Below are 66,365 nucleotides of genomic sequence, written 5' to 3' on the forward strand. Positions count from 1 at the left end.
CCGCGCACACAAAAGGAAGTCAGGGGATTTTTAGGGAGGTTGAATTACATTGCTCGATTCATTGCTCAACTTACCAACCAATGCGACCAATTTTTTCGACTCCTTCGACAACATAACCCGGGAGAATGGAACGAGGAGTGCCAAATGGCCTTCGATAAGATAAAACGGTATCTGTCTAATCCTCTTGTGCTAGTACCACCGACCCCTGGAAAACCCTTAATTTTGTACCTGACCGTGTTTGAAAACTCAATGGGTTGCGTACTGGGGCAACATGATGAGTCAGGGAGAAAAAAAAAGGCGATCTACTACCTCAGCAAAAAGTTCACTGAATATGAGGCAAAATATTCGTCCGTTGAGAAATATTGTTGCGCTCTGGTTTGGGTAGCTCGGAGACTCAGATAATATATGTTGTATCACACGACATGGCTAATTTCAAAGCTGGACCCAATAAAATACATGATGGAATCGTCGGCACTATCAGGAAGAATGGCACGATGACAGCTCCTCCTTTCGGAATATAACATTGCCTATGTAAGTCAGAAGTCAATAAAAGGGAGCGCAATAGCTGACTTCTTAGCAACTCAAACGACAGAGGAATATGAGCCTTTAAGATTCGATTTCCCAGACGAAGACTTAATGTGCATCACAAAAATAGAATCCGAGTTATCAAAAGAGAAGTCATGAAAGATGTGCTTTGATGGTGCGTCAAATGCTTTAGGGCATGGAATTGGAGCAATCCTGGTATCACCAGACGAGAATCATTATCCGTTCACTGCAAGTCTGAACTTCTTCTGTACCAATAATATCACAGAATATGAGGCCTGTATCATGGGGCTTCGTGCAGCTATCGAACGAAACATCAAGATCTTGGAGGTGTACGGGGACTCAGCCCTAGTGATTTACCAAATCCGTGGAGAATGGGAAGTGAGGGACTCAAAATTGATTAAGTACAGCGATTTAGTGGCTGGATTGATCAATGAATTCAAAGAAATAACTTTTCATTACTTCCCACGAGAAGAGAACCAACTGGCTGATGCCCTGGCCACTTTGGCTTCAATGTTCAAAGCAAGTAGAGAAGCAGAAATAATGCCCCTCAAAATGATCATATACGAGGTCCCTGCACACTGTTGTAGCATTGAGAAAGAAGTAGACGGACGGCCTTGGTTCCATGATATCTTAGAATATACCAAGAATCAAAGGTATCCCGAACAAGCGAATGAGAACGATAAAAGAACAATTAGAAGAATGGCAGCGGGATTTGTTCTTGATGGGGATAACCTGTATAAAAGAGGAAAGGATCAGATGCTTTTGAGATGTGTGGATGATGTTGAAGCCAGAAAAATACTTGAAGAGGTCCATGAGGGAATTTGCGGAATGCATGCCAATGGTTTCAATATGGTCAGAAGGATCATGAGACTCGGTTATTATTGGCTGACAATGGAAAGTGACTGCATCAATTTTGCCAGAAAATGCCACAAATGTCAAATCTACGGCGATAAAATTCATGTAGCCCCTTCACCCCTTCATGTCATGAGTTCTCCGTGGCCTTTTTCTATGTGGGGCATGGATGTCATAGGGCCAATTTCTCCAAAAGCTTCAAATGGACATCGATTCATTTTTGTGGTTATCGATTACTTTACAAAATAGATTGAAGCCGCTTCGTTTGCCAATGTGACGAAGACTGCAGTGTCCAAGTTTTTGAAAAAGGAAATCATTTGCCGATATGGTTTGCCTGAAAGAATCATCTCAAATAATGTCACGTATCTGAACAATAAGATGATGAAAGAAGTGTGCGAGCAGTTCCAAATAAAGCATCATAATTCCTCGCCCTATCGCCCAAAGATGAACGGGGCTGTTAAAGCAGCTAACAAGAACATTAAGAGGATCATTGGGAAAATGACTGAGACATATAAAGATTGGCACGAGAAACTTCCATTTGCTTTGTTTGCATATCGCACATCTGTGCGAACCTCTACGGGAGCAACTCCTTTCTCTCTAGTCTATGGAATGGAAGCTGTGCTACCTATCGAGGTTGAGATCCCCTCTCTGCGAGTATTGATGGAATCAAAGTTAGAAGAAGCAGAATGGGTTCGAGCTCGATATGATCAGTTGAACCTCATTGAAGAAAAATGTCTAAGGGCAATTTGTCATGGACAAATGTACCAAAAGAGAATGATCGCAGCCCATGACAAGAAGGTACGACCAAGAGAGTTCCATGAAGGAAAACTCGTTCTGAGAAATATTCTCCCAATACAAAAAGACCTGCGAGGAAAATGGGCACAAAATTGGGAAGGACCATACGTTGTAAAAAAGACATTCTCACGAGGAGCTTTAATCCTTACCGAGATGGATGGGAAGGAGTTACCGAATCCGGTGAATTCAGATGCGGTGAAGAAATATTATGCTTAAGATGAAAACCCGAAAAGGGCATCCTAAAAAAAAAAGGATCAGGGCGAAAACCCGAAAAGGGCGTCTTGATTAGTACAAAAAGATTAGGATGAAAACCCGAGAGGGCGTCCTAATGAAACAAACCTGGCGGTCGAACGATAGGTCAAGTAGTGAGACTACAGTATTTGAAGCGCTTCTGAAAGCTCGAAATTTTCTACGCAAGAAGCCATGCTCGAAAAGATTATTGATTGAGGAACGTGGAAGAGTTCATGTGTTGAATATCTAGAGCATTTGTATCCGTTGAATACGACCTTTTCTTTCTTTTTGACATTTTTACTCTAATTGGTTAACTTTATTTGTTTGCCACATTTGAAATAAAGGAATATGAGATATCCTTTTTGTCCCTACCTAACCATTTTCATGCATCTCATTATGTGTTTATTTAATGATAAATAGTGAAATGACATACTCTAAACAAAAGAAATGTCAAGCATTACCCGGATAAGAATTTGATAAGTGCAAGATCTTCAAAGCAAGAACAAAGTTTAACCAACGGCAAAAGGGTGATATCTGAGAAACGTCGATTACTCGTAAAGCTCGAAGACAGGTATGAGGCCTGAAGAGAAGGTCGAGAATGAAAGCAATGAACGCAGATCCTCAACAATCATGGCGAAAATGACATACGACCAATATGCTTAAGGAGCACTGCATAATCATGTAGGCATAAAGGCATTTAAGACAAACATGTGCATATCATGATGACATCATGCATGGCATATACAGGTAATCCAGTAAAGCAAGAAATCTTGAATGAGAGTCGTACTGAATCAAAGGAAAAGATACCCGAGTTCTACCAAAGGACTGGTTTTGGTATTTTGATGTTTAATATTCATGCTTTCAAAGGAAAATCAACTCATATTGCGAGAGATGAGTTGAGCCTCAAGACACGTTGAGGTATTTTTAAATTTTTTTTTCAAAATCAACTCATATTGCGAGAAGTGAGTTGAGCCTCGGGGCACGCCGAGGTATTTTTAGTTTATGTTTTAAATTGACTCATATTGCGAGAGGTGAATTAAGCCTTTTAATTTTTATTTTTCAAAATCAACTCATATTGCTAGAGGTGAGTTGAGCCTCAGGACACGCTGAGGTAATTTCAATTTCTGTTGTTAAAAAAAATCAACTCATATTGCGAGAAATGAGTTGAGCCTCAGGACACGCTGAGGTAATTTCAATTTCTGTTGTTAAAAAAAATCAACTCATATTGCGAGAAATGAGTTGAGCCTCAGGACACGCTGAGGTAATTTCAATTTCTGTTTTCAAAATTCAACTTATATTGCGAGAAATGAGTTGAACCTCAAGACACGTTGAGGTATTTTCAATTTCTGTTTTCAAAAAAAAAATCAACTTATATTGCGAGAGGTGAGTTGAGCCTCGGTTCACATGCTGAGGTATTTTCAATTTCTGTTTTTAGAAAAAAAATCAACTCATATTGCGAGAGGTGAGTTGAGCTTCAGATTACACACTGTGTTATTTTTTCAATTCATATTACGAGAGGTGAGTTGAGCCTCAGGACACGATGAGGTAATTTCAATTTCTGTTTGTCAAGAATCAACTCATATTGCGAGAGGTGGGTTGAACCTTTTAATTTCTACTTTTTCAAAATCAGCTCATATTGCAAGAGGTGAGTTGAGCCTCGGGGCACGCTGAGGTATTTTCAATTTTTGTGTTTTAATTTCAACTCATATTGGGAGAGGTGAGTTGAGCCTCAGGACACGCTAAGGTATTTTCAATTTTTGTTTTTTTAATTTATGTTTCAAAAAAATCAACTCATATTGCGAGAAGTGAGTTGAGCCTCAAGACGATGAGGTAATTTCAATTTTTGTTTGTCAAAAATCAACTCATATTGCGAGAGGTGAGTTGAGCCTCAGGACACGCTGAGGTGGTTTTAATTTATGTTCATCAAAAATTAGCTCATATTGCAAGAGGTGAGTTGAGCCTTGGCTCACACGCTGAGGTATTTTTAATTTCTGTTTTTCAAAAATCGACTCATATTGCGAGAGGTGAGTTGAGCCTCGGGACACGCTGAGGTAATTTCAATTTCTGTTTGTCAAAAATTAACTCATATTGCGAGAGGTGAGTTGAGCCTCGGCTCACATTGCTAGAGGTGAGTTGAGCCTCAGGACACGCTGAGGTAATTTCAATTTCTGTTGTTAAAAAAAAATCAACTCATACTGCGAGAGGTGAGTTGAGCCTCAGGACACGCTGAGGTATTTTTAAATTTCTGTTTTTCAAAAATCAACTCATATTGCGAGATGTGAGTTGAGCCTTGGGTTCACATGTCGAGGTATTTTCAAAATTTACTTTTGCGAGAGGTGAGTTGAGCCTTGGCTCACGTGCTGAGCTATTTTCAATTTCTGTTTTTAATGTCTAGTTTTACAGAGTCAATTCATATTACGAGAAATGAGTTGAGCTCAGGATCACATACCGAGTAAAGAATCAATATTAGAGCTGATTGAAGACACCATATTTTGTCTCCCTGAAGTTACAGTGGAGTTAATCGAGGATATCAGATCTTGCCTTTCTAAAGTGGCAGAAGAGAAGACCCAAAACCTTATCTCACTGAAGCAATAGAAGAGCATATTGAATTACATTGGAACAGATTGAAGCTACAAGGCATATCTCCAAATTTGCAGTGGATTGAACCAAAGCTACAAGATGCGATGGACTGGAAAGAGACTACCTGGATGAGAAGAGCACCAAAGAAGTCCATACTTAGCAAGACCGGGCAAAATTGGCCTTTCTTTATATCTTTGCTCTATTCTCGTTACACGATAATAAGCAAAGAGGGGCAGCTGTTGTAGGCCAATTTTAGCCCATTTACATCAAAACCCAAAATCTTAACTACCCAAAGCCAAATTTACATCAAAACCCCAATGGCCCAAACCCTAAGCCCAAATCAAAATAAAAAAACCTAGCCCACAACTTAAACTTTTCTCAACTAGCCACTCCTTTTCCACCACCAACTCCACTAGCCACACCTTTTCCACCACCAACTCCACTAGCCACTCTTTTTCCACCACCAACTCCACTAGCCACACCTTTTCCACCACCAACTCCACTAGCCACTCTTTTTCCACCACCAACTCCACTAGCCACACCTTCTCCACCACCACTTGTACCTACAAATGAAGACATAAACAATAAAAAATATTTTGTAAATGGCTATATAAGCCTTCTCATATTTTGTATATGAGGGAGGAAAGATTTTTTTTGGAGAGTTTTTGGGAGAGAAAGTTATTGTAAAGGATTTTTGGAGAGGTTTCTTTTTAAAGTAATCAAGGAGAAGAGTTATTGTGAAGGCTAGTTTTTGGAGAAGCTAGTTTTTTTTGGAGATTAATCAAAAATCAAAGCAAAAGAGGTTTCTTTGTCTATTCTCATTTTAAGTTCTTTGTTTACTTATTGTTTTCCTTTCAATCTTATTTTGTTTCTTTTATACGAAAGTAAAAAATAAAAGGAGGAAGCTTACCCATTTTTACCGAAAAAGTTTTTTTGAGGTCCGGCTACCGTGTACGGTGGCGCCGGCGGCGGTCCGGCGACCGGACGATGGCCGGCCTTGTGGCCGAAAATCACCCACCCTCTCCCTCTCTTTTTTTGTTATTATTATATTTCTTAATATTATATTATATATATTCTTTTAATATATTAGGTATATTTTAAATTTTATATTACGTATATATATATTATACTATTTTATTTATATATCTTTAATATTATATTATTTATATATATAATTTTTTCTACATGTTATCTTATGTATATATCTTAACTATATTATGTATGTATTTTTAACACTATATTATGTACATATTTTTAATATTATCATGTATTTATTTTTTATATATGTACATATTGATGTAGTATTATTAATAGTATTTTTTTAACATCATTATTATTTCTAATATATATATTATGTACATCTTTTTTATTTCTATTTTATTTTTTATTTGTCAATATTAATTATTATTATTCTAATATTTTAATATTTTAATATTTTATATTTTATATTTTATATATTTTATTATTCCCATCATTGTTCGCATTTTTTGACAATAATATTCTTGGATTTTTTTTACTATCATTTTAAAAACTTTTTACATTTTAATTTTAAGAATAAGGCAATGTACCAATTTTAACATTAAGTCATCGATTTCATCGCTATGTTGGGTGAAATTAATCTGCTCGTGTTAAAAACGGGACGTCCTTCTAAAAAACAAAAAAACTTGCAACTTCTCATTTCCTTCAATCGGATCACACTTAAATGTCAAATTGAATTCGTATTTTTGAAAATCAAGACAATATGTGTTTAATAAGATACCAATTTTGGGCGTCGCGAGGGTGCTAATACCTTCCTCGCGCGTAACCGACTCCCGAACCCTAAATTTTCTCTGGATTTTAACGTAGACCTAAACTTAGCCTTTTATTTGTTTTAATAAGAGATCTAATAGGTGTCCGATCACACCTAGGAAAAAGGATCGGTGGCGACTCCCTGTTTATTTCAAAAATCAAACGTCAAATTTCAAACTTTTTTTCAATAAATCGCCACAATTAGCGACCAAGCTAAGCTAAAATTTTTACGTCGCTACAATGCTGATTCAACGTTCTATCTTTACTTTACCTGCGCACGGAAATAAACCGTACCTGAGTATGGTATACTCAGTGGTATTTTTATAATCCAAACACTTGATAATATAACAATTAAACTTAAAATCACAATAACAAATATAAGTATTCATTTATTTATTTTATAGATAAGTTTCATTTACTTACCATAAAAATTCTATACAAGCCATATAACAAACACAACAACATATTTGCTCAATTCTTTTCATTTGCTTACCGTATAAATTTTTTACAATATATTCACAATTCATTTGTATTCACACTTTACTTCTTAACAATATACCATTTTAATTCATTCTAACATCAATCATCATCCATTTGAACTTCACTCATTTCATGAACCTTTTGGTTCATGTTTTCAATCTCATATCTCAATTTCAATTCTCAATTCAATTTCTCATTTCATTCCAATAGCTCAATCAATCAAATTCACTCGATTTATTTTTTCACTTATTTACCGCTATTAACAAGACTCGGACTCTGATAGATACCAGAATATCCAACCCAAACACACCAGAATATCCAACCCAAACACACCCGGAATATTATAAATCCTCCATAACACACCAGTATATCATATCTTCCCAAACACACCAATAAGGCATTAAATGCCTCTTCGGATAAACCGAAGTATATAATAATAGAAACATCTTCTCGGCCGAACTACAAATCTCCCCATCACATCACAAATCCAATAGCATGCCATTTGTATCCAATCTGGTCCGATACTGTTAATAGGGTATTTGATTCCCTTTCTCAATTTAATAAGTCTTTCATCAATATACCATTCTAATAATCACATATATTCATATCAATTCCCTCATATTTCCAATCAATAATTTTTTTTAATATAACATTCATTCAATATTCAAATTTTTACATAAATCATATATATATTATATATTTCAATCAATATAAATTCAATCAAAATGATTTCAATCAATATAAATTTGATAAATTCATCACATACCAAAATCAATCCATTTCAATTGTAAAATATCATAATTCTAACACTAAATATAAATATAACAAATAATGACTGAGTTCGGATTATAGAAATACAAACCGTATTTTCTTGAGCTAACTCCCGTTGTCTTTACTATATATATATAATATAATAAAAAAATATCTATATTTAAAAATCTATTTAATAACAAATATTTATTTAACACTTGTATGCATTTTTTTATTATTACACATGTCACAAATTTTACCATACATTTGTCATAATTTAATATATTTATTACATAAAAATCTCATAATATAATTATTTAATTAATAAATATCTTATTTAATATTAAATACTAATATTACAATTGTACACACTTATATTTCACATTTGTACCAATAAATTCATTACGATTGTCATTATTTAATTTATTTATCAAACAAAAATCTCATTATTTAATTGTTTAATTAATAAATATCTTTTATTCTAAAATTAAGTAAATATACAATTATATTCCAAGTGTTCAAATACATATATTACACTTGTACAATTTTATCATCACACATTTGTCTTTATTTCAATTTATTTCATAATATAATAACTTAATATCAATTAAATAATAATAACCATAATAATAAATTAATTAATTAATATAAGAAAATCCTAGACTCTTCCATCTTTTGCCGCCTAAATTCATACATTAGGCATAATTGCCTATTTGGTCCCTTTTTATTTTCTTTTAATCTACAATTCAACTTTCATCCTTTATTCAATTTAGTCATTTTTCCTAATTACTCTTAATTAAGCTAAATTCACTTAATTAAAACTCTAATTAACCACTCGATTAACTTCATAAATATTTTTAATAAATATTTTCTAATCCAGTTTTCAGAAACAGTGATCCGAAAATACACCTTTTTAATAACCTTAAAGTTCGGGTCGTTGCATAGGGTGTAAGCAATTTGTATTGCCATTAGATCTGTTCATGGATCGGGCTATTTATTTAGGCTTGAAGGCCCATTTGAAATTTGAGAGGGCTTGGGCAAAAATATTAGGCCCGAAAAATAGATCTGGATAAAAAAATTAGACCTATTTAAAATATGAGCTGAGCTCAAGCTTAAACATTCAAGGCTCACCCGACCTGATCCAACTTATGTTATTTTTATATATTGTGTAATTTAGGACACATTATGAAAACAAACTTATACTAAATATATAATGCTGCCCTAATGTAAAATTTAAAATAATGTTAAGATGACTATAAGAATTTTTAATAAATAAAATATGTATAAATTATTAAATATTAAAATAAAATATTTTTTTTAAATACGGACGAGTCTGAAATGGGTTTGGGTTTATCTTTTGCAAATATAGATAGGTTTGGCCAAAATTTTAAACCCATATTTCAGGCCAAGTCGGGCTTGAGCAAACATAAAATATGTTAATATCATTCTCTAGCCCGACCCATGAACACATCTAAAATAAGTTTATTTGTTTTCAACGTTGAATGTATTATTAAAATTTATTTTAGCTTTCTATCAATGTTCTCTACACTATGGTCTCCATTATTGTTATTGTTATTTTTCATGCAAGGATGAAGTTTATGGAATTGAGATAAAACTATAAAGTTAATAGTTTTATGTTAAAATTTTTTAAAATTAATTATTAAAGTTTAGGAGGACCAAAAAATATATTATACGACAAAATTAAAAGAGTTTAAATTGAATTATTATTTTTGGGAGGGGGAGCCACTAACTTTGTTTTTCCTTTCATGCTTATGTAATATTTTAATAATTCACAAAAAATATATATAAATAATTTATTATAGGAATAGTGCAAAATTCAAAACACGAATTTGATTTATTATGTTTTAATTTTGGGGTGGATTTATTCTCGAACTTGTAACTATTTTTTGTAAAAACCATAATGTATAATAATATTTCATTTGAGGGAGGGATTTAGTGAAAAGTGTATGGGAGCCCAGTTCATATGGGCAGTCGCCTTAAGGTCATTAGGTTCTTGGGGGCCCAGTCTTTTATTGTGGAAGTCATTCTAATTTCTCAATTATTGGGGTCTTTCACTCCATAAGACCACAATGAATTGACCTTCAGTCTTTTCAATCAAAACAATGTCTGGGGTGTTCATATTTTGTCATTGCTTTTCATGTGACCAACAGCAACAGATTTAGAAGGTATTGAAATTGATGCCTCTCTCTGGTTAAGTCATGATATTCAGAGGCATTGGAGCTTGCGCTATAGGACCTTCTTTGAAGCTCAAATTAAAAGAGTATGTTGTAGCATTCCGGGAATATTGACTTGGATAATAAAAATTGATCATGGACCTCATATGGAGAATCAGCAAGGACAGAGGACCACAATGTGTAGTTTCTGAATCAGAGTTTTTTCACTTTTCAACGAATAAAGCATGGTGTTTTTCATAAGGGTGATGCCTCCACCCTTTCATTTCCACGATGTTATGGCGCACTGCCCATATTTTAATTTTGTTTTGGGTCCATACGTACTCCATATATTTTTTAGCAAATGATTCGACTGCGTTGGTCCCTAGTCACCCACATCCTTGCCAATGTTTTCCTTCTTTTAAGGGGTCACCATCTTATTCTATGCCATACCTGAGTGGTCGCTGTGTTTACCAACTTGAGATTCCTTTCATGGTTTTTCCCATTTTGTTATTTGTTTTAAGTGATGAACTGGTTGTATTCTACAATCTACGCAACTATATTAAGCCATCGTGTTTAATATAGAGGCTAAACCTTAAGGAAAATGGTTGCATTTTGGCGTAACTTTTGACAATTACAACACTGGATTATCCTTTTATAGATACCTTTTTCAAAATGGGAGAAATTACAAAAATAAATCCAAGCTATTCATTTATGGGGCCCAAAAGCCACATCAACATGCCACCCAGTCAAATTCCCAGATGTTGCAGCTGGACCATGGATTTCAATTTCATGTAATTTTATTTTTTCTTTCAAGAACGACATTGTGAAAGCAAGCAGACGGTTGCATGAAACTCATCAATCATCGGAAAACATGTTGGAGTTTTCTTCCTTCAATTACATCATATTCTAAAGTTTGGGCGTGGGGGTGGAGGGAAAACAAAAGAAATTATGGAATGGGGGGATCCACATCCTAATGGAATAGTGTGGTCCAGCTGCTTTACAATCATAAATTCGGTGAGCCAGCTACATCCTATGAACCCACAAAATGGAATGGAGACCCCCCATGTGCTTCCCAGCTACCCCAACAACGTCATTTCTGGGTTATCTACTCTTGCTTTTCAACTCATTTATATTAGTCCTCCCTTGATAAGGAAATTGACATTTTGAAGTATGATTTCCGATTTAAACTCTATAAATGGAGAGAATATTCTTAATAAAAAAACATTTCTTTTAACAAGGTAATAAAAATCAATGTAACTAAACAGAATTCATGGGCACTGTTTTTTTCCATCTAAATTTTTAACTGTCCGCTGAAAACTTCAGAAAAATGAAGTACGTAAATTAATAGCCTACATTACTACACTGCCATTTGTAGGTAGCCGAGAAATGAAAAAGACTCTTCCTTTATTTACACCCTTAGGATATTCTTGGTTTAATAAAATTAGATGATATGAAAACAACTTAATCTATACAAATATTATCATTTTTAAAAATTATTTAGAAAAATACGATGGCTTTTATAATACCAAAAATGACATAATTTTATAAGATATATGTTTATCCAAAAGTAAATTATAAAAGTTGTTTTTGATCATGAAATGATGGTTGGGGTGGAGTTTGGGTAAGATTAATGTACAGAGTAAAGGAGATAGTTGTCCAAATATGACAATAACGATATGAAGTTTCCTTGACTTTTCCTGGATTTGGTGAATCAAATGGTGATGGAAGGGATCATCCATTTTACACCCTCAACCGAAACTCTTAACTACATCTTGTTTTAAGTTTAAAGTTTGAACAACAATTTTTTTCTTTCTTTTTCTTACAAAAGAATTGACAGAAAAACAAAAGAATCAAAAAAAAAAGAAAAAAAAATGGAAAACCTTACATACACTGAACAGTATCACAAATTTCAAGTGTTGCCTATGTTCAAAATGGAGACTATTTATGCTGTCATTGTAACACCATTCTAACTTATGCTGGGTGTAATTAGGGCCAGAATCTAGAGGGTAGAAGATGATGAAAATCACTCTCAGATTGAGTTCCGTGTCTCCGCCGGCATCAGCGTATTTGTATCAGCCCCTAATCTGTCCTTTACAGAACCTGCTCACCAATAAGGTCTAGACCAACCAGAAGGAAGGATATCCCTTGAAACAGCAAGAAATAGAAATGGATACCCTGTGCAGACAGTAAGCTCCTAGCTGAAGCTGTTAGGAGGAGGAACGCCAGAGAGAGCTCCTTCGTGTATATTCTATTATGCTTCTTTTTACGAGCCTTTTGTTCCTGTTCTTGCTGGAGATCAGCTTTCATTTCCTCAAGATTGGGTTCTGATCCAACCCGATGGTGTTTTGGCTTTTTCTCAACCAATGAAACAAGATCACCCTCCGAAGATCGTCCGGATTTTTTCGTAACGACCCACTCGTATGCACTGCCGAGTTGGAAAAGACCAGATATCATAGCATTGAACTTGGTCACCGACATGGTATTCTCGAAAAGAAGGTAAGGAACAATGAACGGGAAGGATTTTGGTGCCGGAAGGATGTTAAGGAACGACATTGTAGCAGGGATGTAACAAACAACCCATGCAGGAAGCTCAGCCTCTGGAACGAACATGGTCATCGGGAGAATAATGCAGAAAAGAGTGAATGAATAAAACGGTAGGATCAGTTTCCGGAGCAGAAAGAACAGAAAGATCAAATTGAATTTCTTCCATACGCTTATCTGCATTACCGACATACAAGAACAAAGATAGGAATCAGAATTCAACAAAATAGAACAATTGCTGGTTAACCAAAACAAGCTTTGGAAAAAGTATTCACCTTAGCACGGATAATATCCGGCAAACAGAGACGAAACAACTGCATAGGACCGGAATGCCATCTATGCTGTTGTTTTCTATAAGCTTCATAGGATTCAGGAACTTCACATTGACACTGGTAAACAACAGATGATAGAAAAACAACAAACATTAACTTCAAAGAAAGTGAATGGCTGCTAAATTCAACTAGCAATATCACAGATTAAACTCAAGCCATACCTCGACATCATTGAGAAAAACGAACTTCCATCCTTTAAGATGAGCTCGGACAGCAATATCCATGTCCTCAACCGTTGTCCTCTCCAACCACCCACCGGACTCCTCCAAAGCCTTAATCCTCCAAACTCCAGCAGTCCCGTTAAACCCAAAGAAGTTAAGGAAAATACCATTCACTTGTTGCTCTACCTCAAAGTGAAATGCCAAATTTATGTTTTGAAGTCTGGTTAGTAAATTCTCATCCTTGTTAACAAACGACCACCTTGCCTGAACCAATCCTACATCCTCATTGTCCTGTAATGCATATAACCAATATTGAATTTCACTTCAACTGATCCTAAACATGCTAAATTGTGCTTGAATTCACTAAATTGAATCAAACTAGAAAGAGAATTAAGTTAATTTTAGTTACCTTAAAGTGGGGTACGGTTCGTTTAAGAAAATCGGGGGTGGGCTGAAAATCAGCATCGAAAATGGCGACAAATTCACAGTCTTTAACATAACTACAACCCATGGCGGACTTAAGGTTCCCAGCTTTGTAGCCATCTCTAATTATACGGTGCCGGTATACAATGTTGACACCTTCTTGTTGCCATTTATGCACCTCCTCTTTAATAAGCAGCTGAGTGGTTGGATCATCAGAATCATCCAAAATTTGAATCAAGATTTTGGATTTTGGCCAGTCCAAATTACAAACAGCACCAATAGACTGTTGGTAAACCTGCAAAACAATAAAAAGAAATGTTAAAACTAAACCATGATTACAGAATGGGTTTGTTTTAATGATTAAAAAAAGTTACATTTTTTTTTGCTTTTTTGTTTTACCTCTTTTTCGTTACACATAGGGATCTGAACGAGGACCATTGGGAAGAAACCATTTTCCCCAGATTCAAGATCTGCAACAGCGTCTTGTTTGGGGATTGGCTTGATCTTTTTTAAACGGATCCAAAAGCAACCCAAACAGAGGATTAACCTATCCAAGCTTTGGATAAGGAAGAGAACAATGCAGAAATTTGAGAGGAACTGAAGAGGGGGAGCCAGATACTCCACCCGAATCAATACCCAACGAGTGTATACCCAGTCGAACACGTCTCTAACACCGTAAGGCGAAGTGAAAACGTACTGCAACTGAAGCTTTGGGGCATCAAAATGCCAGCCTTTGAAGTACGCGGCTATCTCGAAACCCAGTAACAACAAAGATAACCACAGGAACACTTTGATGCAGTTATAAAACCTAGTTTTAACGGTTTTGTTTTCGTTGGAGGAAGTACTGTCGGCGTCGGTTCGACCGGAAGCGACCCGACGACGGACGGCTGAACCGAGACTGACAAATGCGGAGCCAAGGGAAGTCAAGCAGCCAGCAGCACGGTGAGCTTTTAAGAGGAGAACCCAAGTGAGTTGTTTGGCGTTTTTGCCGCGCGCTTTTTCTCGAGAACCGGTCGGGGTGTTGCCGATGAGGAAATCGTCTTCGGATGGACCTTCAAGCTCGAACATTGACCAGTTTGGGTTTTCCATTTTGACAACAACTGGTGTACCTTTATGGCTGCCTTTTGCCCATAAATCAAAAGACGGCGCCATTGTTGGGTTTTTTTGCTTTTTCAAATGCTTAGAACTTATCTGTTCGGTTTGATCTTGAGCGGTCGAAAATTAAACCGTACGAGGAAAAAACAGAAGAAGAGCTAAAAGTGAAACAACATTATCAGATATTAAAAAAAAAAAGAACAAAAGAATAGGAGTTTTGCTAAAAGCAAAGAATAGCAATCAAACTTAAAGGGGAAAACAAGGTTTTGAAGAAGAGCAGAGAAGCGTGAGGGAGAGATATAGAGTAGAGAGCTTGTGAGAGTTGAGACCAGAGGGTGGGAAATTAAGGAAGGTCCAAAAAGCTCATCTCATTCAATTAAAGGCTTACAGCTTGCAAAAAGGAGGTGGCTTTAAAAAAAACCAAAAATTTTATGAGGGTAAAGGGAAAGAGAGATTTGGGAAAAAGATGGTAACAGCTCAACACGTCTTTGATTTTGATTTTCAAAAAAGAAGAGAGAAAAAAAAACCACAAAACACGACAGCACGTTGTCAGTCAATATCAACGATTCAAATTGGACAAAACAAGATTTTATTTTTACCCTAAACCAAATCTTAAAGATTTTAAACGCTAAATTACGGGAAAGACGGCAATTAAGGAAAGGGATTAATGCATGGTGATTATGTTCATAACTAGGAAAGAAAATCATGGGACGAATTTCAGTGTGCGGTAAAGAAAATGAATAGATTTCCCTCACGTGTAAAAATGCTAACCCTGTTCCAAAAATACCCAAATGTGATTAAAATAAAAGGAAATAAAATATTTTAATCTGAAAAAAGAAAATATTATACCTACCACTAAAATGATTACACAGGCCGAGCTCCAGAAAGTTCAAAGCTGTTTCTAGTTTCTAACAAGGAAAATGTCCTCCATGGGTGAAAAAGGAAGAACAATGGATAATGCACTTGGATTTTGGGAACATCATTCCAATTTCCTTTTCCTTTATTAACTTTAATGAATTTTTTTTATAAAATTACAAATAAATCAAAATTCAATTTAAAGAATTAAATAAATATTTATTTTATTGTACTGAGTACTGACTAATACTACCAGTAAAAAGAAATTTGTTTTTTTTATACTTGAAAGAGAACAGTTCAAACAATAATAAAAGTAAGAAAGAAGAAAGTAGCGGGTCAATTAAAATTCATTTAAACCATTTTTTCTTTTTTGGTTGATTCATTCAAACCATTTTAAATCCATATTTACAGTAATCAGTAAATTTAATAAATCCCAAACACATTAAAAGAATTGGACCTTTTAAGTTATGCTATTTAATAAATAAAATCACCTTTCTTTAAGAAATTTATTTTAAAAATGTTTGTTGATTTAAGTATTTTAATTAATTGAATTATATCATTTGTATGTAAAAATAAAATTTTTATTCTTTAAGCAACAGTTAAAAAAAATTACCATTAAAAATTAAAATGCGACAAATTTAATAGGACGGAGCAAGTATGACAATTTATTAATGATAACAAATTAAAGCTGTCAATGTTGTACTAGTAGACGTACTGTTTTCGTTTTAGTATTGGTACCATCAGTATCAACATGTTTTACTGTATTGTTTTGAATTTATCAATGTTTTTAAATATTTTTTCACATAACATATTTATATTCTAATTTTTCATTTCTTGATAAATTATAGCGACATTTAAATATTGGATTAGTACTATTTGGTACATTGGCATTGGCACTGTACTTTTTTTTACTCCACAAGCAGTCTAAAAATTTTTATCATGCATCTCTTTTTTTTAAAATATTTATTTTTAATATTTTATTATATATTTGTTTTCTTTTAATATTTTACCATACTCTTATAGGACACTTGTTAACTTATTTAATCTACTTGTAGAGTCTAAAAACTCTATTAACAATGTACCAAATATTATCCCTTCCTTGAATATTTTTCATATATATATATATATATAAACAATACATTATAACAAATTTACAAAATAATTTAATGACATTTAATTATTAACGGGTAAAAAAACATATCATATATCATATATATATATATATATTGTTTCTATATATATTAAAATTCAGTCATTAATTATATATATACATATTATGACAGTTTCATCTTTCAAAATTTCTTCTTCATAATTAAAGCATAAACTATATTTGTATATAAATATATTATATTTCAAAAATGTATACACACAATCAAAATGCACAGAGTAAAAAAACTAGTATATATATACAAATTATATAGCATTTGTCATTTTATTATGCAGTTGTTGTGTTATTTATATTTTAATAATTTGAAATGAATATTTGGATTTGAATAAACTTAGATATCTATTTTTTCAAATTTACTCCAAATGTGCATAGTATTATTTTGTAATAGCCTTTATAAAAATATTAGTCTTAAGGATTTTTTGAGCTTTTCCTAACGTGAAATGTCATGTCAATCCACTTATTAAAGTTATATGTATGTGTTAGCTTCTTATTGCTTTTGTTAGTTACATTTGTTGTAAAATATAAACGTCACGTATATAATAATAGTAATTACATGTTATTATTTATTACCATAAAAAATTAGTCTAAATTAAAAGTGATCTAATTTGATTAAAGTTTATTAGGCTTTAATTTTTAAATAAAATATGTGTCAAATATGTGTAGATACTCTATTAACTAATTTCTAATTGATGATGAGCTTATTAAAATTTAGGTTTAATGTACAAAAGTTATATATTATAGCTATGGTCTCCAAATTACACATACGCAACTTTTCTAATATACCATATTTAGAAAAAAGAGAACTACTTTCTTTGAATTACTTGTGTACTAATTTAAAAGATCAAAACCATAAAATCTAAAAATTTTAAGAAATAGATGGATTCAATACAATTCCACATTTAATCTTATTCTTGATAATTTAACTTGATAAATCCTGATTCATGATTTATTTAATTTTATACCACATATTATTTTACGATTCTAATAACATTAGTGTTCAGTAATAGTGAACAATGATTTTTATTTATTGATGGAAGAAGTTAATTAATTTTCCTTTTTGTAGTTGAGGATTTAAATTCAATGGAATAAAGACTTCTAATTTTGTGCTTATTTTTCTAATATTCCTTTTTACCTTAAGCCATTTCTTACCATTACATTAACGGATTAATAATTATATTTATCGTCATATATATATAATTATCAATAGTTTTAATTAAATATAAGATAAATTTATCTTTCAACGTTTTTACATTTTTTTATTAATTTGACTCTTATTTTTTAAAAATATTTACGAACCAATTTTAATTAAATAATAATAATCATTTGACATAAAAATGTAAGCAATAAAAGCTAACTTGGTCAGTATCCTTTTAACTATTAATAAAGAAAACAATATAAGATATCTAATAATATTTTTTTCCACAAATGATATCTAATAATATTGATTATACAATATTTAACGAATTAACAAAATATAAAGCGACAAATACAACATCAATTCAGTATTATTTAATTCAAAAATTATCAAGAGAGAAACGAATATGTTTTTTTAAGAGTAATGTTGAAAATATCCTATTAGGGATCGATCTGTATAAATAACGATATAGTAAAAATAGAGAAAAAGGAACACAAATATTTTACATGAAAAACTCTCATTGAAGGATAAAAAAATCATAAACAAAGAAGGCTTTAATTTTTCATTGAGCAACAAGCAAAGAGTACAACGATAGAGAGTATCTAACCTGAATGCAAAGAGCAAATCCCAGAAGAAACCCAAATATCACCAGATACAAAAGAATCTCTCAAAAACTCTTTAATAAATCTCACACAAGAGATATTTAATACAAATATGATTCTCTAAATCTAATCTATATGAACAGAGTTCCAAAAACCCTTTAAATAAGCTTGGGATGTGGGTCTAATATGATTGAAATAACCATGTAGGAATTAGAGTTCGATAAAAGAAAAAGTCTTATTGAGAGTAAAAAATGTGACTGTATATTTGTGTAGAAATCATCCCCTCGTCGTGACATTATCTACTTGCTCATCAGGACGTCACAACCTTGCTTGATTGCCAAAGACATCGCGTTGTCTCGACGTTTAGGAGCTCCTCGTCTCGACGTCGCACGATTTTCTAATTCCCTTCAAATTCTCATCGATTCTCATCTTAAATGCCCACAATATATCTAATAAATACGACACACGTTCCACTTAATTTTTTCAGTTTTCACGGCCCGCCCTTTTCAATTTTCATGGAGTATTTCATCATTTGATTTCATATTATTTCAAATATGAATATACATTACTTTTATAAAAAAAATTATATTTACCAAAGTTGGAACACTCAGAAACATCCACGTGCATAAACGAAACGAGGACTTTGTACAAATAATTTACTTCACCTTGTAGCTTTAGGTCAATAACAAAAAGAAATACAATGGGATATGAAAAAAAATATAATCATCTATTTCGTGCTCCAACTTTATAAAAAAATTATGATTACCTTTTATTTAATTTTTATTTTTTTAATTTTTTAATTTATATTTTTTGTCAAATCATTCTTAAAATAAATAAAAAAGTTAATATTTTTTTGAACTTTATTGACGTTACACACAGGTGAATTGCTACGTAAACAATACATCAATATTTAATTAATTTTTAAATTTAAAATATATAAAAACTATTTTTAAAAATTTAAAAATATAAAAATTATAATATTTTAATATTCTTTAAAATTTAAAAAGTAATTAAATGTTAACATGTCACCTACATAGTAATCCACGTGTATGTAATATCAACAAAATTAATAATCGTTAAGAAGTAATTTAATAAAAAATATAAATTTAAAAATTAAAAAGACTAAAAATTAAATGAAGGATTAAAATAATAATTTTATTTTATAAAATTAGAGGGTAAAAAATGGAAAGAAAGAAAAAAGGAAAGGGGAAGGGAAAGCATTGGTCAACAAAGTTAAACTAAGAAAATTCATGGATGGTGTGGGAGTGGAATAAAATTACCAAACATTGATTCATGCATGACAGCTTAGCGTACACCCCATACCTTTTGCTGAATTTGTTTTCCAATGAAACCGAAAGGGGTTATGGAAGTTTCTTGAGTCTGTATTTGTATGAATAATTCCTTTGAACAACCACATTATTTGAGGTGAAATTAGGAGTTCATCATAAAATGGACCTAACAGAAAAAGAAAATTTCAAAACATGTGGGACCTTAGCATCTGTATTATATATAATGACAAGGTTGGGTGGGAGTAAACAACATTCATCTCAATCATATTTTATCTCCATATACATAGGTTTTTAACTGGCCAATTAGACAACCCGGACACTCAACTTTTTCATTTTTTTTATTATAATTTATTGTATTTGTAATAAATAAAATGAATCACGTAATTGGAATGGATATAAAGTTAAGAAAAACGAAAAATATGATTGTGTCTTTTACTTTTTTAAATGTGAACCAATAATTACATGAAAACGTCCAAAGTCCACACCTATTTTTTGTGCTCCCCATGTTTGGTTCTCTTTAACCAAAATTTTTATATTTCTTTGGTCTCTCATGAATATTTGATTTTAGTATAAGTTTTTTGGATTGTCTTCACTTCATTTTAATGGCTAGACGGACTATATCAATTGAATTTTTCCATTGTTCCATTTACTTTTTTATTCTTTTTAATTGGATATTATAAATAAATAAATAATTACCAATACGTGATAAAAAGCCAAACGTCAAAGCTTTAGCTATTATAAAAACTAATAACATATGTAACAATAAGTTGACCTCAAAATAATTGGCACCGATGTGTCAATTTGTTATGACATATGGCGTAATATCATAGTATTTTATTTAAGAAAAAAGAATGATGTCCTATGGAAATGTGTATACATTGAGCTTTTCGTTGGAAAACTGCATACCCACTTAAAAATGCATATAAAATTTTACATCACCTCCACGAAAATACCTGAAGAGCCCAATTGAGGAAATGACAAGACGTAGCCCATAATTCTATAAACATCTTTGTATTGTAAGTTAATTTTTTTTTTATTTAAAAAATAAATAAATAAAAAAATAAAATCTAATTATTAATACAAACATCTCTATGAAAGTCGAGAAACAACTTTATTAGCTACGAAGCAGCGTATCCTAGTTTGCTCCCCATGAAAGACAAAAGTCATCATATGTGTGCTGTGTAGCAAAGCTGATCTATCTATAGTATTAAGATATTAGTGAGTGTAATTATATTGTGTGGATCAGAGATTTTTTTTTTAATAAAAAGTTAACATAGAATTTTGATAAAATAATGGGTGTAATTAGATTTATAAAAACGAATAGGTCACTAATATCATGACAAATAATAATTACTTAAAAACAACAAATTATAATAAATGTCAATCTCCGAGTAAAAACTAGAGAATTTCACAGACATCCAAATTTTCTCATTCAAATTCTAAGAGTGTGTGTCAGATGAGGGATTGTGAGGAGTGCTTATTTTTCATCAAGATTTTCAAAATTAAAAAAATAATATTATTTGTTTGGATAAAAATAATGTAAAGACTTTCAAAAAAAGAAATTTAATTAATTCAAATTGAAAGATATATTTTTCAAAATATTAATATGATTTTTATCTAATTTTAGTACATGTTTTTAGGTTTTATGTCATTAAAATATTTATATACTTTCACAAATTTAATGATATTTTGTATGATTTATTTTTCTTGAAAAATATTTTGATATCTTTTATTTCCATTTTAAGATATATGTTTGAAATTCATAGTTATCTATTTCAATAATTTATCTTCAAAGTTCAAATATATATATTATTTTATTGAGAGTACAATATTCTTTATCGTTTTTGATAAAAATATAGTAACATTTTGAAATATACATTTGAATATATTAGTATTTTAAAAACTTTTAAAATTTTAAAATGATTCGTTTAAAAAAATTTGGAGTGCAAGAGGTTTTCTTGATTCGAGCTTGAGAGGGAATGAGGGAAATGGAAATTCTATCTCGATACCGGAAGACTTCCTACAGAATTTTTTACACAACTCTTTAGTAACTTTCTACACCACAAAAATTAGAATTACAACCGCAAAAATTTGATATCGTCGGAGAATTGAGTTGAGTAATCAAAGGGAAGGAAGAAAGAACAGAAAGAGAAGAGAAGGAGAAGACGTCGAGAGAAGAAAACCAACAAAAAGACAAACAGTCTGTATTTTTTCATAATACCCTCCTTGTTGTCAAAGGAGGTTAAAAAGGTACAGCCAAAATAGATAAAACAGCTGTCCCAAGCAAAAACAAAACTTGTCGTTTCACTTAAATGGTTCTCTGTACGCTAAAATTGAAATTAGTCTAAAGGCAGTGTTTAACAACAAGCACATTAGCAATTAAAAACAAATAAAAATGGAAGACTTGAAACCGTGAGCTCCATTTGGTTTGTATTAGATACTCCCTTCTCAAATAGGATCATTGTCCTCAAGGATCAAAAGTAGGGTACCTCTGTTGTAATTCTTGTAAGTCATCCCAGTTGAGTTTTCTAGATAAGTGTTGAACCATTCAACTAGCACCTCTGTTGCTGCCTGATTGCCCTTCTTGACCATCCTTCTGTCTAATATTCTCATGGGTTCCTTGTCGATGACGCCATCAGTCCCCACTAAATGTAGTATAGATGAAGTTGGTGTCTTACCAATGTGCTTTTTGAGCTGGGAAACGTGGAACGTAGGATGAATTTTTGATCCGACTGGTAAGATTAACTTGTGAGCAACTTGCCCACTTTGGCTTCTATAGGAAAGGGTCCAAAGTATTTAGGAGAGAGCTTATGATTCTTCAACTTGCAGAGTGAATGTTGCTTGTATGGTTGTAGCATTAAGTACACCCAATCCCCTACTTCGAAACTCTGATCAGATCTCTTCTCGTTGGCAATCTGTCTCATTCTCTCTTGAGCCTTTTTCAAATGGAATTGAAGAAGCTTCCTCATGACTTCTCTATTTTGCAAGCTTCGGTCTACAGTAGCTACATTTGAAGAGCCAGCTAGGTAAGGCAAATGTAGGGGTGGTGTTTGACCATAAATGGCCTCATATGAGGTGGTGTGGATGGCTGAGTGGTGTGTGGTATTGTACCACCATTCAGCTAAAGGTAGCCAATGCATCCATTCCTTAGGGCATTCACTCACCATGCATCTTAGATAGCCTTCTAGACACCGGTTCATAACTTCAGTCTGTCCATCTGTTTGTGGATGGTATGCTATTGACAAACAAAGTTTAGCTCCTAATCTTTTAAACAGTTCTTGCCAAAAATTGCTCACAAAAATCTTGTCCCAATCTGATACAATTGTTTCAGGAATACCGTGCAACTTGTAAAAGTGTGTCAGGTATTCTTGAGCTACAGTGATGGCTGTAAAAGGGTGTGAGAAAAGTAAGAAATGCCCATATTTTGTGAGTCTGTCAACTGCCACTAGGATGGCATTTTTATTGCGGGCGACAGGTAAACCTTCTATAAAATCCATGCTGATAGCCTCCCAAGCTCGATCAGTGATAGGTAGGGGCTGTAGGAGACCAGGGGAGGCGGCAAGGTCTGCTTTGCACCGTTGACAAATAGGGCACTCTCTGACCCATTTTCGCATATCCTTGGTTAGGCCCTTCCAGTACACTTGTCCGGATATTCGTACCTTAGTAGCATGCGCCCCTGAGTGACCTCCCAATGGGCTACAGTGGAAACATTCGAACAGCTCCCTCCTAATTTTTATGTCGTTCCCTACAACTGCCTTCCCTTTTCTCCTTAGTACCTGCCCATTCCACGAATATTTTGGATGCCTCTGAGGGTCCTCTTGAAGGTAAATACATACTTGGTGCAACTTTGGGTCAACTAAAGCAGATTCCACCACTCTCTTCTATAAGTCTGACCACGAAGTACTTCCCACATATTGAAGGAGCTGTCTTTCGAATTCGTGAGCCTTCCTAGACAAAGCATCGGCCGCCAAATTTTAAGCACCCCTCCTATAAGTGATGTAGTAGTCACAACCAAGCATTTTAACGACACTTTTTTGTTGAAATGGAGTAATAGCTTGTCGATCACCTAAAAATTTCAAACTTTGGTGATCAGTCCTGATTTGGAACCTCCTTCCAACCACGTAGGTGTGCCATTTTTTTACTGCCAAAAGAGCTGTGAGTATTTCCTTATCATAGATGGAAAGTGCTTGATGTTTCACTCCTAACCCTTTGCTAAAAAATGCCACTGGTCTCCCTTTTTGGTGTAACACGGCCCCGACCCCGACCCTTTGACCACATGCGTCCGTGTCAATACAGAATTCTTCATTAAAGTTAGGTAGACATAGCACTGGTGTTTGGCATACTGCTTGCTTTAACGTTTCAAAGGTAGTTTATTCATGGTTGGTCCAATTCCAGGGAGAGTTTTTCTTGAGTAAATTGGTCAACGGTCGAGCCATAACCCCATAGCTTCTTATGAATCTTTTATAGTAACCCGAAATGTAACGGCCTAATTTTCAGTGGTGTTGGAAATGGTGATTTGAGATCACTAAATCCGACAAATAAGATTGAACAAGATAGTAATTTAATATTTATGAGTCAAGTAAGAATTTAGAAGAATTTGTGAAATGGTGAAATTAGTGAATTAAAAGAATTTATTAGGTCAAACGGGTCAAAAACGAGGTATCGAGACCTCGAATTTGAAAATCAAGCTATAAATATTTTTATAAATATTTATGAAGTTTCATTTAACTAGTATTAAAGTTTGGTTGAGAAATTTTAACGATTAGGTAGTCAATTAAATAAAAAAGACTAAATTGTAATAAAAATAAATTTTGCTAAAAGGATTAAATAGCTCAAGTGTTAAAAGAAAGAAGATTTAAAGGGAAATTAAGCCTAAAAGTGAATAGGCTGGACAGAAAAGGCAAGAAAATCAGCAGAAAAATAAGGGAAATAAGGGCAAAATTGGAAATTTTACAACTTTAACATATAAAATAAGAATAAAATTGAAGAATCTAGAGATCTCTTCATATTTTATCAGCCAAAACGCCATAGAAGGTCTGGAGAAAGCTGGTTTTTCATATTTTACATCATGTAAGTTTAATTATTGCTTTTTCTTGATAATTTTTATGTTTTTATGACTTTTACAATTAGGTCCACTTGTAGAATTCATTAGTTTTTGATTTTATGGGTGAAATTGGAAGTTACCCTGGATGGATAAGGGAATTTTATGATGAATTATTATGAAATTTAAGTTCTAATTTCATATTAAGGTGGTTTTATTAAGTGATTTTGATAGGAAATGATATTTAGGACCTAATTGTGAAAAAGTTGTGAATTGAAGGTTTCTGTTGAAATTCAGAATATAAAAGGTTTTGAAATAGTTTATAATGATAAAATAAAATGTTAATTGAGAAAAATTAGTTCAATTGATGGGTGAATTGAGCAGGGACTAAATTGTGAAAACTATAAATTTTGGGGTAAAAGTGCAATTTCAAAATTTGAACAGCATAAATTGTGAAGTGAAATAGAATTGAAAGGGATGCTAATGAAGGAATGATTTTATAATTATAGATCAAGAAAACGAACTGAATCGTGGAAATGAGAAAATTCAAGAATAGTCCCTGAATTTCTACGACTTTTGCAAATTAGTCCAAGTAAGTTCATATGGCAAAGTTAAATGTTTTGATATGAAAATCTTATGACTGTTAAAGTATTTCATTGTTGATGAATACTATCTATTTGCATTAATTAATAAATAATGTGTAACTAAAAGTACAAATTAGTAGGAACAATGGATTTGAGTGCTTCTATTCTGTGACCCTGATGAATTGACGAAAAATATGTGATAAGTGCGCCCGTTTAAGACCATAGCTGGGCTATGGCATCGGTGCAATGTGATAATGTGACTCCGTATAAGACCATAGCTGGGCTATGGCATCGGTATAATGTGATAATGTGATTCCGTATGAGACCATGTCGGGGATATGGCTTCGGTATGATATGTGAACCGTGTAAGACCATGGCAAGGCTATGGCTTCGGTGTGTGATGCGTAACAATGTGAAAGTCCATAGTTTACTATGGCAATGTGATAATGAAGCACTCAATTCCCTTACTGTTCCCTAATTTGACAATGAAGTAAATGAGAAATGGGCCTAAGGGAGTTAAATTGTGAGTAGCCATATGGAAATTATTCCAATGAGTTATTAATGAAATTGTGATTTGAAGGATGAAATAGTTAAACTAATAGATATATGATTGTGTACGATATTTGATATGATTTGTGTTTTTATGCCTATGAGCTTACTAAGCTTCAATAAGCTTACTTGTGTGTGTTTAATATTTTTATGTAGATTGACTTGAAGTGAAGTGGGTAGATCGGATCAACACAACAGGGCACACTATTCAGATCAATTCTGGTAGTTTTTGTTTTATGTTTAAAGATTTATATGGCATGTATAGAGTTTGAATGAATTGAAGTAAAGATATTATGAACTAGTTAACAATATTTGTACTAAAACAGTTTTTGGTAAGTAGCAGTAGTTTGACTTTGAAAATTCACCATAAATTGTGGAAATTGAGTTAAGGGCTGGAAAAAAATGAGATTAAAGCCTAATGAGTCTAGTTTCATATAGAGGAAACGGTGCATGCAATTGGATTTTATGTTATAAGATATTTAAATTGTGGTGAGACAGAGTCTGAATGACTTCGAGTTCCCCTGTTCTGATTGTAGAAAATCATTAAAAATTGCACAAAAATAATTATGAGTCATACTATATATTTATGGATTCCCCATTGGGTCTATTTTTAAGAGAAACAAACGGCATGATTATTTGAATTTTGTACAGAGAGAAATTTGGTTCGTAGTGCACAGGGGTCAAAGTAGCCAAACCCTGAAACATGGGAGGATTTAACTAATAAACTGTACTAATTGGAGCAACCAAAAATTATATAAAAAAATTGGTAAGTAGATATATGAGTATAAATTCGGGGAAAATTTACGGATTTGGATTTCGAGTTTTATAACCCGAGATATGAATTATTTAGCAACTATGACGCAGTTGGACAGCTTGTCTGAAAAGTATGATATAAATTATCTGAATTTGGTTAAGTGCTCAAATAAGTTTAGTAGTGCCTTGCGCTCAACTCCGGAAACGGTCTCGGGTAAGGGGCGTTACACGAAAGACCTAAGAAGCCCCTCAATTCTTTGAACAATTTGGGGGCGGGCCAATTTGAAACTCCCTCTACCTTTGCAACATCCATCGTCACCTCTCCTGCAACTACAACATGCCCTAAATACTCTATTTGATGAGTGCCAAATGTACATTTACTTTGTTTGACAAACAAATGGTTATTCCTCAAAAGCTGCAACACCTCTTGTAAATGCATCATATGTTCAGTCCAGCTGTTGGAATAGACAAGTATATCGTCAAAAAATACCAAGACCGACCTTCTTAGTAAATCTTTGAATATAGTATTCATCACTGCCTGAAATGTTGAAGGTGCATTGGTTAAGCTGAAGGGCATAACCAGAAATTCGTAATGCCCTTCATGTGTCTTAAAAGCGGTTTTACTAATGTCTCCTTCGTATATTCTGATTTGATAATAGTCCGATCGAAGGTCCAATTTGGAGAAAAAGAGAGCTTGTCCAAGCTCATCTAATAGTTCTTCTATGATGGGTATCAGAAAATGATCTTTAATGGTTAGTTGGTTCAGATGGCGGTAATCTACACACAAGTGCCAACTCTTGTCTTTTTTCTTAACCATAACAACTGGTGAAGAAAAAGGGTTGTTACTGTCTCTTATGATCCCAGCACACAGCATCTCCCTGATGAGCTTCTCAATTTTCGTCTTCTGTACTGTAGGGTGCCTATAGGGTCTCATATTCACAACTTTTTTCTCATCATGCAGTGGTATTATATGATCTTGTGTTCTGACAGGAGGAAGTGTATCAGGCATTCAGAATACATTGTCATATTCTCTTAAAAGTTGTTGCAAATCTATCGAGGTAGATGCAGGTGTCATTCTCAGCTTGGTGTGTTGTTCGGCAGCCAATATCATTGGGCAATGACCGAGTGGTGTCATAGACAAGCATTTGGACATTTGTTGACCCGTCAGTATATGTAAGCCTCCGGTTGAATACCTTGAAGTAAGTAATCGTGGCCCTCGTGTTCGAACTTCATAATAAGAAGCTGAAAATTCCAAGTGATGGCTCCTAAAGAAAGTAGCCATTGTATTCCCAACACCAAATCGCAACCCTTCACCGGAAGGACCATGAAGTTAGTTACAAAACTGTAGCCTAGTGTTTGCCATTTAATAGCTCGACACCGTCCCCTTATATACAAACTTCCTCCATCAACAACCATAATCTCTATTTTATTAGTTGGTTCCATAGATAAGTTAACTCTCTTAACCAGTTTAGAGACTACAAAGTTGTGTGTGTTGCCCAAGTCTACCAATATTATTACATCAATGTGCCCAATTCCAGTTGCAATTCTCACAGTGTTATGCCCTTGGGATCCCTGTATTCTCAAGCTATTCGGGGCAGTCTTGAAACTCTTCCGTTGGTGAGGTTATGGTCTTCATTCCTATTTCATTGTGAGATCCCACCACTAGTTGATACAGTTGGAACTTCACGCATTTGTGTCCCAGGGCATACGTTACGGCGCACCAGAAAAATAGCCCCTTTTTTTTTCTATCCTCCATTTCAGCTTGGGATAAGGACTTGATTGGAGTGCGATGATTGTTCAGGGGTGATTTCGGTTTGTTATTGGTTAGATAGAGTTCTCTAAAGGCGGGGACATGATAATCGGTTTGGGGTTAGGAAATAAAGGTTTAAAATACCCCCATTTCCCCCATCAGAGGAGGCCTCTTGACCATGTTTGTAGATACAATGCCTTCAACCTGTCTAGCTAAAATAAAAGCTTCTAACAGCGTTTGAGGTTTGAATAATCTAAGGTACTGGCCAATTTCCACTTTAAGATTACTTATGAATATACTTAAATCGTAAGGTTCGGGCAGGTGTAGCTAGTTAAGAATGTTTACAAATTGGTCGTGGAAGTGGTCAACAGACCCCTGCTGCTTCAAGGTAACCAACTCAGTCATCAGGTCAGTAAAGTTGGAAGAGCCGAACCTCTCTTGCAGTCCACGAGCATAGGTTTCCCACGATAACATTTGAATCCCTCCATGTCGTTGGCTAAAAAATAGTGCCAGTCCAATGCTTTTCCTTCCATATGAAGCATAACCGTTCTCACCTTATCTTGCTCCAATATACCTTCGGCTTCAAAAAATTGCTCTAATTTCGACCACCACCCTCGGAAGTCATCCCCATCAAACCTTGGACATTCGAGCTTGGAGTTTCTTCCCATAGAGTCTAAGGTATTAGCCTTTGAATGGATACCCACGTGACTTGATTCGACCATAAGTGATAATAAAAGAGACTCCTTTGGTGGAAATCCCAGAGGCGTACCCCCCAACACCCCCTTTCCTTTGTCGAATGTTTGCCCTTGGGTGGTTAGGGTTGCATGCCCGATGTATTGGTCAAAGAAATTTTGGAGCTCGGTTCGAATGCCAACTTTTATGGTTTCTTGAAACTCTTTGAAGCGAGATTCCATTTGAGCATCTATTTTGGATACATTGGTTTGAAGTTGAGCGAGTTCATGTTGCATCAGTCCCATGTCTTTTGCATGACTCCCAAATCCTTTTGCAATCTCGTGGTGACTCCATCACCGGCCATCAAGATGTTATGGCTCTGATACCCTTGATATCGTTGGAAAATTGAGTCGAGTAATCAGGGGGAAGGAAGAAAGAACAGAAAGATAAGAGAATGAGAAGACGTCAAGAGAAAAAAACTAACAGAAAGAAAAATGGTCTATATTTTTTCATAATACCCTCCTTGTTGTCAAATGAGGTTAAAAAGGTACAGCCAAAACAGATAAAACAGCTGCCCAAAGCAAAGACAAAACTTACCGTTTCACTTAAATGGTCATTTGTACGCTAAAATTGAAATTAAGTTAAAGGCAGTGTTTAACAACATGCAAATTAGCAATTAAAAACAAATAAAAATGGCAGAACTTGAAACCGTGAGCTCCATTTGGTCTGTATCAAAATTCTCAACAACTATGTACCTACGTTCCACAATTTACATATTAAAAGGCTAGTTACTAATGCTATATGTCCTGGATGTGCCAATGCCATTGAGACATCAGTGCATGATATCGGAGACTGTGGGTTGAGTAATGAGGCCTGGCGAGTGCTATATGTTGTGTGGCCTATAGATAGAATTGGGGGAGTGACCAATGTACTTGTTTGAGAAATATGACAATGAGAAATGTATAACTATTATAGTGATGATATGGGCTTTGGGGTTCTCTAGAAATAAACTTGTAACACCTCTTACCCGAGACCGTTGCTGGAATCGAGTACGAGGCATTACTTAGCTTATCTTACTAATTCGGGGCATAAAAATTCGTTTTAAAAATTAATTTCACTGTTTACAGTAATCTGTCCAATCGCGCAGCAGTTACTAAATTGATTATAACTCGAGCTACGGAACTCCAAATTTAATTTCGTAAATTTTTCCTGAAACTAGACTCATATATCTTTCCACCATAAAATTTTCAGAATTCTTGGTTTGACCAATTAATACAGTTTATTAGTTAAATTCTCCCCTGTTTCTTCACTCGACTGTCTTGACCCCTTGGTACTAAAAATAAATTTTCTCATTATAGGATTTTCATATGATATTACCACTTATTTCTACAGAAAATATACTCAATAAGGATTCTACACATATAAACTACAACTCATAAATATTTTTATACCATTTTTAGTGATTTTATAAACTCAGAACAGGGGACTCCAGAAATAGATCTGACCATTTCTCACTAAAATTCACATATCTTAAAATATAAATTTCTTTTTGCTAAACCGTTATTTTTATATAAAATAGACTCAATAATATTTCATTTCATATATCATTCACCCTCTAATTCATTTTATACTATCCTAGGTGATTTTTCAAAGTTACGTCACTATTGCTGCCTGAATTCTGTTTCTTTGCAAAATTTTACCATTTTATGATTTTCATACCTAATTTATCACTTAGACTTTTATAACAATAATTAACTTCATTCTTGACCATTTAAACAACCATTCATCATCAAATACTTACACATCATTCTATAGTAAAATCATATTTACAAATATACAAAATTACTAAATTCCTATACATGCCATAACTAAAAGAAATGTTCACCACCACAATTAGTTCAGAATCGGCTTTGGATGCTGATTCAACAATCCGACTTTGACCTAACCTGCGCACGGAAACAACCGTACGCTGAGTATGGAAATACTCAGTGGTATTACCATAATTCGAATTAATAACATTAATCGATAAATTATATACATTTTATTTATGTCTACAATTATTCATTAATTATCTCATGCATTAAATCAACTTGATAATTAATAACAATAAGCTATAATTCAAATCTTGTATTTAATTGTATTCATACCTTATTTCACTATCTCAATTCCATGGGATTTTTCTTTACATCTCATTCCAATAGTTCATTTCAATTCATATACAATTCATTTCATTTAATTTATATTCAATATAAATTTTATTGCAATTTGTACTCACTAATATCATATAACAAAATTTACTCTTTATCACATCATGAACTTTGGGCTCATATCTTTAAATCTCTTATTTCGATTTCCAATTCACACATCAATTCACAACTTCACTTTTTCGTTTCTTCCCATAGCTCAATCAATCACATTTATTCAATTTTCTCATTTCAATTATTTACCCCTATTAACAAGACTCAGACCTTGGCGGATACACGGATCCAACCAAACACACCAGAATGGCACCCAGTGCCTCATCGGATAGTTCAAAGCAATAGTTGACACCCAGTGTCTCATCGGCCAAGCCGAAGTAAGTTGGTACCCAGTACCTCATCGAATCTATCCGAAGTAATAGTATGACACCCAGTGTCTCATCGACTCAAGGTCGAAGTATCCCTGAACTCTTCCAATCCTATGGCATGCCAAATATATCCGACTCAGCCCGACTAGTTAATAGGGTTTCCGAATCACATTTCAATTCAATCACTTTCTCATACTTTCAATTCAAATCATTCCCATTTAATCACCATTTGTTTCAATACATTTTTCTATTTCAAATTCACTTTCGATTTAATCGCAATTCAACTCAGATTCACTTCCCACTTTCAAATCAATATACAATTCAATACCAATACATATTTCAGATATTCACATATAATCATACTTCAATTCAATTCAAACCACTTTTCAATCAATACACAATTCACATATTCACATATCTCAATTTAATATCTCATTTATTCAATTCATATTTTAATTCATTCAATTAAATATTGATATTCTCCTTATTTTTATTTACTAACATATTATTCAAAATTCAATAATTACTGTCAATAAATTCAATATCAATACGTATATATATTATTCAATTCAATTATGAAACTCACCTCAATTTGCTTATCGTGTATATTAATTTAATTTTCAACGATTAATAATTAAATTCGAATTATAGTAATACTAACCGTAATTTCTCTCGAGTCACTCATTGTCCACTTTCTCATTTCCTTTCTCGGACAATGACTCGTACACGACATTAGCTACGTAATTAAACAATTAAAAATCATTAATACACAATTTCATTAAAATATTTCCTTTTATACCTAAACTTTACCCAAATTCTAATTTAATCCCTTACCAATACTAATTTTATTTTTCCCAATCTAACTCTATATTCTCTCTTAATTCTTACTATAAAGTCAATTTAATTCCTCAATTTCACCATAAATCCCTAATTTCGGGATTCTTTCAATTTAATCCCTATCGATTCAAAACTTATATTTTATTTTACAATTACATTCTTTACTAACTTCTAACTTGAAATTAAATCAATTTGACCCCTAACTAAACCTATATATTTTTCTTTCTCAATTCATACCCTTATTCTACCCAATTTCTTACTAAACTCATATTTAACTATTTAATTTTTATCATGTTTTCATAATTCCGAATTTATTTCAAATTAATCCCTAAAATTCAAAACTTATAGTTTAGTTTACAATTCAATCCTTTATTCAATTCCAATCAAAATTTCTATCAAATACATCCCTAATTTAACAATTTATTCAACATGAACCATGCTTAATAATCTACTAATTTCCAAAATTTCAACTTAAATCAAGTAGTATTTTGTTCTAGGATTTCAAAAAAAATATCAAAATTAAGAGAAAAGGGGATTAAATTGACTTACCAAATTACTTTGAACCTTAAAACCCCAAATTTCCCTTTTTCTTTTCTTTTCTTTCTTTCTTTCCTTCCTTCCTTCTCTGTTTCGTTTTGCTCTCTGTTTCTTTCTTTCTCCCTTCTCTGTTTTGTTTTGCTCTCTGTTTCTTTTCTTTCTTTCTTTGTCATATATATATAATAATATAATAATATAATATAATATAATATAATATATTAATAATAATATAATATAAAAACATAATTATTACTTAGGCATGTATAATATAATATATATATTTTAAATTAAAAATATCTTAGATTTTTCTTTTGTTATGCCGCCTCAACTTTAGAAAAAGGCATAATTGCCTATTTGGTCCTTTAACTTTTCTTTAATCTATAATTAAACTTTTATCCTTACTTCAATTTAGTCCTTTTTCATAATTAACTATCAAAGCGTTAAAATTTCTTAATGAAACTTTAATATTATCCTGTTGACACTCCGTAAATATTTTTATAAATATTTACGGCTCAGTTTATAATATCGAGGTCTCGATACCTCGTTTTCGACCCAATTTACCTAATAATTTCTTTTAAATCACAAAATTCACTGATTTAAAAATAATTCTAAAATCACACTTAACTTATAATTATTAATTAATAAATTTTTCTAACTTTTTCATCAATTTTAGTGATCTCAAATCACTATTCTGACACTACTAAAAATTGGGCTGTTACAAAACTAGTCTATGATGGGGTCAATCAATCACAGCAGGAGATTTACCTATGTTAATTCGTTTCTTGGAAAATTGAAGTCACCGGGAAGGGTGGAAGCCTCCTTAGAGATGCGCAACTTGGTGAAGTGGGTTCCCTTTAAGTTATCTAAGTCCCCAAATCTAATCCATTTTCTGTTTTGGATCCCTCGATACTAATCGTGGATTGCCGACTATCCATAACGATGGGATAAGCATTCCAGTGATGAAGATACAAGCGATGAAGACCATAGAAAAGTCATTTCGACTGTCGTTTTACTTTTGTTACAGAAAGCTTCTTCATAATTAACAGCACTAATCCCTAGTTCCCAAAATTACCAACTTTGCTCTATAGCAATGGAGTCGGGGCAGATATTGCCAAATCTATTATTGCTTTATAATTGGCATGTTTACTTTATCACCTACCCGCTTTACTATAGATATACAATCTTGAAAACAGTTACCATCTCTATAGACGTTAGATGCACCTACACCTACTATGCCTCACTTTAATTTTTGCTATTTTATCTTTAATTTTTTTAATCTTTTTAAAGTAAGGTAAATATTTAAACATTATTTTTCAAAAAAGATATTTAAATATAAAACATATAATTTTTTATTACGTTATTATATTTTTACCATTTTAATAGTTTATATATACATACTAGGATAAAATGATAAATTTTTTTATACTGAGGCAGATTGAAATTGGACATGGAATTACCATAATTGCTCCATACCCACTAGTCAAAAGAAAAAAATCCACCTCGCATCCACTTTTCAAACAAAAAATCAACTTCATTTGAAGTGGATCGATTCAAAATCCACAGCGATTCGAGTTTTGTCATTCCTATTTTCACGCAACCTCAATTATTTTTTAATTAACTTAATTTTGTTTAATTAAGTTATTTTACTTTTTATTAATTTATATTTTTTAATAAAAGTTAGGAATAAAAATAAATAGGTATTTTTTAAAAAAATAGTTAATTTGGCTTATTTAAATTATAAAATATATATTTTAGTTTACTGATTAAAAATAAAATAAAATAAATTGTAAAGATTTATATGATTATTTAAATTGAAATATATATATATTAGTAACCATGAAAAATTATACGTTCTTATTAAATAAAACCAAAAATTGTATTTCATTCCTATTAAATGATCCTATCGAATTACATTCCAAACAATTAACAATTTACGTTTCGTTTTTCGTTCCTCGAATCGGACTGATCTGCCTTTTAGGTAACAAATTTTTTTATTTTTTCTTATTTTCATATGTAAACTTTGGCACCCACACCTATGTTTTTTTTTTTTATCCTTGGTTAATAAAGTAAGGAAAGAAACATGAAAAAATGTTTCTTTTTCCGGAAGATTGGTTTTTTTTTTACTTGAAGTAAGCATTATAAGGATATATTTAGAGAGAATGGAAGGATACATTTTTCGTGTTTCTTTCCTTGCTTCGTCAACCAAGGACAAAAGAATAATAAAAAAAAAAAAACAAGTCGGAGTTCCAAAATTTACATAAAAGCAAGTGAAAATAACAATAAAACAGGAAAAAAGAAGAAGATAAAAGTATGTTACCTAAAAAACGAATCGATATGATGCGAGGAACGAAAATAAAAACACAAATAGCTAATTATTTGGAACATAAGTTAATAGGATAGTCTTTTTGGATCGTTTAATAAGAATGAAATATAATTTACTATAATAGAGTACCATTTTTTTTTATAATTTATAATATATATTTTTATTTAATTAATAATATAAATCTTTACTGTTTATTTATTTTTACTTTTTTTTATTAATGAAATATAATATTTAAATATACAATCTGATTAACTGAATATTTAAAAAATAAATACCTATTTCTTTTTATTTTAATTTTTATTAAAATTAAAATAACTTAACTAAATAAAATTAAAATATTTGAAAAAAATAAAAATAATTGAGGTTGGGTGGAAAAGGAAGCAATGTCGGTAATTTTTGAAAAAGGATTAATAGTGTGAACTATGAGAATAAATTATCAAAAAAGCTAATTTTTTAAAAATTATAAAAATAAGTCAATTTTTTTAAAAATATACAGAAATTAGTTAATTTTAGTAAAACACTTCCAATTAGAAATATTTTTTTGCCACATCAACACTAAAAAGTGGTAGCACTTATTTTTTTAAAATTTTTTTTAAGACATTTATATAGGCTTAAAATATGATTTCCTTTATTTTTTTAAGTAATATGGAATATGCGATATGTGTATATATAAATCTATTAATAGGTTTGAAGCTTATTTCTAGACAATGTGGGATTGCTCCATCTTTTAACTAATAACCTAAGATTAAAGACTACAAATCTATATTGTCTAAGAACAAGCTACATTACTTAAAAAAAAAAAGGAAATGAGACTTTGAGTCTTTATAAAAGCCTTTTTAGTGCTCTAATTTTGAGTCAATATGTTGAAAACATGTCCAATTGAAAGCGTTTTCCTGAGATTTCTTTGAGCTAGAAGTGTTTCACCAAAATCGGTCTATTCTTGTAAATTTTTTAAAAATTCGGCTTATTTTTGTAATTTAAAAAAAAATTAGTTTTTTTGGTAATTTAGTCAAACTATGAAGTTTTTTTGTAAAAAAAATTAAAATGAAAAAAATATTTAGATCTTTTTAAAATTTTAAATTAGTAAAAGTAAGATTATACTTTGATCCCAACAAATATAAAAATTTAATTTAATTTTTTAAAAATTATAAAAATAATAAAATTATATTTTTACTATAATAAAATTTACAATTTAATTTCAGTCTTAAAAAAAATTATGCCTTCCCCTGATCGAGCAATCCAAAATCGAAAACGCATCAATTTTGGTGATTTAGGTAACTTATTTATAATGGATAGCAAAGCAAAGGCAACTATGTTTCAAGAGAATGAAATAAAGTAGCTTGCTGCCTAGCTAAAGAGATTTAACTATTAATGAACGGAGACTTGTGGAGGAGGAAGGATCGGCTGTGGATAGAATCATGGGATTAGCGCGGGTTTTTGACCCATGTTCTGAAATAGTGCTCAACACAGAGCATTTTGAAGAAAAGGAGCACATGGTTAAACATCTACATGTAATCAGTTGCTTAGTGAGATTCACCTGCTTCATGGTTGATGGAAAGGAAGAATGGTTGTAGATTATTCTTTCCATTTTTATTTGGTCGGTTTGTCTGCTATATTTGTTTTCCTTTACTTATAGGGATGTATAGGAAATTTTCATGTTTTCAGAGACTATTTCGAGTGTTTTACTTTTTGTTTTAGGATGTTTCATTATTGGCTTGGGTTCGTTATTTTGTTTATATTTTCTTTTGGACCTAACCAGGTTTAAGTTCATTAATTATATAATTAATGATGGGGAAAAGACGTAATTAATGATTATCACACCAAACTCGTGATGTTATCCAAGTTTATTCACTCACTCACTTCCTCTTTTGTTGTTCCGTAACCAAATAAATATCTATTATCATCAACTTTTCAGTCACTCCCTATTTTTGTCCCTTATTCTCGGTTTCGAAATAATATATATAAATGTGTGCATGGGCTACCTACGGGAGATGATTTTTACTTATTAAAAAATACATATTTTTAGCATTTTTGCTACTTATTGAATAAATAATAAAAATTTACTTATGAAAAAGCAAAATTGAAAAAAAAATCATTATAAACCAAAAAAATAGGGAAAAAAACAAAAAATAAAGTAGCATGCTAGGCTAGGCAGGGAGTAATTACAAATTAATAATTTAATTTGGAATTAAAAAGAAGGATGCGTAGGTTTAGGGGAAGGCTCATAGGAGGCGCAAGTTAGTAAATGAGTAACGAAAGAGCTAGGCACATATGCTGGTGAGTTGTAAACTTTGTACATTTCGCGTCTTCCCTCGTGGTTTCTTTCTACTTCTCAGAAGGTTTAAGAAACACATTTAGCATTGCAATTTTGCAAAGCGAAGCGAAAGCATTCAAGCTTTTCTGAATCGTCAAACAAACAAACAAGCACAGCAGTTCAAGAAATCAGAACCGTAGACAATAGAGAGAATAAGGAGCGAGATTCGAGTCTCTTTCTCTCTCGATCGACTTCATCGTTGGGTTGGCGGTGCGTGCCTCTATTTCTTTTCTTGTTTGGCATTCAGAGGAAAAAAAAGGAACGAATGGCGGATTGGTACTTGTGGGCATGGATCTTGTGCTCCACGATGACGCTTGTTGTTCTCCGTTGTTCCGTTTTGAAGAGACGGAAGGGGAACGGAATCTCCCCGACGAGGGATGAGTCCGTGAAGAGAGTCCTCGCGGGTAACGGAGAATGCAGATCCGCTGACGGCAGCGACGCTGATGTCATTATTGTTGGAGCTGGCGTTGCTGGCTCCGCCCTCGCTCACACTCTCGGCAAGGTGCTTTTTCGTTTTTTCAGTTTTCCATTTCCCTCCACTTACTTCGCATTTCTCAGTAACCAATTAGGAACTAGTAAAAGTTTTTCATTTCATCATTTCTTTTTCGTTTTTTTTCCCGAGGAGTTTAAGTGATACTGTTTCCTATTCATTTGGTGCCACACCTGCACCTTCTCTGAGTTTCCCCAACAGCTTTTTCTGCTTTCACTTCTATCTTGTTTTCATGCGATTTGTACAATAACTTTAAAATCCTTTTTACTTTCTCGTCTCTATTTTTGAATATGTTACAACTTTTAAATACGCATTATTAACAAAAAACCGATCTTCTGCCTGTCCGCCATGGATTCTGGGAGTGATTTATGAGCTTTGGAATTATAAATCAGTATTTATCATCTCTAAGGCTGTACTTATTGTTTCATATCTCTGACTTTTCCTTTGGAAGAGTAGGCTTACTTAACCGGTTATCATTTAGCAATCATAATTAGTGGACTTCAATAAAATGACATCTGCTGCCATTAGCAATTTCTATGTAACTCAATTTCTACTTAGTCCCTTTCAATTTAATATAATCTTGGTTTGGAGTTATAACGGAATATTCCTTAGGACAAGTTGCTTTAATAACAAATATTACGTTTCTTCGGTTTTATAAGTTTCTTGTCCCCTCTTCTCCTTACTTATTGTCATCTGAGATCCCATTGCTGCTAATTTAGCCAGCAAACACTCGATTCTAATAACAAATTAGGCGTTCAGCTAAACTAATACCTGCACATATTTATCTATTTGACCTCCAAATTAGCCACCAATCACATATGTATAGCAACACCCCATACTTGCCTTTGTTTATAAAATTTTAATTGATAAAGGTACATTAAGCATCCATATCTTGTTCCGTTCTCAGGGTTTTGACTTGCTTATATAAATTTTAATGGTTTACTTATGAGCGAATTAAGCATAATCTCAGATAATAGCATTTTCGTTTTAACAAAATATTTGTGATTACTATTATGAAAGTTATTTCAACTAAATTGATTACGTGGTATAAATTACAGGATGGACGTCGAGTGCATGTCATTGAAAGAGACTTGACAGAGCCTGACCGTATTGTTGGGGAATTGCTACAACCTGGCGGCTATCTCAAGCTAATTGAATTAGGACTTGAAGGTTCTTGAATGTTAAATTTGCTTGACTATGTGTAGACGTTCATGGTGTTAGAAGTTGTGTTGGATTATGAATTTGTTGATGTCTAAACATCAACTGTCCTTGGTTACTTTCACTCATAATGGAATAGAGTTCTTTTGTACTTCCTGACTGCAGATTGTGTAGAGGAAATTGATGCTCAGAAGGTATTTGGTTATGCTCTTTTCAAGGATGGGAAACATACCCGACTTTCTTACCCCTTAGAAAATTTCCACTCAGATGTATCTGGGAGGAGCTTTCACAATGGACGCTTCATACAAAGGATGCGGGAGAAAGCAGCTTCTCTTCCCAGGTATGTCTTTCCCTTCTTTAGATATTAGTCAGTTTTTTATTTGTTATGTTCCTCATATTCATTGCTCAAACTTTTTACTATTTAAAACTTTGATGCTTCGATGTGAATCTTTGAACTGCCTAATATAGTGTTATTGTAACAAATAGTGATTTGATATCAAGGTACTTATACCTTTTCCCCCTCTTTCACCAGTGTACGTTTAGAGCAAGGGACGGTTACTTCTTTACTTGAAGAAAAAGGGGCAGTCAGAGGAGTGCAGTACAAAACTAAAGATGGTCGAGAATTGACAGCCTTTGCACCTCTGACCATTGTTTGTGATGGTTGTTTTTCAAACTTGCGTCGCTCCCTTTGCAACCCTAAGGTGACTTATCTGATAAAGAAATCAAATTCCCCATATTTTCATCGTTTTGTTCCTTTTTTTTTTATCATTTAGCGTAAACTAGAAATTAAAGAAATTTAGTAGGCCTAATTTTTAATCTGCAGGTAGAGGTGCCCTCTTGTTTTGTTGGATTGGTCCTCGAAAATTGCCATCTTCCATACTCAAATCATGGGCATGTTATACTAGCAGATCCATCCCCCATTTTGTTCTATCCCATTAGCAGCACTGAGGTTCGCTGTCTGGTTGATATACCTGGTCAGAAGGTTCCTTCTATTGCAAACGGGGAGATGACAAACTATCTGAAGACCATTGTGGCTCATCAGGTGTTTAACTGCTCTTATTGCTGCACATTCGAACACATGGCATTGTTTATTTTTGTAGAAGTTGTTCTTTGCTCATTACATCTGAATTTATATTTATTAATCTCTTGGATTGACAATGTGCTGCATATGTGATAGGTTCCCCCAGACATCTATGATTCATTTGTAGCAGCAGTTGATAAGGGAAATATTAGAACAATGCCAAACAGGAGCATGCCGGCTTCTCCTTATCCAACTCCTGGAGCCCTATTAATGGGAGATGCATTCAACATGCGCCATCCATTAACTGGTGGAGGAATGACTGTGGCTTTATCTGACATTGTTGTCCTCCGTGATCTGCTAAGGCCTCTGCGTGACCTCAATGATGCACTTAACCTTTGCAAATATCTTGAATCGTTTTACACCTTGCGCAAGGTAAACTGTATTAATAAGCTGATTTTATTTCTTTATGGATATTGATGTGCCAAGATTCCCCTCTCAAATCAGATTGTACCAATGTTGAAGTCAAAAATTAACTGAACTTTCTTTGTGTGTATAGTGTAATACTATAATTTCATATTACTGCAGTGAAGTCATGGTAATGTTATGTTTTTGCAGCCTGTGGCATCCACCATCAATACGTTGGCTGACGCCCTGTACAAGGTGTTCAGTGCTTCACCTGATCAAGCAAGGAAGGAAATGCGTCAAGCTTGCTTCGATTATCTAAGCCTTGGTGGTGTGTTCTCAACAGGACCAATCTCCTTGCTCTCTGGTTTGAATCCTCGCCCTATGAGTTTGGTGATGCATTTCTTTGCCGTGGCAACATATGGTATTGGTCGTTTACTGGTTCCATTCCCTTCACCCAAAAGAATCTGGATTGGAGCTAGATTGATCACGGTGCGGATCCTGATCCCTGCCAGTATTATTATTATTTTTAAAATTTGTCTTTTGGCAATGTATTATAAGATAGAGTTATAAAATATTGGGTGTAATGATGTTGCAGGGGGCATCAGGAATCATCTTCCCTATTATCAAGTCAGAAGGAGTTAGGCAAATGTTTTTCCCAGCGACTGTTCCTGCATATTACAGAGCTCCCCCTCTTAAGTGAGAAACCCATACTTCCTAATCTCATTAGTGTTCCCCCTTTTCTAGAGTGTGGGAAAGGTAATTGCCAACTAACAACCTCTTTCTTTAAGCTGTCTATAAGTTTTCACATTTTCCACTCTCTCTCTCAAAAAAAAAAAAAAAGGAAAAAGAAAAAGAAAAAAGTGCATAATGTTTTACAAAATGGTGGGATGTATCTTGGATAAAGAAACTATGCTTTGTTTGTTATTAAGATTCAAGTTAAAATGTCATAGAAATGTGTCCTTTAGGTATAAATTTTCCCTAAGCTTTAGCTTATATTCTCTTGGTGGGTGGTGCGGTGCCAGCAAGTCTTCCGCTGGCTGCTGGTCCGTGACATTAATAATGGTCCCACAATAGACATATAGAATAATCCAGTTCAGCGGAATCGGTCGAGATTTGTTCTCTTTATACAACCCGTGTAAACATTTGGCAGTATTTGGATGGCCAATTGCCTCGATTGATCATCGTTTTGCTTGATTTATACATAGACGAAGACTTCTCTATCAGAAGTATAATTTACTTGCCCACCATATGCGATATGATGACACATTCGAGAAAAAAGAAAGAAAAAAATTGGTAAATTTAACTCTAATGATATTGATCACAACAAGGACAAATCAGTTAATGAGGATACATGCTATTACTTAAAGAAATTAGAATTAACTTTGAGATTAACTCCATATCAATATTGTTTTTTCCTTTATCAAATTATTCATCTCTTGCAAAATGCCTACAACTACAGCCTCAGTATGAACTCGGCTTTTTTTTTTTTTTTTTAAGTTGATCGGCAGTGATGACGGGTGGGTATGAACTCTTCAACACTGGAGTCGAGGTAGAAGTATAGGGTTTTGAATTTCTACATCCCCTATTATTACACTTCATTTCCCAACTCTTCTAGACAAATAACCAGGTTTTTAATTTATGCCCTCATGTTCTTCCTCTCTTGCTTTATCGCCTCGTAGGAGGTCATTACCTCTTTAAATTTTGCCTCTGCAGCTTCTGAAATATAGCACAAAGGTCCCAGGAATGTAACATTAAATAAAAAATCCAAATTAATGCTGTTAAAATTTATAAGCTTTTAAGACTGACAGCACATCAGACGCATCACATCTCACCTTTATTTTTCTGGTTCTGATCTGGGTGGAACTGTTTTGCCTTCGCCCTGAATGCTGCCTGCAAACAGAAGCATGACATGAAATCCAGTAACGAGCAGAAACGGTGATAATACCAGTTTTTGAATTAAGTTCTTTGATTGATATAGCTCCACCTTAAAAATGAGAACTATAAGCTAACAAACTATACAACAAATATAGTTGATATGACATAGACCAGCAAACTTTGTCAATTAACTAACCCTTACATTTACAGGAAGGGTTTTGCAAGGGCGTCCTATCTACTGGAATATGACATACTTGACCAAATGTGGTTCAGTCACAATGTAATACATTAATGAAGCAAACCACTCATTACAGGAACCATTTTTGAAGATTATGAATTCATTGGGTTATTTGATGGACATTAACATAAATTAGCAATCTGTCCACCTTGAGAAGATTATGAGCTTAATGGTTAAGCTTAATGGTTAAGACAACCGGTATAGTGGGTAAAGTTAAAGCAAGTCAACTTTTAATAAAGATGTACCAGAAATGTCATATTATAAAAAAAACATAACTACTATATCAAAATGAAGCATCAAATTTGGGAAATGGAATACATGATATACCTCAGAACAACAGAAAAGCATAATAAATATAATTAATTTACCTTAATCTCATCTTCTGTATATGGTTGCGTTCTGGACCTGTGGAGAAAAGAAGTCCAGAAAGGTCAATTATTATTGCTAAATACCCAGCTGAGCTCTTGGCTATATACTGAAAATGATAGGGTGGAAGAGCATTTATAACCCTGTCTTGCGGCAGCATTACCTGTCAAGACCTAAAACCGAGTAGTGATGTGATAATGGACAGCTTGAACTATCTCTTTGAGGTTGCCTGAAATTGGTTCTTTGATCCCTAAATTGTGCTTCAGCCTTCCAATACCAGTCATCTCTCTGGTAGTGCTGATTATACGCACCAGGACCATTTTCCCTCCAGCTCTCATAGCTCCTTCTGTACTTATTTCGCTCCCTGTTAAACACACTTTGCATGCGCCTTATCCGCTCCTACAAAGAGAAACAGAAACTAATAGACAATATGATGATATCCCAGTGGTATACCAAAAAAGTCAATCAATATGAGCACAGCTAAATGCTCGGCGCCCCAGATTCTGAAATTGCTAGAAAATATTAAGGACTACAGATGGTTAGTCCTAAAAAGAGTGATCTGCTTGGTGTTAAAAGAAGAAGAATGATTATCACGCGCAAGACTTGCTGCCACCCAACTTACATTCTATAAGAATCATGGAGCAACATAGCCACACGAAGCTCAGGCATATCACTCAGAGATTCAAAGTTTCCTAAGATACAAGTTTTCATCATCATCAAATGCTAAATGTTACAGCTTATCACTGCTTCAAAGTTTGTACGTAACTTCCTATAACAATTTAAAACAACACAAACTAATGTTTTGGAAACCATGTAGGAAGTTCAACATAACCAAGAACTTACCACTCTCTCCATTTCTTCCTCGTACTCTTCTTGCAGTCGACGGTTGTACCTTCTCCATGCTTCCTCCTGAAAGGATGTTCGAAAAGAACCTCCCCTTTGAGATGATTGAGACCTGGCTAACTTTCATGGTGCAATTACACACATGATCAGATTGGTGAATACAAAAAAGAGAAAATAGAAATGCTATATTCAACTGTCTTCATTGTGATATTATGTCAATGCATAAGTATCAGCAGACATAATAGATCCATAATAATTCAACAACGCAGCAGTGAAACATAATATAGCTAGCTTAAACATATTCCTAAAATCTAAAAATACGAGCACAGGAAAACAGAGGTACTTCTTCCTGATAAATGTCGTCATGATTGTTAACACTTATTGGCACGATATGGCAGAGGTCAGTATCAAAGCAATAATTTTTATTTCAAATAGACCCATAGAATTGAATCTTCCTCTTAAAATCCAACTTATCTTTGCTTTAGGAAAATTTATATCATCCTATAAACAGTATGTTTTCAGCAAAACTACTACCCATGAGTCCAAATTTATAGTTACAAAAGCAATCCTCATAGAAAACAACTAAACACAATCATCTATCATTGAACTGAGGAAGAACTTCTTTACTATATATACCTGGGCAAACATCCAATCAACAGATCTCCTCAGCTGACTAACCTGCCAAATTGCAACTACAATCAAATAGGCAATTCTAATAAATAACTGCTCCGACCAGCATAAACTTCATTAAATCAATTACTTAAAATTCCCAGAAAAAAAAGTAACCTTTCTTCTTAAACAATATTTAAGGCAAAGGAAAAAAAAATCAAATTATGAAGGAAAAAAAACAGACTAAAATGTTTAAAAGTCTGAAACATCAAAAGAGGAAATGGAAGAACTTACAGCGAAAGTGGTGGCAGTGGCGCCAATTAAACCAAAGAGGAAAAGGCCCCAAAGTTTGGGGTCTTCCTCCTTCCCTTTATAAGCCCTGTTTGGAGACGACCATTGCTTACTCTTATCACTGTCAGCATCTTCGCCTCCCATTTCTGTCGAATTCCTCAATTTCCAATAATCCAAATTTCAACAATCCCTTCGCTTCAATTCAATTTCAATCCCAAACCCTAATCGCATGGTTAGGGTTTCTCCTGTTCTTTTTCCCTATATTTTCTTTCAATTTTTACGCAGTAAATTAAATATATATTTTTCTTCTTTTTCACCGCCATTGGATTTGATACTCTCTCTAGTACCGGAGAAAGAGTTGAGACACTTGATCAATTTCACGGGCATAGTACACGTGCCGCTCATCTAATGGGTTGAGTTGAGCCGAAACCGGGCTGATATTGAGCCCCGACTCTAATGCTTAACTTTCTCGTTAACGAATCAAAACCATTGGATTGGGATATCACGCGCCAACGCTCACGCGCCTTTTAATAAAACCTGAGATCCGACTCTGGCTCTTCGCGCACTAAACTACGTGTCCTTCAGTCTCTTATCTCTCGGTTAATAATAATAAATATTATTTTTTACGGATCTTACACTTCAGAAATTCTAACTAATTAATCATACTGAAATTATTTATTATATAAATATATATTTTTTGCAAATTGATCTTCTTTATTGAATCAGAAGTGTTGAACAAAAAAAAAAAACGAAAAAAAGGAAGTAAAAAATTGTAACCGAGGTCTGTAGGCAATGTCGAGGAGGCCAGTGAATCCCTCTAGACGTTACGGCGATGCCGGCGGCGGAGCTGCTCTCTTTTCGCTGTCTAAATCTCGTTCTCCGCCTTTGCTCTCCATTGTTCTCATTGTCCTGGTATATTTTTAAGAAAACAAATCTTTTGATTTATTTATGTTTTCTATAAGTTCTTTTTTTTTTAAAAATTATTTTTATTTTTAATTTTCAGGGGGCATTGCTTATTGTTGCGTATTTCCATAGCGGATCAGGTTTGATTTTCTGATTGAATTCATTAATTGAGCATTGAGTAATCACTTAAAATGTAATTAATGATTTTTATGATTCTAAGCTGATCAGTGATAAATGATATTTTGTTTCTTTCAGGATCTGGAGGCATAAGGAGCCTTGTTTCCAGAGTTGAAGGTAAAAAAAACTTCTCACTGAAAAAAATCACATTGGTGCTTACGTTCGCGTTATACCATACGGGCATTGCTGTTAAGTGAATTGCGTGTATTGATGGTCGGCATCTTGGATTTATGTATATGTAAATGCAGTTGTTGATACTTTGCTAACTTGGAATTTTCTTCTTCAATTAGATTTAATTAGGTTGGGTGAGGATCGGTTTATGCTTGTAGAATCTTAATGATAGGTTTCATCTGCTGAGGCATCATTTACCTATGCCTTTCAATTTGCTATTAGATAAGCGAACTTTAGACTTTAAGATAGGATTTGATCTTTGTGTGCAGGTGACTTTTCCTGCACATTTGAGGTTCTACGGGCGCTTCCTATTCTGAAGAAAGCTTATGGTGGTGGCATTCATAAAGTTTTGCATATTGGTCCCGATTCTTGTTCAGTGGTCTCAAATTTGTTAAAAGAAGAAGAAACTGAAGCTTGGGGGGTGGAACCATATGACATTGAGGATGCTGATGCTAACTGCAAAAGACTAGTGCGTAATGGCATCGTGCGTGTGGCTGACATCAAATTTCCTCTTCCATACAGGCCAAAGTCGTTCTCTCTTGTAATTGTTTCGGATGCATTAGATTACTTGTCTCCAAGATATCTCAACAAGACACTTCCAGATTTTGCAAGAGTATCAGCTGATGGAGTCGTCGTATTTACAGGTAAAAGAAGCTTAACTTTTTATTTTGATCCCTGAACTTGCAAGTCATAAGTGCTTTCCTATCCCATAATATTCTTTATTTGCTTGCTGATGGTTTCAGCCATATTTTTTTCCCATACTGTATCTATGTCATCATGACCAGCTTCTTCTCCATGTTCTACTTTTCATATATCAATGTTCTGTATGTGTTAAAAAAATATATGCACTAAGCTTTTCTAGCAGTGCTTTTGTAGCTAGCGTGCAATATGTGATTACAAAGAAATAATCTGAGCCTTTTGACATATCAAGAACCTTTATGATTATTACAAATGTAGGTTTTCCAGGCCAGCGGAAAGCTAAAGCTGCAGATGTGTCCAAATATGGAAGGGCGGTAAGTGGCTGTCACTGTCTTTATCTTTATCTTTTTACTGTTGGGTAGGCTTCCAACTGAATGTTGTCAAGTAGAATCAACAGTAAGTTTTCAGACTTAGTAACTCTGAATGCACTTTGATGAAATAGACAATCTAGTCAATAATTAATACTTTAAAAGTCTGGGAAATTCCAGTGTATGTTAAAGAGAAAGAAACGTTCTGATGGCTTGGTTAAGCAAGTGCAGAGGGACATGATGTGTTCGTTACTTGGGTATAAGTGCTACTGACTGTTCCGGTTACCTTGTGTTTTGTCTTTCTGACCATTTGCTTGATGTTCTGTTTCTGTAATTTTGGAGCTTGAAATAAACAAAAAGTAATACGAAGGTTGAGATGTTATCTAGTAATTTTCTTCCCCTTATCCTTAAGTAATTTTTTACATAGCTTAAGTAAATGTGAGACATGCTGAAGTGGTTTCTTGATATCTGAAGGCTAAACTGAGGAGTTCTACTTGGTGGGCGCGGTATTTCATCCAGACCAGCTTAGAAGAAAATGAAGTTGCAGCCAAGAAGTTCAGTCGTGCCGCAGAAAAGAGCTCATATAATCCCAGTTGCCAAATTTTTCACCTAAGGTCATACCGTTGATTTGTTTACATGGTAATTTCTGTTTCACCCTTTTGCAGTTTCATAGTGCAACTGATAGTTTAAATTTTGGTTTAAAATATTTATTTTGCTTTCATTGGCATACTTTTAATTCCATCAAATATTCCATGTATTCTTTAATTCATATTATTTTGAATCAAAGCATTTCTGTCTTCTTTTTTTTCATATGTAAAGCGCAAGGAATTCTAATTGTATGACTTTCACTTCCTTTTGCTTGATGTTGGCACAAGAATTTAGATGACGATCTCAAGACGATATTGTCATTTTGTAGTCGACTCTTTTGATTCTAGATATTTATGATAATCGCCTTTCGTACAATCACGATAAACACAATGCAACCAAACGCTTATATGAACCCTTTTATCCGTCATCATTTGGTTTGGTCCTAATCCTGGATGAACTAAGAGCTTGGTCTCTACAATTTGAAAATAAAATGAGACGTTTTCCACTTATTATGATGCTTTGTCTAGTACTCGTAACATTACCAGACACAGAATCTGCTCATTGATTTAACTCACCAGTGTAATTAAACATCTTCTTAATGATGATTTATTTTTTCTTAATCTTCCATGTCTTCACTCAATTTAAGTTATTGCGCTTTCAGAACATTGCAATCTCATGCTGCAAGATTCAAGTTCTTGTTCCTACACGTCTCGATTCTTTAGATTTAAAATAATTTGTCATTAAGATTAAGAAATATTTGATATAAGATGGTGCCAAAACCCAAGCATTTGTTTAGTTCAACTGTTCCTTCTGCAAAAAATAATTATTTCCTAACAGTAGTTATATTATGAAAACAGAAATTCTATGCTAGAGTACTGGTGCTAATTCAGTTGGTCGATTTTAGCTTTTGGCACTGATGAAAAGCTAATGAATTTGCCATGTACTACGAGTAAGCAAGGTCTTATCAAGCTCGATAATAAGCAAATATAAGTCAATTGAGTCACGAGGTTTTTGGAGTGCCTCAGAATATTTTAGAAGCTTGAAGAACGGGTTAGATCCGTGTAAAATCATGTAGAATGTTTCGAAAGTTCTAGAATGCTCCACTATTGAATAGCATTTAATGAGTTAAGTGGGAAAGTTTTAGAATTAGATCTTAACCGTTTATTAGGATTAATTGTAATCATTAGATCGATGTAGAATATTCCCATGAATAACATTTAATGAGTTAGGTCAAAACGTCCTAGAATTAAATCTTGGCTGTCCATTAGCATTAACTATATCCATCACATCTAAAGGGTTTTGCCTATATAAGGAGAGACTCCCCTCCCTCATTTGTATTCAAGTTAGATTTGACAAATACGCTATTGGAGCTAAAGTCTCGGTACGTGACAAGTTGTATCAGAACTTGCATTTTTAGTACTTTGATGTTGAACAATGGCAAACGAGATCAAGAATATTAGGGGTGAGCGTTCGATCGAATCGAGTTAAAAAAATTTCAAGTTGACGAATTCTATTTTATCATCCTGACTCAACTTGAAATTTTTTTTGAACCGAGTGAAATTGTTTGAGTTAAATTAAAAAAATTAAACATGTCAAATTAAAATATTGTTACAATATAATTAATTCCATGTTAAAGCATATAAATTTGAAATCATATGTATTTAAAACTTTTTTGAAACAAAATAATAAAAAATAATTTAGTATGATAAATTTGAATAATTAATTAACTTGTTCAACTCCCAAAATTATTATCCTATTTTTTTTTAAATTTAACTTTCTTTATATATATTTAATTTTTTTTGAATATTTATAATTTTTTTTAAAATATAAATTTAATAATTTTTGAAATTTATTTTGAATTATTTTGTAATTTTTGTTGAGAGAGACAAATTTGTTCATTTTCAAACTTGTATTCTGTATTTTTGTATTTTTGGGGTGAGCATGCCATCCGGAGAGGAGATGAATCGAGGCAAAACAGGTAGCGTCCCTTCCAAATATCCGAGTAACTCGTATCCTTCAACTATTAACCTTATATGTTGTTGCTATTGAAGGAAACTGCCTTCGTCCAATTTCACCGTGTCATGCCTAGGAAAAGTCTAAACCAACCAAACGCTAGAGAGAGCAGGACTGCCACGATCACCAGCGGTAGAGTCAGCGGAATTTTCCATGAAAGCAGTGAGAAGAATCTCCAAAAACGTCAAGCGACTGATACCATGTTAATAAGTACAGAAATAAGAAACGAATAAAAAATTGAAACGCAAACAGAGAAATAAACTGAATATTCTGATTGCATTTTGGCTGCTTTGGTCAGTACATTAGTAGGTCTTATATACACAAAGGAATGACTAATTGCTGTTAACAAACTCTATTAACAAAATAACAAAATGCTAACAAACAAACTTATCTTATACTTAACATGGGTAAAGTAAATTCATGGCAAGAGAGTTAGGAATGTCGTTACCAATTATCTGTAATTAAGTGAAGTGTAAAAAACTAAACTAAAATAGCTGAAGTCAACAAAATTCAATGGTCATCTTTTTTGTAGTCCCGGGGAAGGTGTCAAATTCAATATAAAGCTTTAATCTACACCTATTTAATTATTAGTTTGTAGGAAAGTTCAACCTCGATCATCAATGACAGATTGATTTTTGGTATTCATACCTATATAAAGATGTGTAAAAAGTAGAATTGGATGTCAGCCGATGTATTCGCTGAGTTAGGATATTAATTTTGATAAGATAAATTAAAATAAAACGTGTTTCATAATTTTTTTCCTATAAATATATAATGTATGTTAATTTTTTCTTTTCCTTTTTATTAAGAATATTTATTAATATTATTGGAGATGGCCTACTTTTATATTTGGGAGAAGAAATTGGAAAATCTTAGACCTTATGGGGCCAAAACCCCCTAGATCACTTAGTGATTCTGAATGGAATCTACTTATATTTATTTACTTAATTAATTATAATTTTGGACAAAGATGAGTATTTCCAGGTTTCAATATTTTCTTTAATGAAAGGAAGACACAAAGTGAGATTACAGAAAATCATTAAAGAAAGAAGTTGATTTCATTAAATGTTTACAAATTACAACTTTCATTAAAATATTCTAATTACAACGTAATAGGGTTTAACTAATGAATTTCTAAAAAATTGGATATTAGATGAATTGATTAGGACAAACCATGCAAAAATCATTAAAGAAATAAGTTAATTTCACTAAATGTCTTCAAATTATAACTCTCATTTTAAATTGATTTTTAAATTTAGAACATTCTAATTACATCTTCAAATTATTGATTTTATATCAATAAAGTCCTTCCATTACTAAACTTGTTAATTTAAACGTCAAATCTTGTGTGATATAATTTAAAATGAATAACTTAAAGAAAAAAGAATGTTGTAAAAACCTTGGAATTGAGGTTTTCAAAGCTTTTATAGAAACTATCATTCACACACTCTTTTTTCAATTTTACTTTAATTTTAGAAGTTATGTGGCAACATTTTGCTTTTTTTTAATTTTAAATTTAAATTATATCATATAAGATTTTAGGGTAAATTACACTAATAGTTACTCAACTTTGGAGTAGCTGACAAAACAGTCACATAGGTTTCATTTCAGTTACTTAACTTTAAAAAAAAACAAAACAGTCTTTTTAACTATTTTCCGTTACAGATGTAATGAAAAAGTGACATAGCATTTCACAGAGGGTTAGCTACCGTTTAAACAACCCCAAAATTATTGAAACTTGGAAATACTCATTCTTTGTCCAAAATTATAATTAATTAAGTAAATAAATATAAGTAGAGTGACTGTTTTGAGCCACTGAAACCTAAGTAACTGTTTTATCAGTTACTCTAAAATTGAATGACTGTTGGTGTAATTTACCCAAGATTTTATATGTCATTTAATAGTTAAATTAATGTTTCAATAATGAAAAGACTTAATTGATATAATATCAATAGTTTAAGGATGTAATTGAAATATTTTAAAGTGTAGAAATCAATTTAAAATGAGAGTCATAATTTAAGGATGTCTAATGCAATTAACTCTTAAAAAAAATCAAACAAGATTTAATGAAACTACGTACGTGGCAGCCCCTCAACAGTAACAGTACCATTGAGTCTCATTACTTTCGGCATGGCCGAAAACATTCATGTCATAAGCGATGAAGTTTTTTCAGGAACAGTCTTCGACTCACCTGGTTTCATAAGCATTCTAGAAGCCGCAATGGAGCGCAACCTGGAAAACACAAACGTATGGAGCCGCATTCATATTGTTTACAGCCTTTCCAAGGATTTAGGTTTACCGGGATTTCGTGTGGGTACGTATGATTTATTCCAACAACAAAACTGTTGTCGGTGCGTCAACTAAAATGTCGAGTTTTGGCCTGGTTTCATCCCAGACTCAGTACCTACTCACCAACGTGTTAGCCAGCAAGAGATTCACCAGCAAGTACATGAAGGAGAACCAAAAGCGGCTCAGGAAGAGGAAAGAGATGCTGGTTTCAGGGCTTAAAAAGTCAGGGATCGAATGCCTGAAAAGCAATGTAGGGTTGTTCTGCTGGGTTGACATGAGCCATCTCTTGTCTTCCAACACATTGGATGCAGAAACAAAGCTGTGGAACCAAATGGTTTACGATGTCGGATTGAATATCTCTCCTGGTTCATCTTTCCATTGCAGTGAACCAGGGTGGTTCAGGGTTTGCTTTGCCAACATGTCCCGAGGAACCCCTCAAGTTGCAATGCGACGAATCAAGGATTTCGTCGAATGTTCGAACTTTATGGGTAGGATTAAGATGAGTTACCAGCAAAATATGTCGAGTTTAAGCAGGAAACTGCTCAGCAACTGGGTTCGCAAATTATACTCGCCTAATCCTGATGAGCATGAGCATTAGCTTAATATTATTCATTATATAGACCTAATCAATTCATATTATCTTGATTTATATAAATTATAAATTAAAAAAAAAAAAGGTTGAAACTTTTGTTCCACGAACAAGTCTAATTTTGACTTTATGCTGGATTTCATAAGCCCCAGTTATAGATCTATCATAGAAATCAAGATTAATATTTAGAATATTGTTTATTTTTAAATTGATGTATTTTCATTAAAAAGTATAATACTAAAACAAACATGTATTTATAGAACACAATGATTGATCATTAAGTTTACTCTGTGTAAATCTAGTAAATAATAACAATTTTAAAAAATTAAATTAAATTGAAAACATGTAAAATAGTATGGTTGATGATGTTAATGGATGCATGAAATGTGTATTAATGTAAAATTATTTGGTATTTTATTATACAAAAATATAAATAAAATGATGGCAAATCCTCCTTCAAGAATCTTTGGCCACCGACCACGGTTCCACTATAAACAAAATAGGTCGTGAAGCAGCAAATAAAAACCGTTGAAGGGAAGATTCAGAAAAAGATTCACAAAGACAGTTAAGACTGTTGAGGTTCTACTACTTCAGTTAAGAGTATCAGAACAGAGAGGATCTCATAATTTTTCTATTGTCCCTTAGTTGTCGCCAGGTGGCTATTCGTTGCTATATCGTGGTGAGAAAATTTATTGCATATTTCCCCCTATTTATCCGCATTATTTGTTAAATCACTCATTTCCACATCTTTTAATAACAAAAAAAAAGGGCGTGATAAATTCCTTAAAAGATATTTCGATCTTTGTAATTTATTTTCCTTCTTTTTTTCTAAATTAAGGTTCTTTCATTTCTTCCTCTTCAAATTGGTCAATTTTGTTCCTTCAAATTTTTTTTCCTTTTTGTTCTATTTGAAGTTGAAGCAACGTTTGGCCTTTTATGACTAAAGAAAGCTCAGGCTAAGGCTCAAAATTTCCTGTTTCTGGTTTCCAACTTCTTAAGCGAATCATTTTCGCTTCTGCATTTGGGAACCATTTCGAAGTTCTTCCCCTTCTTCTTTTTTCCCTCAGATATTTGTGCAGGTACATTGTTTTAATTCATCTTTTAATTGTTTATCCAAAATATATTTTTTTAAATTTTGCTCCTGGGATTGTTCGTTTGGTGCATTCAAATTAAAGGGTGAGGTTTTATGGTAAAATTTATCAAGCACATCTTCGATTGGGTCTTACTCCAATAAAATGCAGCTGCTAATTTAGGGGTTCAATTTGTTTCTTAAAGTTGGCTGATGTTTTCTTTTTGGGGGGCTGCATTTAGCTTAAGCATTGCTTTTTTCAGCTGATCTTCCGTTGAAGCTTTTGTTTGACATCTAATCAATTTTGCAGCGAGTGATTAGGAGGCAAACTTGTTTCTGCATTGTCATTTTCATAACACACATATCCTCCGTTTGAAGCAAATTGAAAGTGATGTGATGTTGTTCCACGGTCATGTACTTGAGTAATTGAATTTCCAAATCTTGAGGAAAGGATATAGGGGGATTGAGATGGACGTCGCGGATCTTTTAACATCTGCCGGGATCAATATATCTGTATGCGTTGTGGCTTTTTCTTTGTATTCCGTACTGAGGAAACAACCAAGCAATGCATGCGTGTATTTCACCCGGAGATATATTTCAGAACCGATACGGCATGATGATCCTTTCAGCCTTCATAGATTTGTGCCATCGGCGGGATGGATCATGCAAGCCTGGCGAGCGACCGATGAGGAAATTTTGGAAGCTGGTGGTATTGATGCTGTAGTTTTCATGAGAATAGTTGTTTTGAGGTCATTAACTCTCCCCCATAGAAAAATCTAAATTTTCAAGTCTAAGCTCGCAATCATATCCAAACATTTTTCAAGTGCTTTAGTGTTTCAATTATCATTGGTTTGTGTCCAGTTTCACTTTTGCCGGTTCACTAACTGCATTGCTATTTACCAACCGTTCTTTACAGTATTCGGATATTCATCATTGCTGCTGTTATTTGCGTTTTCCTAGTGCTTCCAGTGAATTATTATGGAAAAGATATGGAGCACAAGAATTTCCGTTTTGAATCAATCGATGTATTCACTATTGGAAATGTAGAAGAAGGTTCAAAATGGTATATATGTTCTTTTGGATCCATTATCATGATGTCACAGTTTCTTTGTTATTGATTGATGAAAATCCACTCTATATTGATTGTTTTCTTTTTGTTTTAAAATCTTTTAGGCTTTGGGCACATTGTCTTGCATTATACATCATAACCTGCGCAGTGTGTGTTCTACTTTACCTAGTAAGAACGTTCAAACCTAAATGCACTAGTTGCTTCTAATCTCAAATATATAGTTTTTTTCCCGTGTTGATGTGATCTTAAATTTCTTCTAGCATTCACTTAAAGATTTTTGCTTCTATATAGGAGTATAAAAGCATCACTAAAATGAGGCTAGCGCATATTACTGGATCCCATCCCAATCCAAGTCATTTCACAGTTCTTGTCCGTGGCATTCCCTGGTCTCAGGATCATTCATACAGTAAGTCAGTGGAGAGTTTCTTTTCAACTTATTATCCAGATACCTATGTGGACCACCAGATGATATATCGGCCTAGTACAGTTCATAAATTAAAGGTATGCATCTATTTTGAGTGACTTATATTAGTGACAATAGCTTGTATGAATTCTGTAATTTGAAAAAGCTTTGATTTTGAAATTTCCTTTTAATCTTCTTTGCTGTTTATGCATTTAGTGCTATTTATTCACTACTTTCTTGACATCTATTGAATGATTTTTGGGTTTCATCTGAGGTGAATATATTTGGTATTGGTGCTGATAAACAAAAAATGTTGCCTTCGTTTTCCTTTTCTATCATTGTGCTCTTTAGACCATATAATGGAATTTACAACTTAACACACAACATGAGAGCTTAAAGGGAAGTTAAAGATAATGGGTCCACTGAACCTCTAATAGGTGATCTTGATTCTCTCCACTTTTGTTTTTGAGATATCTTTTTAAATCTTTATATTATTGGCTTCATTTGTCGTTTTTTCTTTTACAATATAAGATAAGACAAGACTTAGTTTGCCATTGCTGGCGCATTGCATTTAAGTTAAATTTTCCAATTTCTCAAAATTTCAATTGGTTGTCCTCATTAGGTGTTTTGAAGTTAAACCAAGTTTCGTGAAATAAACTTGTATTTGAATTTTTCTATGCTCATTCGTCTCTGTTGCACACACAACCTTTGTAATGATTAACTAGTTCTATGTATATTCTCTAACAATGCTGTCTTTGCAGAAGGATGCAAAGAAGATGTACAGAATTCTAAGACCTGTCGAGACAGAATATGTACGGGGTGATAAGCCATGTTATCTCTGTGGAGGAACTGCACATACCTTTAAGTTGCTTCAAAATGGAGAAGACGGCATTAGAAGTCAAACCAGCATTGATGAATTACATCCTACTCAAATTGAAAAGGTTGAAAATCCTGGAATAAGTTCAGTTGAATAATTTTGATTTTACGGACATAGTATGCATGCCTAAATAGCACACAATTATGTTTTCCACTTTTAGTGGTTTGTTGCCAAAAGGTAACTTGTTTCTGATACTGTTTTCAGTTTTCAAAGTTGCTTTACATGTGTATCTCCTCTGGGTTACTTTACTATGCTTTAAGAGGCTTCATTTCCATCGTGATTGAGTCTTTCCTCCGATAACAAATAACTCTAGTGGATATGGATCTGCTCTTTGCCACCCTAGGAATTTCTGTCATTTGATTATGAAAGGCATTTTGCGTACTTTGTTTTTTTGGATGTTTACATGTTATTAATCTCATTCTGAATTGTTGCTGGGATGGATGTTTCAGCTTAATGTTACATTTGAGCAACTAGATTTCTAGTGTTTGCATAAATGCCTGAATTTAATGTACTGATAATTCTAACTATCAAAAGGATATGGAGTTTTAGTAGTGGCCTTCGCATTATCTGAAGACTTGTTTCTTAAACTATTGTTGCCTTCACAACTGATGGTTATTTTATTTGACTTCTTAATGGAGTTTCTCTCCCAATGTGGTTTCAGTCTTATCAATCCCAGTTGCCATCATGTGGGTGTCGATGTTTGAAAGCAAATATGTGTCACAAACGTTTAAATCTTGGATGGAAATGGCATTGTTATATCCAATGTTATTTTGGCCTTTGATACAGGAATGTCCCGCTGCTTTTGTTTTCTTCAAGAATCGTTATGCTGCTGTTGTTGCTGCACAAGTTCTTCAATCATCAAATCCCATGTTATGGGTGACACAACTAGCTCCAGAGCCACATGATGTTTATTGGTCAAACCTTGGCATACCATACAAGCAAGTTTGGGTCCGTAAAATAGTAGTTCTTCTAATTGCTTTGGCCTTTGTGTTTGTGTTTCTTTTTCCAGTTACCCTTGTGCAAGGCTTGACTCATCCACACGTGCTAACACGTTGGTTTCCACAAATTAAAGAAGTTTTAAAACTGTGAGTAGCATTCTCAAACTCTATTGTGAAATCGGTGTTAGCTTGTTAGTCTCTATTATGTTGCTATTATTACATACTGCAGTCACGGTTGATGCCTGATGCAATGAACAGGGATGTGGAAATTGCAACGAGTTGGACCATATGCATTTATAGAAGAAATAATGCATGGAAAAAACCATAGAGAGACACCCTATTTGTACCGCAATTTCTATCATTCTAAGCTCCTCCTTTATGATAATGACATCCCTAAGAATGATGCTATTGATTCTGATGTTTTTGGGAATTATATAGAAATTAGAATGGTTGGAAATATCTAGTACAGCTGTCACTAACTGATCAACTTATGGAAGTATGTTATTTGTAGCAGCTCCTTTTCTTTGATTCTTTTCAGTACATCATAATTTGCTGTTTTGGTTATTAGTGGAAATGTGGCAATTATCGTAGAGGACCTGCAATGTTTGTGATCCTAGTATGTTTGTTGTTTTGAGCAGGCAGTTCCTAAACCGGCTGGTAACAGGTTACCTACCAAGTGTGATTCTGATATTATTTCTGTATACTGTTCCACCAATCATGATGCTGTTATCCAGAATCGAAGGAAATGTTTCACGTAGTGATAGGAAAAGGAGTGCATGCATTAAAGTTTTATACTTCACAATCTGGAATGTTTTCTTCGTTAATGTTCTTTCCGGATCCTTTATCAACCAAATGAGTATTTTCTCACAAATTAAAGAGTTGCCCATGATGCTTGCCAAACAAGTGCCTACCCAGGTAATTTTCCATAACTCCCTAATAGTTGGCTTAATAACACCTAACATCCTGCTGCAAAAGTGTACACTTTAATGCCCTTGCCCTTTCTTTCATCATCACATTCATGTAGCAAAAAGGTTGCGTTTGGTCCCTTTTATATGTCATGTGGTTGTGAATCTTCAGCTTCTAATTGTAGATGTTATTCTTGTCTTTTTTATTATCTGCAGGCTACCTTCTTTACAACTTATGTTCTGTCATCAGGCTGGGCTAGCTTGGCTTTTGAACTCATACAATTGTTTGCTCTTATTTGCAATATCTTGAGAAGATTCATACTAAGAAGTAAGAAAGAGCCAACTAATATTGCTCTAACCTTCCCGCACCATACTGAAATTCCCCGACTTCTTCTGTTTGGGCTCCTCGGCTTTACACTTTCTATCCTTGCACCCATAATACTGCCCTTCTTGCTGGTTTACTTCTTTCTTGCCTTCCTTGTCTATCGAAACCAGGTTCGTTTTTGCCTCATTGATTTTACGTCCATCCTTTGTTTTTTGCTTCTTGTTGATCAAATAATAGTCATTTGCAACTGTTTATTTTGTGACCACCAAGTTTCTTAATATAGGAATGTGTTTTCTGCAGTCAGTAGACCTTGTATGTAATTTCAGTGCATGATGATCATGTTATTCCAGTATTCTGTTTACATATTCGTCTTTAGGTCAAGCATAGTTTTGTTGATGACAATTCAATCAAGTGCAAGACAGATTCTGAAGAATTCAACTTTACCTGTTTTATGATTTTTTATTTATTCTTTTTACAGATTCTCCATGTATATGTAACAAAATATGAGAGCGCAGGACAGTTCTGGCCTATTGTTCACAATGCAACAATCTTCTCTTTAGTGTTGACACAGGTTATTGCGGTGGCAGTCTTAGCCATGAAAAAATCGCCAATGGCTTCTGGTTGCACCATTCCCCTCATAATAATCTCTCTTCTGTTCAATGAGTACTGCCGAAAGAGGTTTTCCCAGGTTTTCAAGAGGAACCCTGCACAGGTAATTAGCGCCAGAACACTTACACTCTTTCTCTAGAAAACTTCCCCAACCATTTTCTCAATCGGCTGTACAGGTTCTTATAGAGATGGATCGACGAGACGAGCAATGGGGGAAGGAAGAAGGGATATATAATCGGTTGCGATCAGAATACTGCCAGTTAGCCTATATTTCAAGGGACTTGACCATTTCTAAGGATTTTAGTGTTGCCGGACCCAACCGGCAGAGTAGTACTGATCATAATAGTCCCCAAGGTGTAAATGAGAATTCACTGAAGCAAGGTATGGTTGTTGTGAGTTTTTGGTGGTTCCTTCATTCCATCCAGAAAACCCATATTGAATCTGTACTTTCAACTTTTCAGGAACTCACCATATTAAATTACAGAAATAGTGGGCAGTCGTCCATAGCAGTTCAGAAAAGGGGAGGGACCTAAAACTGATTCATTGATTTCATTCATTCTTATTCTTTAGAGAAACATAAATGATTAGAGGCTGTGTTAGATGGCAATGGGAAAATAGCATGTAGGATATGAAGAGTAGGTGACATTTTTTGGCTCTACTTTCCATTATGATTCTCATAATTTGTGGAGCACAGATATGATTAGACAACAAGCACAGATACAGTTTGATATGTATACCATACATTGTAGAGTTTCAAAGGAAAAAGTAAAGAGTGTTGTTCTATCTTGTTAATATGGGAAACATAATCAAATCATACTTCCTTGATTACTCTCTTTTCTACAACTTTGGTTGCACTCTTCCTTATATAAGCAAAGGATGTTATATGTATGTATATATATGCTTAGAAAGTGATTCCAAAGAATGAAAATTTATGCAGCAACCGAGTTGGAATTGAGGCAGTAGTACCTTAAAATTTCGGCTTTGTTGAAGGCAACACAGTACGGTCTGTATGGAACGGAGGACGCCAAAAGTTCCATCGTTTACAGTAATGGTCTTTTCTCTCACCTGAAGTTTCTTCTGTTTGTTTAGCAGAAAGGCTTGGTTGAAGGGATGAGTTTTGGATCTCTTGGGCCAAATGGGATGAATCTCAACCCAAAATCTTTGGGTCTAATTGGCTTTTTTTGTAACTAAATTTTAGAAAATGTCAAGGAAAAAAATAAAAGCGGGTTGAGTTGGGTTTAAGCGGAGTTTTTAATTTTGATTTTATATTTGGATCTTTCGTGTAATAATTCAGTTAATTTTTATTTTTATTTTTTTATATTAATTTCAGATTTTTATTTTATTTTAATAAAATATGATCTGCTTTACGACTTTTAGGTATCATTTAGTAAAGTTTTAATTTCCTTAATTTTTCAAAAAAATAATTGTTTTTTGAAATATTATTAGATAAAAAATTAAGATTAGACTTCAGTATGAAATAAGGTTGAATACTTAAAACTTAGCATTTGGTATCTACTTTGTGAGTTGGAAACTTTTCCTTTTTTGAATGTCATATTTAGCCCAAACTTCAATTAAACACCCAAACTTCAATTAAACACGGACCTTAAGTTTGGTTGAATTTTGTAGTTTTATGATCTCATAATGAAAATTTTAGTTGTTGACATCTTTTATTAATAAATTATTTTTCTTTTTAAACTGAATTTCATCATTAATCTTTTAAAAACATTCAAATTATTTTTTTAATGCAAATGTTGATTAAAACATTAATTTTTTGAAGATATTCTCATGGCAAACCTAAGTAGCAGTCCAGGTGCATTTCATACTAACATGATACTATTTCTTTTATATGTCATGTTAATAAATAATTATAAAATTATTCAAAAGAATAAAAAATTTTAAAAAAAAATGGAGTACACATTGATTGCTAGGTAGAGTGCCATGTTTAAAATTTTAGCCTTTTAGTATTTTCATTAAAAAATAGAAATTCAACTTTTTTTTAAAAGTTTGATGATCAAATTTGACTCTTTTTAAAAGGTTGACGGCCAAATTTAATTAAAAAAGATAAGAAACAAATTAACAAAATGATATAAATATTAAAAGCTAAATTTATGATTAGAACTTTTATAATTAAGAAATAGATTTATGGAATAAGGAAGAGAAAATAATAAATGAAAATTTAGATAATAATAAAATTGATATTAGCATTATTGTTAGGAAAATAACAAGGAGTTAATACAGCTAAGCATATATTTTCTTGAGTTTGGATAATAATAAAAATTGGTGAGTTATTTTCTCATAATTAATCGACGAAGCTATTCTAAGAATATCTTAATTACCTTGCTCTTATAACTTACTATAATGTCAGACAAGTAGCTATATTAGCAGCAATTAATTTATAAAAAGAAAAAGACAAAAATGTAAGCCCCAGAGAAGTATCATCATCTCCAAATCCTACTTTTTGGGTACATTCAAATCCCACTTTTGACAAAGCTAAAGGAATGGCTTCCGACGGCTATCATCCTACGAAAATAACATTAATTTAGAGCTACATTTGATTTTGATGCATGCTATAATATTTGGTTTTTTTTACCCCCAAGACGTAGATCAATATATCGATGTTAATGAGTGTCACTATCAGTGTATAATATAATAGAAGAGTGGGGGTGAAATAAGTCGTCGTTTGGTTGTTGTCATCCAGGAACAAGGGGGCCTTAATCATGGTTTTTGCCTACTTATTCAATTTTAATTAACTCTGAAATATTGGAATTCTTGGTTTCTTCTTTTGGACCTTTTCTGTTCTGCTTCTTCCTCGCCTGGGATATTCTTTTTTTGCTTTACAGTTATTCAAATTAAACTAATTAATTGTTTTTCTTTTCCAGAAATTATTGGCTCATTCTATGGCACTTTCCTTTTGCCTATCTGGTTGCCCTTTGTTATTATTATTTTTATTTTTGCATTACTCTGCAAAGCTAAATGCATGTCAGGATATATATATATATATATATATATTGAACGTTTCCAACATTAATTTCTTCTTACCCTTTTTATCTTTTGGGATTAAGGGCAAGGTTTTCAGTGTGGTACAGTGGACCGATTGTTTTTTATTTTAGTGTGTTTTGGATTTATTGATATTTTTTTAAAAAAATATTATATCAAATTAAGATATATTTATTGGATTATAATGTTTCAAGTTTAAATTTTATCATACTAATATTTTATATAAAAAAAAAGATAAACACACCTTCATCTTAATATTTGCTATTTTGTAAAAATAATGAAGTTTTAATTATTTTTTTTCAACTAAATTAATGTTCTATTAACAATAAAATTAATCGAAAATTTAAACAATAATACAGTATAGATATTTATAGTATAACTTTTAGTTTTGAATAAAATATATATTTTGGTTTTTTAGTTACTACTATTTGGTACACTTGAGTAAAAATTGATAAAAAATTTGATTGAAACAAGACTTAAATTATTTAATTCCGACTTAAAATGTGATGGCAAATTTAACTAGTACAATCTGTAGCGTTATGATATCGATAATAATATTTTTAATTTTTCAGTTAAGACATACCTACGTTAATTCAACTATATGTCCATGGAATTTTATTTTATTTTAAAAAAAAAAATCTAAAACTTTGGAAACTTGAGAGAGGGAAAAGAGCTAAAGGATTAGTGAAAAGGAGCATGTGAAGGAAATATATCACATTGCTAATATATTGTGATGACAGCATTGATTAAGTAGTAATTAGGGTTTTAAAGTTGGCTTAGGTGAGGACGGGACCAAACGTTTAAAAGAAGAAGAACAGGTAGGGTTTCTGGGAAATTGTCAACCCATTTTAACAGATATTATGACCATGCCTTACCAAACAATAGAAAAGTTTGTCAACAAAATACACACTTAATCATTTTTCTTATTCTCATCCAACTGTAATCAACACAAGGATTTTGACTTTGGACATAATCTCAAGAAGCTGCAATTCTTCTGATTTCGAATGTGATGCATTGAAAAGAGGAATATATCCACAAAATTTTGACACCCTAGTCTTAGCCTATATATATATATTATTAATTGCTAACTTTAATCAATTTCATGAAAATTAGAAGCATGAGCTGTGACAGAAAAATGAGCTACAAAGGTACGTTAAGGAATATGGGATTTTAAAATTAACCCCCCATTGCCTGTGAGCAAATGCCACCCAGTAATCAGATGGAACTGTTAGCAACCATTCAAATGATTAGAGCTAGTTAGGTGAAAACAACGTCAGCCTCATCAATTATAGACACCAATTAACGTCTAACAGATTAAGGGTGTCTTTAGTAATTAAATTTTTCATGGATCCTGCACTTTCAAAATTCGATATTTATACCTTTTCAAATTTCATTTTTGAGTTAAATCATAATCATCTTTTCACTTTTTATTTATTTATTTACAATATATATTTAAATTTATAAATTGTTATATTTATATGTAATCTTAAAATCATCAAATTAAAATTTAAAATTTATATTTCATATACCAATGAGAAGTTACCATAATTTTTATATGTTTTTATTAATCTAAGTGAGTATATTTCATATATCAAATAATATTAATGATTTTAAATATCATTTAAATTAATTTATTTTTATTTTAGAATATAATGTTTAAAATGTGTATTTTAATTTTGCAAAACATTTTTTTTATAATAATACTGAAGATTTAAATCTTAAACCAAAATTCTTAAATGCGATAAATATCAAATTTATATATTAATTTTATTTCAATGAACTTTAATTTGGTATAATTATATACATGAAACTTGAATTGTGGTTTATATGTATAGATGAAATTTTAGTTTTGATTCAATTGCAAACATTTAAATAAATGAATACATATATTTATTTTTATATTAAATTAATATAATAGTTTATGTATACAGTATATCTATGTAAACTTAAATCAAATTAAAATTTTATATATAAAATTATAAAAAGTCAAAATTCATATATGATATCCCACGTCAAATCAAAATTTATATATAATTTTATATTTTTATTTCATTTTTCAAAAGCTGCTAAATTAAGTGGAGGGTAGTTTTTTTTTTTTTAAGTAACTGTAAGAGTAGCTTTAGCTCTCATTTTCCTTAATTTCCACTCTCTCACATATCAAGACATTCTTCAAATTAATATGTGCGATAAAACCCTAAGTTTGAACTTGTTCAGTCACCCATTCCCCCCACCTCTATATTTTGAACAGAAAGCTCGAAGTACACCCATAACAGGGGCCTTGTGTTTTCAGCTACTCGAAGTGAAAGATTTTCTTATAGGAATGTTACTTTGTCAGAAAGAGATATACATAGATGGGAAGCTCAAGCTTCGGTTATATACTTATTTTATATGTAGGGTGGCAGAAGCTGGATATATAGTAATCTGAAACTCCAATATCTACATATATCAAACAAGAGGATGCTGCTACCACATTTGTCTAGCTAGCTGTACGCATGAGTATAATTGATAGTTGTCAGGGATATTGTCAGTTTTCACACGTGCTGATGGGACGGGAGTAAACTATTTGGACCCTGAATATCGAGCAGCACTGATGTTTTCAGTCGCCATTGTGATTCAAGTGGATGCATGATAAGTAGCTAATGTACTTACAACTAGGATGTATGCTCGAAAGAAGTAAGCCTTGTCGCAGCTGCTAATTTCAGTTGTTTCTATATCTGCATGTATCAGTTCCCTGAACAGAAACTTATCATTACTTGGCTGCAGGCACCTTAAATATTTCTACAAACTATATATAGCAAACAAATAAAGCATTACACGCTTGGTTGAATATTGATGAATTACATGTAATAGGAGATTGACGGACAAGCTAGCATAAAATGTTGATGATTAGAAAAGGAAGTGTTCTTTAAGAACATTGATGAATAATTAAAGAAGGGTAGCATGTGCTTTAGCCTTTGAAGATTTTGTTTATGTTTGCTGGCATGCAAATAGTTCTAGCCAGTAGCCCGCCAATCCATAGATAAGATTCTATCACCAAAAGGCTAGAAGATAGTTAGATAGATACAACGGATTTTATTTTTAAGGAATCTATAGCATGCTGGCTGCGGCTTGTTTGAACATCCCAAAGGAACATTCGTGACATGTAATAAAAAGAACATGGATATAGAATGTAAGAAAATGCATACCATTTCATCAGTTAATCATCTGAGATACGTTGATCTATATTTGTCCACAGTTGGCAAAAAAAAAAAACACTAGACATTGAAGCTTCACAATTCCCTAGTTCAACAATCAGCAAAGAGAATGAATATTATGGAAAGCGCAGTATAAAACACAAGATAAATTACAGTCACTATTGATTGATTAAGCATGAACAAAGAAAGCAAGCATGTAATTCAACGAGATTATTATTAGGGTTTTTGGTCTATGATTCCAATTTCCAACACCACCATTTCCTATGCTATTGCGCTCCTCCTGGGTACCTCATCTCACTAAAACCATATTCTTGAAGCATTCCTTGTTGCATGACTCCATATTCCGAAGCACAAGGAGGGCCAACCAGAGAGCTTGTGTCACCCCAGCCAATGCTTTCACAAGGATTCACACCTCTATTATCGACCATGTCTTCCCCATATAAGAACTCCATTCCATCTAATCTCTGTGGGTTGTTGCTATATCCCATTTCCTGGAGCTCTGATGAAAAAGTAGTGCTTTGTCCTTGCAGCATGGGCAGATTTCCTCCATCTATGGCGAACTGAGAGTTCACAAACTGAGAACCAATGTTATTGCTTAAGCTCAAGGCATCCATGGGAGAAGAAGAAGAAGAAGAGGGCACATAGACAGTCTGCTCGTAAAGATCCTGATCAGTGGTGGATAAATCATTAGGAAACTGATGAAGAGTTGTCCCATCATTAACCACATGATCATCCTCAGAAAATCTTCCCCCAAGCTTGATTAGTAATCTTCTCATCGAGGCTTGGCTGTCAATGCGATGTTCTTGACTTGAGTGCGGTATGGGAGCCGCCGCCGCAGCCAGCACAGGCAGCTCTGGCCAGTAAGGGATTTGATTGATGTTATCTGCAGGAACCATGGAATCCCCCACACTAGATGATGATCTCTTCATATCTTGCTTTAGGCTGTTGCCTCTTCGAGACTGATGCTCTTTGCGTTGCTTGCCCAGAAGCTTCTTCTTAAGCCTTGTGTTCCAATAGTTCTTTATATCGTTATCAGTCCTCCCCGGTAATTGTGCAGCAATAATAGACCACCTGTTAACACGACCATGCAAGTTTTGTTTCAAATGAATCGAAAAATATAGGGTTTGTTGACTTTATGAATGATTTTTAGAACCAAAAGGTACCTGCTCCCAATACTGATATAGAGGCTGCAAATAATTTTATCTTCTTCTTCGGAGAATCCT

At 33.2% G+C, this 66,365-nt stretch overlaps 6 protein-coding genes, 1 long non-coding RNA gene and 1 pseudogene across 8 annotated transcripts in view; 4 read left to right on the plus strand and 4 right to left on the minus strand.

Moving 5' to 3' along the window:
• Positions 1 to 11,859: 11,859 nt before the first annotated feature.
• Positions 11,860 to 15,266, minus strand: LOC107957890 (probable xyloglucan glycosyltransferase 12). The gene is made up of 5 exons (XM_016893508.2): positions 14,053 to 15,266; positions 13,640 to 13,948; positions 13,231 to 13,521; positions 13,013 to 13,126; positions 11,860 to 12,914 (listed from the first exon to the last, which is right to left on the minus strand). Exons 1-5 carry the CDS (start codon positions 14,803 to 14,805, stop codon positions 12,288 to 12,290), a joined length of 2,094 nt encoding a protein of 697 aa, XP_016748997.1. The 5' UTR covers positions 14,806 to 15,266; the 3' UTR covers positions 11,860 to 12,287.
• A 15,532-nt stretch (positions 15,267 to 30,798) lies between these two features.
• Positions 30,799 to 33,149, minus strand: LOC107900308 (uncharacterized). The gene is made up of 3 exons (XR_005927231.1): positions 33,099 to 33,149; positions 32,374 to 32,448; positions 30,799 to 31,092 (listed from the first exon to the last, which is right to left on the minus strand). It is a non-coding gene; the product is annotated as an uncharacterized lncRNA (long non-coding RNA).
• A 4,489-nt stretch (positions 33,150 to 37,638) lies between these two features.
• LOC107957887 (squalene monooxygenase SE1) lies at positions 37,639 to 42,017 on the plus strand. Its single transcript, XM_016893505.2, has 8 exons — positions 37,639 to 38,225; positions 39,272 to 39,383; positions 39,537 to 39,711; positions 39,904 to 40,072; positions 40,195 to 40,413; positions 40,549 to 40,824; positions 41,008 to 41,286; positions 41,393 to 42,017. The coding sequence occupies exons 1-8, from the start codon at positions 37,989 to 37,991 to the stop codon at positions 41,495 to 41,497; spliced, it is 1,572 nt and encodes a 523-aa protein (XP_016748994.1). The 5' UTR covers positions 37,639 to 37,988; the 3' UTR covers positions 41,498 to 42,017.
• Positions 42,018 to 42,158: 141 nt separating this feature from the next.
• Positions 42,159 to 45,267, minus strand: LOC107957889 (uncharacterized). Its single transcript, XM_016893507.2, has 7 exons — positions 45,023 to 45,267; positions 44,756 to 44,797; positions 44,120 to 44,239; positions 43,440 to 43,675; positions 43,279 to 43,315; positions 42,630 to 42,687; positions 42,159 to 42,513 (listed from the first exon to the last, which is right to left on the minus strand). The coding sequence occupies exons 1-7, from the start codon at positions 45,161 to 45,163 to the stop codon at positions 42,434 to 42,436; spliced, it is 714 nt and encodes a 237-aa protein (XP_016748996.1). The 5' UTR covers positions 45,164 to 45,267; the 3' UTR covers positions 42,159 to 42,433.
• A 489-nt stretch (positions 45,268 to 45,756) lies between these two features.
• On the plus strand, positions 45,757 to 48,087 carry LOC107957888 (probable pectin methylesterase CGR2). Its single transcript, XM_016893506.2, has 6 exons — positions 45,757 to 45,931; positions 46,023 to 46,062; positions 46,178 to 46,216; positions 46,540 to 46,914; positions 47,228 to 47,283; positions 47,752 to 48,087. The coding sequence occupies exons 1-6, from the start codon at positions 45,812 to 45,814 to the stop codon at positions 47,902 to 47,904; spliced, it is 783 nt and encodes a 260-aa protein (XP_016748995.1). The 5' UTR covers positions 45,757 to 45,811; the 3' UTR covers positions 47,905 to 48,087.
• Positions 48,088 to 50,848: 2,761 nt separating this feature from the next.
• Positions 50,849 to 52,765, plus strand: LOC107960684 (1-aminocyclopropane-1-carboxylate synthase 3-like; annotated as a pseudogene).
• A 531-nt stretch (positions 52,766 to 53,296) lies between these two features.
• Positions 53,297 to 59,779, plus strand: LOC107957886 (CSC1-like protein RXW8). 2 transcript variants are annotated; one of them, XM_041113917.1, is made up of 12 exons: positions 53,297 to 53,435; positions 54,136 to 54,574; positions 54,742 to 54,888; positions 54,999 to 55,062; positions 55,186 to 55,395; positions 56,059 to 56,238; positions 56,961 to 57,259; positions 57,751 to 58,027; positions 58,234 to 58,512; positions 58,821 to 59,054; positions 59,128 to 59,332; positions 59,413 to 59,779. In XM_041113917.1, the coding sequence occupies exons 2-12, from the start codon at positions 54,294 to 54,296 to the stop codon at positions 59,439 to 59,441; spliced, it is 2,205 nt and encodes a 734-aa protein (XP_040969851.1). In that variant the 5' UTR covers positions 53,297 to 53,435; positions 54,136 to 54,293; the 3' UTR covers positions 59,442 to 59,779. The 2 variants fall into 2 exon arrangements, with proteins under 2 accessions (XP_040969851.1, XP_040969850.1); XM_041113916.1 differs by lacking the exon at positions 53,297 to 53,435 and adding an exon at positions 53,499 to 53,835.
• A 5,366-nt stretch (positions 59,780 to 65,145) lies between these two features.
• The window catches only part of LOC107957885 (transcription factor MYB36), a gene marked incomplete at its 5' end in the record, with an annotated part of 1,623 nt that continues 403 nt past the window's right edge, over positions 65,146 to 66,365 (minus strand). The window contains 2 exons of the mRNA XM_016893503.2: positions 65,146 to 66,213; positions 66,306 to 66,365. The exon at positions 66,306 to 66,365 is cut by the window's right edge and continues 70 nt beyond it. Coding sequence (XP_016748992.2) covers positions 65,409 to 66,213; positions 66,306 to 66,365 — 865 coding nt within the window. The remainder of the gene's footprint in view (positions 66,214 to 66,305) is intronic.

Source organism: Gossypium hirsutum, chromosome A05 (genome assembly GCF_007990345.1).
Source record: "Gossypium hirsutum isolate 1008001.06 chromosome A05, Gossypium_hirsutum_v2.1, whole genome shotgun sequence".
Taxonomy (NCBI): Eukaryota; Viridiplantae; Streptophyta; class Magnoliopsida; order Malvales; family Malvaceae; genus Gossypium; species Gossypium hirsutum.

Bases quoted from the DNA above. Each gene is read 5' to 3' on its own strand.
- LOC107957890 (XM_016893508.2), bottom strand. From the start codon at position 14,805: ATGGCGCCGTCTTTTGATTTATGGGCAAAAGGCAGCCATAAAGGTACA. The intron at 13,949-14,052 runs GTAAAACAAAAA...ATTGTTTTGCAG, and splicing joins CTATGTGTAACGAAAAAGAG to GTTTACCAACAGTCTATTGG. The intron at 13,522-13,639 runs GTAACTAAAATT...TATGCATTACAG, and splicing joins GAACCGTACCCCACTTTAAG to GACAATGAGGATGTAGGATT.
- LOC107957887 (XM_016893505.2), top strand. From the start codon at position 37,989: ATGGCGGATTGGTACTTGTGGGCATGGATCTTGTGCTCCACGATGACG. The intron at 39,712-39,903 runs GTATGTCTTTCC...CTCTTTCACCAG, and splicing joins AAAGCAGCTTCTCTTCCCAG to TGTACGTTTAGAGCAAGGGA. The intron at 40,414-40,548 runs GTGTTTAACTGC...CATATGTGATAG, and splicing joins AGACCATTGTGGCTCATCAG to GTTCCCCCAGACATCTATGA.
- LOC107957889 (XM_016893507.2), bottom strand. From the start codon at position 45,163: ATGGGAGGCGAAGATGCTGACAGTGATAAGAGTAAGCAATGGTCGTCT. The intron at 44,798-45,022 runs GTAAGTTCTTCC...GCAATTTGGCAG, and splicing joins CCACTGCCACCACTTTCGCT to GTTAGTCAGCTGAGGAGATC. The intron at 44,240-44,755 runs GTATATATAGTA...GCACCATGAAAG, and splicing joins TTGATTGGATGTTTGCCCAG to TTAGCCAGGTCTCAATCATC.
- LOC107957888 (XM_016893506.2), top strand. From the start codon at position 45,812: ATGTCGAGGAGGCCAGTGAATCCCTCTAGACGTTACGGCGATGCCGGC. The intron at 45,932-46,022 runs GTATATTTTTAA...TTTAATTTTCAG, and splicing joins CCATTGTTCTCATTGTCCTG to GGGGCATTGCTTATTGTTGC. The intron at 46,915-47,227 runs GTAAAAGAAGCT...TTACAAATGTAG, and splicing joins TGGAGTCGTCGTATTTACAG to GTTTTCCAGGCCAGCGGAAA.
- LOC107957886 (XM_041113917.1), top strand. From the start codon at position 54,294: ATGGACGTCGCGGATCTTTTAACATCTGCCGGGATCAATATATCTGTA. The intron at 54,575-54,741 runs GTCATTAACTCT...CGTTCTTTACAG, and splicing joins ATGAGAATAGTTGTTTTGAG to TATTCGGATATTCATCATTG. The intron at 57,260-57,750 runs GTGAGTAGCATT...TGTTTTGAGCAG, and splicing joins ATTAAAGAAGTTTTAAAACT to GCAGTTCCTAAACCGGCTGG.